The sequence below is a fragment of the Triticum urartu genome, chromosome 5, assembly GCF_003073215.2.
Source record: "Triticum urartu cultivar G1812 chromosome 5, Tu2.1, whole genome shotgun sequence".
Classification (NCBI taxonomy): Eukaryota; Viridiplantae; Streptophyta; class Magnoliopsida; order Poales; family Poaceae; genus Triticum; species Triticum urartu.
The window spans coordinates 501340501-501412589 of record NC_053026.1 but is presented as its reverse complement, the minus strand read 5'-3'; positions in this window follow the sequence as shown (position 1 = coordinate 501412589).

The window sequence follows — 72089 nt, the reverse complement described above, 5'->3', positions numbered from 1 at the left end:
AACACCCTGTAGTGTGAGAAATCCAACGGAGGAGATCGAGTCTTGTGGGGAAAAGTGCGCAAACCTCTGCAGAGTGTACAATCTAATCATGGTTAGCCGTGTCCCCGGTTATGGACAATTCTTGAGTATCTAGTACTTGGGTTATCACATGTATCTCATCACTCTTAATTAATATTGTTGGGTTGTTAATCACTTTAATTGGGATTGAGTTGGAGGAACCTTCTCAATGATGTTTCAACTACCATGATAGTTAAATAAAATCTATTCCTTTGTTGTAGGAAAAAATTGGCTTTTTGCAAAACTGTAACCATAGAGCTTTCCACCAGCCAAATATGCATGTAGTGATAGCATTATTCTGTTCTTGCTCTACTGTGTTACATTGCCGGCATATTCCATGTGCTGAACGGTTTTCGGGCTGCAACGTATCATGTTGCAGATTTTTCAGACGACGAGTAAGGTTCGTTAGGTCGTTGCCGTGTAGCTCAGCTATGTCGTTGGAGTTGATGGACTCACTTTATCTTCCAAGCCTTCCGCTGTTATCGTATTAGATGGCCTTAAGCCATATTATTGTAATAAGCTCTCTCTTGAGACATTCAATGTAATAAGTGTGTGATTGCTACTCTGTTATAAATCCTTCGAGTACTGTGTGTGTCAGCATTACCGATCCAGGGATGACACTGAAGCATAGAGACTTGACCATCTGAGGTCGGGTCGCTACAAGATGGTATCAGAGCACACGCTGAGTAGGAAACGACCACTAAGATAAACCCTAGGTCACCCTTCTCTTCTCATTTCTAACTCCTCTCCATTTTCTACTCTTTAGGATGGCGGAGATGAAGAACAAGTTTGCCCAACCGGATGAAGACACACCTTTTGGACGTCACTTGAAGGAAGTCACTAGGTACCTGAACATTGGAATACCAAGTTTCATCGGGACGTACAACGCTACTTTACCTGAAGAGGAGCGCTGGAGGATACAAGTACAAGTTCCAGGAAGGACGTTCCCACCAACTTCTAAACCCGTAGAGTTTTCTTTCGAAGCACCCACCTGGAGTCTAGGCAAGAGCATGTCAGCCCACATTACCATTGGACGCATTGGAGAAGTTTACAATAGGGAACTTAAGGACACTATTTACCAAATATGTGGGCGCCGAGACGAGCAATGGGAAGTAATCAGCACCAGGAAGGATAGATCCATTGCAGCTTTCATCCAGGAGTTAAATGAGCACATCTGACATCAGGAAAACTAGATGTGCACGGACATGATGGACTTAAAGAAGGCGAAGACTAGAATCATCGAACTGGAGGAAGAACTCAAGTTTACACGTGATGGATATGAGGAGGAAATCAAGACACTACTGGAGAAGAATGATGACCTAGTCAAGAAGATCGGAGTATTCATGGGAGGACCAGCACCGAGAGACGAAGACGAAGATCCCACTTGTCCGGACAACTACATCATCATAGACGACACCGATTCCGATCCTAGTGATGATGACTTTGAAGACGAAGCTAGAGCAGACATCATGGAGTCTTCCACCAATCAAAATTTCTAGATGACTACCATATATCACTAGTATTCCCCCATGTATTTAGTAGTAGTTGAGCACTTGTGCGATAGTTATAGATCGTTTGTATGCCCTTGCTTGATTGATTGAGTGAAATGATTGTGTTTGTCTCATGTGCATATGGGTAGTGTTTTCTCATTAGACCCCCTTCTCTATTCTAATCTCTTCCATCTAAACCCTCAGATGCCTCCGAGACGTGACACTGGTTTTGCCTTCCCACCGGAGCTCACCCAGTTGATCCAACAGCAGAATACCTTGATGCAATTGCTAGTTCAGAATCAGGGCAACAACAACAGCAACAACCCGCCGCCTATGGACAACCTAGCCCGTTTTCTAAGGTTAGAGCCGCCAGTGTTTTCCAGTAGCACCAAGCCCATAGTTGCGGACGATTGGCTGCGCCGTATTGGAAGGGAGTTGACCACCGCAGGTTGCACAGATGCTAAGAGAGTGCGCTTTGCCGCACATCAATTGGATGGACCAGCAGCCTCATGGTGGGAGAATTACACAGCCACTTTTCCTATAGCCAATGTCACTTGGGACCAGTTTCAGCAAGCTTTCCGCACAGCCCATGTCTCCACTGGAGCTATGCAAATGAAGAAGCGGGAGTTCCGCAACTTACGCCAGGAGAACCGTACTGTGGCTCAGTACGTGGATGAGTTTAGCAAGTTATCTCGCTACGCCCCTGATGATGTGGCCACAGATGCAGCGAAACAGGAGAAGTTTATGGAAGGGATGAATGATGAGATGAGTATGCAGTTGATGGTAGCAACCTTCAACAACTACCAGGAGTTGGTAGATAAGGCTCTTATGATTGAAGGGAAGCAGCAGCAGATTGAGAGCCGCAAGAGAAAGTATGGACAAGGGAAGTATAACTCTGGAGCTCAGCAGAAGCCTCGCCTAACCCCGAACCCGGAAGGACTTGTTCATAACCATGGAGGTCACAACCACACTGGAGGAGGATCGCATAACCACAATGGATCTAAGAATGGGAATGGGAACGGAACCAACAATAATCATAACCGCCCCAACCCAGCCACACCCGCCAAAAGGGACTTAAGTCATGTTACTTGTTTCAAGTGCGGGAACACTGGACACAACGCCACAGAGTGCCCTGACGGAAAGAATGGAAATGGAAATGGGAGCGCTGGTAAGAAGCCAAATTCATTCAACAAAGGACAAGTGAACCACGTTAACGTGGAGGAGGTTGAAGAGCAGCCGGACGCGGTAATAGGTAAGTTTATGGTTAAGTCATTTACCGCTCTTGTTCTTTTCGATACTAGTGCATCGCATTCATACATATCAAGGGGATTCGTGGATAAGTTTAAGCTAACAACCCAGACCCTTAGGACCCTTCTTTTAGTGAGTTCACCTGGAGCAGAGTTAATGGCTAGCCGATGGTGTGACCAGATACCCTTAACCATTGGTACACATGTTTTTCCGTCCGACCTAATTATCTTGGAGTCACAAGGATTGGATGTGATATTGGGTATGGACTGGATGTCAAAGTTTGGAGGAAGCATTGACTGTGCCAGTAAGTCAATTTATCTCACCACTCCGGAAGGAAAAAGGATTAAGTATGTATCTAGGCATGTGCCTAGGAGGAGTCAGGTGAATGCCCTTACGGGAGTTGTTCAGGAGGATGTGCCTGTAGTGAAGGATTACCCGGATGTTTTTCCAGAGGAGTTACCAGGCATGCCACCGGATAGACACATTGAGTTTGTGATAGAACTGTTGCCAGGTACCGGACCAATATCCAAGAGACCCTATCGGATGCCCGCAAATGATCTGGAAGAAATTAAGAAATAGATCAAGGAATTATTGGAGAAAGGATACATCCGAAGAAGTTCATCACCTTGGGGAGCCCCAATACTTTTGGTTGAGAAGAAGGATAAATCCCTGAGGATGGTTGTTGATTATCGAGCATTAAATGAAGTGACGATTAAGAACAAGTACCCACTGCCGATGATCAACGATCTGTTTGATCAGTTGCAGGGAGCTAAAGTGTTTTCGAAGATCGATTTGCGATCGGGGTATCATCAGTTGAAGATACGAGAGAAGGACATACCGAAGACAGCATTCACAACACGATATGGATTATACGAGTACACGGTCATGTCATTTGGACTGACTAACGCCCCTGCCTATTTCATGAGCATGATGAACAAGGTGTTCATGGAGTATTTGGACAAGTTTGTTGTGGTGTTTATTGATGATATTGTGGTATACTCGAAGAACGAGGAGGAGCACAAGGAGCATTTGCGCTTAGTTCTCGAGAAATTCAGGGAACACCATTTGTATGCTAAGTTCAGGAAATGCGAATTTTGGTTGAAGGAAGTCGGGTTCCTTGGACATGTTATGTCGAGAGAAGGTATAGCAGTAGACCCCAGCAAAATTCAGTCAGTCACTGAATGGTTGGCACCCACTTCAGTTAGCGAGATCCGCAGTTTTCTTGGACTCGCAGGATACTACCGGAGATTCATCGAGAATTTTTCCAAGATTGCAAAGCCAATGACTGAACTGTTGAAGAAGGATACTAAGTTTAAATGGACAGAAGATTGCGAGGCAAGTTTCCAGGAATTGAAGAAACGCTTGACTACAGCGCCAGTGCTAACACTGCCAGATATATATAAGGAGTTCCAAGTGTACTGCGATGCCTCACGCTTAGGACTTGGATGCGTGCTTATGCAGGACGGGAGAGTTGTTTCGTATGCCTCACGACAACTGAAACCTCATGAGTTAAACTATGCCACGCATGATTTGGAGCTAGCAGCCGTAGTACATGCATTGAAGACCTGGAGACATTACCTTATTGGAAACCGTTGTGATGTGTACACGGACCATAAGAGTTTGAAGTACATTTTCACCCAGAAGGAGCTGAACCTTCGACAGAGGAGATGGTTGGAACTTATAAAGGATTATGACATGAAGCTACACTATCATCCAGGAAAGGCCAACGTCGTAGCAGACGCTTTGAGCTGGAAGAGTTATGCTGATATCCTTGAAAGCAAGGGACTACCGAAGGAATTAGCAGAGGACATCATGCAACTTCGATTGGAGATTGTTCCTAGAGGATTTATTGCAACAATGGAGATCCAGTCGACATTGCTCGATAAAATTCGGGAAGCTCAGAAGGATGACAAAGAGATTGACGAGATAAAGGAGAAGATGGGCAAAGGAAAGGCCAAAGGTTTTCGTGAGGATGAGCACGATACCCTATGGTTTGAGGACCGAGTTTATGTGCCCAATAACCAGGAGATCAGGAAGTTAATACTTCACGAGGCCCATGACTCACCCTACTCGATACACCCCGGAAACACCAAAATGTATCTGGATTTGAAGGAACGTTTCTGGTGGACCGGTATGAAGAAGGATATTGCCAAGTATGTCGCCGTATGTGATGTATGTCAGCGTGTGAAGGCAGAACATCAGAAGCCAGCAGGACTATTACAGCCTATGCCGATACCTGAATGGAAGTGGGATAAACTGGGCATGGACTTTATCACCGGATTGCCCAAGACCAAAGCAGGATATGATTCCATATGGGTAGTAGTTGATCGCTTGACCAAAGTAGCTCACTTCATCCCAGTGAAAACCACCTATACAAGTGCAAATTTGGCCAAGATATATATGTCCAGGATAGTATGTCTGCATGGAGTTCCGAGGACCATCGTATCAGATCGAGGAACACAGTTTACCTCAAAGTTTTGGCACCAGTTGCACCAGACTTTGGGAACGAGATTGGAGTTTAGTATAGCATTTCACCCTCAGACGGATGGACAAACAGAGAGAGTCAAGCAAATTTTGGAGGGCATGTTGAGAGCCTGTGCGCTAGATTATGGATCCAGTTGGGATGACAATTTGCCATACGCAGAGTTTTCATACAACAATAGCTATCAAGCCAATTTGAAGATGGCCCCATTTGAAGCCCTGTATGGATGAAGGTGCAGAACACCGTTGATGTGGGACGAGGTAGGAGATCGACAGTTGTTTGGACCAGACTTGATCAAGGAGTCTGAGGAGAAGGTTAAATTGATTCGTGACAGACTGAAGATTGCTCAGTCCAGGCAGAAGAGTTATGCAGACTCAAAATGCAAGGAGGTAACCTATGAAATTGGAGAACGAGCATATCTGTGAGTATCACCCTTGCGAGGAGTGGAACATTTTGGAGTTAAGGGAAAGTTAGCCCCAAGATTTGTAGGACTGTATCGTATTTTGGAACGGATGGGAGAAGTTGCCTACAAGTTGGAGTTACCCGAGGGATTGTCAGGAGTTCATGACGTGTTTCACATTTCAAGCTGAAGAAGTGTCATGCTGAGATGGCAGATGTACCGCTAAGAGATACAGTACCCCTGGAGGTGATTCAGTTGGACAGTGATTTGATTTATGAGGAGAAACCAGTTAAGATTCTTGAGTTTGCCAGCAGAGTCACCCACAGCAAGGTTATCAAGTTTTGTAAAGTTCAGTGGAGCCACCATACCGAGGATGAAGCCACCTGGGAACGGGAGGATGATCTTCGCAAAGACCACCCACACCTATTTGCTAGCCAACCCGAATCTCGAGGGCGAGATTCATCTTAAGGGGGGTAGGTTTGTAACATCCCAAATTTTCAATTTGGAATGTTATACATAGTCATCCATGCATATCATATTTTATTCGCATTTCGTCTCGCGATCCTCGAAATCCTAACCAACTCAAGGACCCTCGGAGAGAATTGGGGATTTCCTGGTTTTCAAATTTGATCTTTATCAAATCTTGAAAACGAGGATTTTTGGTTTTAATTATTTTCTCTCCAAAAATATTTCACACTAAAATATATGAGAGGAGATAATATGACATCTCCAAGATAATTGAAATATTGGACGAAAAATATTAAAACCAAATAACTGCTTTATTTGGATTTTATTGCAATTTTGTTTGCATTAGAAAAATTGCACGTTTTCCAAAATTGCATTTTAGGGCCAAGAAAATGTTCATCTCGTTCTAAATATTTTATTTAGACGGTGAAAATTTATTTTGGCATTTTTAGATTTTTTTTTAGGATTTATTTTGGCATTAGAAAAAAGAGGTTCCCGCGCCGACTGAGCCTAAGGCCCAGCCGCGCCAGGCCGCCACCGCCTTCCCCGCGAGCGCCGCCGCTGCCGACTCGGACTAGGAGTCCGAGCCGGACTCCTCTCCGCCACCGCGTCTAGTCCCCTCCTCCAAGCCGCCCCGCCCCGCCCTTATATACGCCGCCACCCCCGCCCCAACACCCCACCACACCACCGCCCGCGCCGCACCAAGCCGTCGCCTGCCGCCGCCGCCGCCGCAGTCCGCGCCGCCGCCGAGCGCCGCCGCCCCACCGGACTTCTCGCCGGAGGTAGCCGCCGCGCCCCGCCGCCGGTTTTTTTATAAAGACCGACCAGTTTTTTCTTTAGAACCCTAGATCCATTTTTTCAGATTCGCCGGTTTTTCTCGGTTCTTTTAATGGCGGACGTTCGTCCGAACGATCGTTTTAATGAACGGTTCTTCGCCCGTTAGAAACAGCCAATGAATGCTCGTTCGTTAGTCTGTTCTTCGGTTTTCTTTTATCGGATTTATTCCGTGATTTTCTCTGATGGCGATTTCTTATCCGATCTTAGTTTCTGTTTTTCTTTTTGCTCGTTAGTCGGAATCAGGCGATTCAAGCGCATGGAGTTTCGTCTCGAAACCCTCTTTCCGCTTAACCAACTCAAACAAGTTTTCTCTACTGTAAAATTTGATCTAGTTTCAGATTAGTAAATGAAGCTTCTTTCTTTCGCCGTTTGAGTTTCGTTGCTCCTTTTGATTTGACTCTTTTTGCGAACCGGAGTTCTTAAGTTGAAACTTCTGGTCAACCTCTTTTGTTTGAGTTTTGCTTGTGCATCGTTGCTTGTTACTTATGTATGCTATTGTTTGCTTGCAATAGAACACCCGGAGTGCGAAGCGTGCTACTACGAGTCCATAGGTTTCGCAGATCGTCAGCAAGGCAAGTAACACTTTAATCGTATCCCTTATATCACCCAGTTTTTATGCATTAGTCTCAATCCTCAATCATTGCATGATTAGGATGTCATTAACTTGTGAGTTGGGAAGTAGTCGATGAGGTAGAACCTATTGCCCTGTTACATTCAAACCCTTGGGAGTTACTCTACGCGTTGCTTATATATACTATGATATGCTATGCTCGTAGACGTGGTTTGGGTTTGAGTGAAATCCATGACAGATGTGAGCTTGTTAATTAATGGTTCAACTTAAGGTGGCAACTTAATCAAACATCTGGGTGGATTGAAGCACCTGGAGTACCCAGTGTTGCCTGTATTTTTGGAAATCCGGGAGTACCCGTGTGATCTTCCTATGGACCGCCACCCAGGCTCAAAGGGAACTGAGATGATTCATGCTATAAACTTCCGTGTGCAGCCACAAGCTATTATGGGATCTAGCATAGTTGAGTAAGTTATGTGAAGCTCTTGAAGAGGCAGATCAGCAGGTAGTGGGATGTAGGTTTGGTATGGTCTGTCCGGAGTAGAGAGTTAATGTTTCTGAAAGACTGTGTCTCGGTCATCCGTTTCTCAAACACCCTGTAGTGCGAGAAATCCAACGGAGGAGATCGAGTCTTGTGGGGAAAAGTGCGCAAACCTCTACAGAGTGTACAATCTAATCATGGTTAGCCGTGTCCCCGGTTATGGACAATTCTTGAGTATCTAGTACTTGGGTTATCACATGTATCCCATCACTCTTAATTAATATTGTTGGGTTGTTAATCACTTTAATTGGGATTGAGTTGGAGGAACCTTCTCAATGATGTTTCAACTACCATGATAGTTCAATAAAATCTATTCCTTTGTTGTAGGGAAAAATTGGCTTTTCGCAAAACTGTAACCATAGAGCTTTCCACCAGCCAAATATGCATGTAGTGATAGCATTATTCTGTTCTTGCTCTACTGTGTTACATTGCCAACATATTCCATGTACTAACCCGTTTCCGGGCTGCAACGTATCATGTTGCAGATTTTTCAGACGAGGAGTAAGGTTCTTTAGGTCGTTGCCGTGCAGCTCAGCTATGCCGTTGGAGTTGATGGACTCACTTTATCTTCCAAGCCTTTCGCTATTATCGTATTAGATGGCCTTAAGCCATATTATTGTAATAAGCTCTCTCTTGAGACATTCGATGTAATAAGTGTGTGATTGCTACTCTATTATAAATCCTTCGAGTACTGTGTGTGTCAGCATTACCGATCCAGGGATGACACTGAAGCATAGAGACTTGACCATCTGAGGTCGGATCGCTACAAGATGGTATCAGAGCACACGCTGAGTGTAGGACACGACCACTAAGATAAACCCTAGGTTACCCTTCTCTTCTCATTTCTAACTCCTCTCCATTTTCTACTATTTAGGATGGCGGAGATGAAGAACAAGTTTGCCCAACCGGATGAAGACACACCTTTTGGACGTCACTTGAAGGAAGTCACTAGGTACCTGAACATTGGAATACCAAGTTTCACCGGGACGTACAATGCCACTTTACCTGAAGAGGAGCGCTGGAGGATACAAGTACAAGTTCCAGGAAGGACGTTCTCGCCAACTTCTAAACCCATAGAGTTTTCTTTCGAAGCACCCACCTGGAGTCTAGGCAAGAGCATGGCAGCCCACATTACCATTGGACACATTGGAGAATTTTACAACAGGGAACTTAAGGACACTATTTACCAAATATGTGGGCGCCGAGACGAGCAATGGGAAGTAATCAGCACCAGGAAGGATACATCCATTGCAGCTTTCATCTAGGAGTTAAACCAGCACATCCGACGTCAGGAAAACCAGATGTGCGCGGACATGATGGACTTAAAGAAGGCGAAGACTAGAATCATCGAACTGGAGGAAGAACTCAAGTTTACACGCGATGGATATGTGGAGGAAATCAAGACACTACTGGAGAAGAATGACAACCTAGTCAAGAAGATCGGAGTATTCATGGGAGGTCCAACACCGGGAGACGAAGAAGAAGATCCCACTTGCCCGGACAACTACATCATCATCGACGACACCGATTCCGATCCTAGTGATGTTGACTTTGAAGACGAAGCTGGAGCAGACATCATGGAGTCTTCCACCGATCAAAATTTCTAGATGACTACCATATATCACTAGTATTCCCCCATGTATTTAGTAGTAGTTGAGCACTTGTGTGATAGTTCTAGATCGTTTATATGCCCTTGCTTGATTGATTGAGTGAAATGATTGTGTTTATCTCATGTGCATATGGGTAGTGTTTTCTCATTAGACCCCCTTCTCTATTCCAATCTCTTCCATCTAAACCCTCAGATGCCTCCGAGACGTGACACTGGTTTTGCCTTCCCACCAGAGCTCACCCAGTTGATCCAACAGCAGAATACCTTGATGCAATTGCTAGTTCAGAATCAGGGCAACAACAACAACAACAACAACCCGCCGCCCGTGGACAACCTAGCCCGTTTTCTAAGGTTATAGCCGCCAGTGTTTTCCAGTAGCACCGAGCCCATAGTTGCGGACGATTGGCTGCGCCGTATTGGAAGGGAGTTGACCACCGCAGGTTGCAGAGATGCTGAGAGAGTGCGCTTTGCCGCACATCAATTGGATGGACCAGCAGCCTCATGGTGGGAGAATTACACAGCCACTTTTCCTATAGCCAATGTCACTTGGGACCAGTTTCAGCAAGCTTTCCACACAGCCCATGTCTCCACTGGAGCTATGCAAATGAAGAAGCGGGAGTTCCGCAACTTACGCCAGGGGAACCGTACTGTGGCTCAGTACGTGGATGAGTTTAGCAAGTTATCTCGCTACGCCCCTTATGATGTGGCCATAGATGCAGCGAAACAGGAGAAGTTTATGGAAGGGCTGAATGATGAGATGAGTATGCAATTGATGGTAGCAACCTTCAACAACTACCAGGAGTTGGTAGATAAGGCTCTTACGATTGAAGGGAAGCAGCAGCAGATTGAGAGCCGCAAATGAAAGTATGGACAAGGGAAGTATAACTCTGGAGCTCAGCAGAAGCCTCGCCTAACCCCGAACTCGGGAGGACTTGTTCATAACCATGGAGGTCACAACCACACTGGAGGAGGATCGCATAACCACAATGGATCTAAGAATGGGAATGGGAACGGAACCAACAATAATCGTAACCGCCCCAACCCAGCCACACCCGCCAAAAGGGACTTAAGTCATGTTACTTGTTTCAAGTGCGGGAAGACTGGACACTACGCCACGGAGTGCCCTGAAGGAAAGAATGGAAATGGAAATGGGAGCGCTGGTAAGAATCCAAATCCATTCAACAAAGGACAAGTGAACCACGTTAATGTGGAGGAGGTTGAAGAGCAGCCGGACGCGGTAATAGGTAAGTTTATGGTTAAGTCATTTACCGCTCTTGTTCTTTTCGATACTGGTGCATCGCATTCATACATATCAAGGGGATTCGTGGATAAGTTTAAGCTACCAACCAAGACCCTTAGGACCCTTCTTTTAGTGAGTTCACCCGGAGCAGAGTTAATGGCTAGCCGATGGTGTGACCAGATACCCTTAACCGTTAGTACACATGTTTTTTCATCCGACCTAATTATCTTGGAGTCACAAGATTGGATGTGATATTGGGTATGGACTGGATTTCAAAGTTTGGAGGAAGCATTGACTGTGCTAATAAGTCGATTTATCTCACCACTCCGGAAGGAAAAAGGATTAAGTATGTATCTAGGCATGTGCCTAGGAGGAGTCAGGTGAATGCCCTTACGGGAGTTGTTCAAGAGGAAGTGCCTGTAGTGAAGGATTACTCGGATGTTTTTCCAGAGGAGTTACCAGGCATGCCACCGGATAGACACATTGAGTTTGTGATAGAACTGTTGCCAGGTACCGGACCAATATCCAAGAGACCCTATCGGATACCCGCAAATGATCTAGAAGAAATTAAGAAATAGATCAAGGAATTATTGGAGAAAGGATACATCCGAAGAAGTTCATCACCTTGGGGAGCCCCAGTACTTTTGGTTGAGAAGAAGGATAAATCCCTGGGGATGGTTGTTGATTATCGAGCATTAAATGAAGTGACGATTAAGAACAAGTACCCACTGCCGATGATCAACAATCTGTTTGACCAGTTGCAGGGAGGTAATGTGTTTTCGAAGATCGATTTGCGATTGGGGTATCATCAGTTGAAGATACGAGAGAAGGACATACCGAAGACAGCATTCACAACACGATATGGATTATACGAGTACACGGTCATGTCATTTGGACTGACTAACGCCCCTGCCTATTTCATGAGCATGATGAACAACGGGTTTATCGGTGTCAAAACCAGCGGATCTCGGGTAGGGGGTCCCGAACTGTGCGTCAAGGCCGGATGGTAACAGGAGACAAGGGACACGATGTTTTTACCCATCGGGCCCTCTCGATGGAGGTAAGACCCTACTCCTGCGTGATTAATATTGATGATATGGGTAGTACAAGAGTAGATCTACCACGAGATCAAGGAGGCTAAACCCTAGAAGCTAGCCCATGGTATGATTGTTGTATATGGAGTTGATCGCCTACGGACTACAACCCTCCGGTTTATATAGACACCGGATAGGGTTAGGGTTACATAGAGTCGGTTATAATGGTAGGAGATCTTGAATATCCGCATCGCCAAGCTTGCCTTCCACGCCAAGGAAAGTCCCATCCAGACACGGGACGAAGTCTTCAATCTTGTATCTTCATAGTCCTGGAGTTCGGCTGAAGGTATAGTCCGGCTACCCGAACACCCCCTAATCCAGGACTGCCTCAGTAGCCCCCGAACCAGGCTTCAATGACGATGAGTCCGGCGCGCAGATTGTTCGGCATTGCAAGGCGGGTTCTTCTCCAAATCTTGTGTACCTGTAGGAATAATGTCCAATTTTTGTAATGTAGTGCTCCTCGACTTCCACGCCCAATAATGGCCGTCTTCCACGTGTCAAACGAATGCGAAAAGCCAGGGCGTTTTTACATCCACACCCCTAGCCGTATAAACGAGCCGCCTATTTAACGGGATGGGGATTTAGGTCCGAACCACATCTTCTCCTTTCCGCGAGTTATCATCAGAGCGCTTCCAGCAAAGGTCCATTCCAACATGACCAGCCACCGCAGCTCCTCCCCTCGCCCCTCCGGTCACAAACCCGGGGACTGGGAGAGTTGCACCATCCCGCATAGCGAGTTAGTGTCGCTTCAGGCCAAGGGATTTATCCCTCAGGCATACATGGTCCCGGTCCGAGCCGGTCTCGCCACCTACAATGGCGGAAAACAAGCGGAGAGCACCCCCAATCCTTCTAAAGGAGAGCGGGTGTGCCTCGTCCCCTATCTAATAAGGGGACTGGGATTTCCAATTCATCCATTTCTCCGCGGGCTTCTGGAGTTCTACAGCCTCCAGCTGCACAATCTCACGCCCGCCTCCGTATTGCATATTGCGGGTTTCGTCGCCCTTTGCGAGCTATTTTTAGGCGTTGAGGCTCATTTCGCGCTGTGGAAGAGGTTATTCTGCCTGGTGCCCCGTTCTCAAGAGGGGTCCATATACCAAGTGGGCGGAGCCGAAGTATGGCGCATCACCGGGACCGGATACCTATCCGGAACCACAAAGAAGGCATCCGAGGACTGGCCTTCGGAATGGTTTTACATAGATGACGTCCCGCTACCGGACCCTATCCGGGTTGGTCTCCCTGAGTTCAACAGTGCTCCATTGAAGAAACGCTTGAGCTGGCATCTGCGGAGCTCTCAGAGAGAAAGCAACAGAGACGTCCTTTACCTGATGGGCCAGATAAGACTGTTGGCTCATTCCGGACTAACCATGATTGGAGTCATGGCCGCATGCATTATGCGGGGGGTGCAGCCGCTTCAATATAGATGCCACCCCATGTGGGATTTCAACGGGGAGGATGACGCCACCCGTTACGGTCGTAAGGGGCCGGCCTCAGCTGCCGCTCTAGTAAAGATCTTATCCTCTTCGTACAAGGGAGAAAAGGAGGAATTCCTCCGCGTCAACCCACAGGCCGGATTTACTATGTACGATCCTCCAAGTTGGGTAAGTGAACAATTGCGCTTGCCCGTTTGTTTTATACTCCCATGGTTAGATATGTAGTCTAACAACTTCAGTGCAGGAACTGTGACAGGAGGTAAAGGATATAAACAGCCGCCCTCCACAGCCCGAGGACCCAGAACGGTCCCTCGATCCGGACTCCGAAGAGGATCCGGACATATCGGTGGAGCTTATCGACGGGGTGTTCTATCAGCTAAGCAAGGACAATACCTTGGTAGCCATCACGGCTGATTACCCAGGGTTAATCCTGGCCTCCCATGTGACAGAAACCGGAGTCTCATTCCCTTGAGAGAGATTCCACTCTCACGTATTCCGGTGTTTCTGACGACAACCGTGTTTTGCAGGGGAGATTTCCGAGGCAAGAGGCTGAACCTGTGGCGGCTAGCCAACGAGGGGCCGCAGGGCCCCGTGGGACAAAAAGGAATGCAGTCCGGACTGAGATGCCGGCGCAAAGGTATAGCGTACCCTCTGTTTCCCTGGTGTTATTCTGTCAGGGCATATTGACGTTCGTGCTATCTTCAGAACGAAGAGACCTCGCTGGACTACATCCGGAGAGGTTGCCAATCGCGCCTCCACCAGCCAGGCTCCAACGTCTGGCCAGGAAGCGGAGGGGAGCACAAGGCATGCACCGGACGCTCCTTCGACAGAGGATGCGGACAGGCTGTCTGCCACAAATTCGGAAGTGGAGAGTGCCATGAACCACAGGCGTCGCCGGAAAATTCTACGCAACGCTTGTTTCTCCCAAGAGGCTTTAGATGCCTTTAATTCGGGAGATGCGTACCTTCGTGCCGCTCAAAATGGTTTAGCCAGAGCCACGGAGCAGTATGTAAAAGACATACGGGTAAGAAAATTTTGGTTAAACATATATATGCCAGTAGCCCCCGAGACTTGAAGCAGTTAGAGCAACTGATTTAAGGATCATTTAATATGCAGGTTCTTACAGGGAAGAATACCGTACTGTCCCAGGAGCTAGAAAAGTGCAAGGCCCAACTGGAGGCCGCACTAGCCGCAGCAGGGGAGCCCAAAGAGACCCCCTCAAGTAAGATACACTTCGAAAGATTAGTATTGTGCGGTGTGGGTGCAAATCTGAAAAATCATATTGCAGATGGCGCCGGACTCGATCCGGACAAGCAACAACTCTTACGCCGGCTAAAGGCCGATGAGAGTACGTTGACAAAGGTGAGGCGAGAGAAGAATGATCTTTAGGATGCGAACACCAAGCTGGACGTCGAACTTAAAGATGTTCGTGGCCAGCTGTCGGACTCCACGAAGGAGAATCAGTGGCTTCGATGCGGCATTTTTAGTAAGTGCTTGAACGAACTTCGAAAAAAAGTTCGGCGAGGAAGTCGACTAACAGAGTAATGTCTGTAGGTATGCTCATAGGTCGTCCTGCAGAGGAGATGCCCGGTTCTAGGGGTGACCTTCTTCCCGAATTCTTGCAACTGCATGAGCGAATTCGGTAGGCGATGCGGGGTATTGCCCAAACCTTATGGCCTGCCCACTCTGTGCCCGAGAGCCTTGGAGAGCTTGCGGAGAAGCTGAAGGGAGCTCGGCGGCGCTTCCGATTGTGGAAGATATCAGCCTGCCGACAAGGCGCTAGGGAGGCCTGGGCCATGGTGAAGACCCGTTTTACGAAGTCTGACCCAAACCACATGGCCGAGGTCGGACCAGTGGGGCCTGACGGGAAGGAGATCCCTGTGAGCTTAGTATACGGCCAAGTAGGGTTGGCCGCGAAGTATTCCCAGTAGGACTGTAATTTAGACAGCCTGTTAGATGGTATAGAAGAGGAATACAATCAGTTAGAATGACTATGTAATTTTGAATTGACATGTGTAATGCCTTCTAGCCGGATTGTAGATCGTTTGTCGTTGCCGACCTTTTTGCTTCAACCTCGGGACCTGACGGTCCGGAGTGTGTCCGAATACCATAGCGGTTATATAAGAACCGTGGTATGCGTGGAGACCAGGCGTAGGGGTCATTAGTGCTTTATCAGACAAGTGCCCAACTACTTATGTTATATTACATGGTTAGTAAGAAACATCTTCCAGAGAGAATAGTTCCGTTAGGGGTTCCTTTCGCTGGGAGGCATGCCCTAAAGTGCATGTCCGGACTGCGTGAAAAGACGCAAAAAAAGCATCTGGGGGCGCATAAAATGAGTAAAAAGATCATCTTTTATTTCACCGACCGAATATTCCCTTAAGAACGCTAGCTTTCGGCTTCACCCAGTCTGAGGTACACATCCGGCTGACCCAGCAGTAACAATCGCAGAGGTGCTCCCTTTACCGCCTTGCCGAAAAATCGGGAACGTAGGGGTAAGCACAGGAGCCAGGCAACCCAGCTTGGCCAAAACTTAAGTCATATCGATGCATATAATGGTGAAGAAAAAGGTACATGTGGAAGTTTGACGCATGTGTTGGGCGTGAAGCCCGTATAAATAAGCTTCTTTTAAAGAAGCCCCCATGTTTAATGAGCGCGAGTGGCGCGTCACTAGATGAGCCTTTAAGGGCTATAAAAGAGAAGAGGGGAAGGAGAGAAATGTAAGACAGAAAAATGCAAAAAATGGACAAAGGAAGGAGACGAACACAGAGTCCGGCGCTAGGCATAGAATCTTCGGAGACGGGTGGCGTTCCACGGGTTCGGCTCGAGTTGGTTATCCGACGCATCTCGCAGGTGGTACGCCCCACCAGTCAGGACTTGGTCGATTATGAATGGACCTTCCCACTTGGGCTTGAGTTTGTCCTTTTTCTTATCCGGCAGGCATAGAACTAGTTCGCCAACATTGTAATTTTTGGCCCATACTTCTCTGCTTTGATATCTTTGGGCCTGCTGTTGATAAAATGCGGAACGGGCTTTTGCCACGTCATGCTCCTCCTCCAAGGCGTCCAAGTTGTCCTGCCGATCGAGCTCGGCTTCTCTTTCTTCGTACATGCGCACTCTAGGTGAGTCATGAATTATGTCGCAGGGCAGAACTGCCTCTGCGCCGTACACCATAAAAAATGGTGTGTATCCGGTGGTGCGATTTGGCATGGTCCGCAGCCCCCATAGCATGGAGTCGAGCTCCTCTACCCAGTGCATGTTAGATTCCTTGAGGGACCGCACCAGTCTGGGTTTAATGCCGCTCATGATAAGACCATTTGCGCGTTCGACCTGGCCGTTGGTTTGTGGGTGATAGACAGAAGCATAATCGAGCTTGATGCCCATGTTTTTGCACCAGAGTTTTACCTCGTCGGCGGTAAAGTTTGTACCATTATCGGTTAAGATGCTGTGGGGGACGCCATAACGGTGTACAACCCCGGATATGAAGTCTATCACAGGTCCGGATTCGGCCGTTTTAACAGGCTTGGCTTCTATCCATTTGGTGAATTTATCCACCATGACCATTAAGTATTTTTTCCTATCGGTCCCACCTTTAAGGGGTCCGACCATGTCAAGCCCCCAGACCGCAAAAGGCCAGGTGATGGGTATAGTTTGGAGTGCGGTGGGTGGCATATGGCTTTGGTTGGCAAAAAGTTGGCAACCAGCGCATCGTTGGACTAGGTCCTGAGCGTCTGCCCGGGCCGTCGGCCAATAAAAGCCTGTACAGAAAGCCTTGCTAACAAGGGACCGAGCAGCGGCGTGGTGACCACCGAGTCCGGCATGAATTTCAGCCAGAAGGTTCCGCCCTTCCTCTTCGGAGATGCACCTTTTAAGGACTCCGGTAGTGCTTTTCTTATAAAGCTCTCCCTCATGGACTCTATAGGCTTTAGATCGCCGCACTATGCAGCGGGCCTCGTTTTGGTCCTCCGGGAGTTCCTGCCTAGTAAGGTCGGCTAGGTATGGTTCTGTCCACGGGGCGATAACCGCCATTATTACGTGGGCTGAAGGTGTAATTTCATTGGTAGAGCCTCCAATTGTGTCAGATTGTTCGGCGTCGAGTGGTGCGGCTGGGTCCGGGCTGTTATTTGCGGGTTCCCCCTCCCATGCTACGGATGGCTTGAACAATCTTTCCAAAAAGATGTTGGGGGGGACTGCATCGCGTTTTGCTCCGATGCGTGCCAGGACGTCCGCTGCTTGATTGTTTTCTCGGGCTATATGGTGAAACTCTAGCCCTTCGAACCGAGCTGACATTTTTAGGACGGCGTTGCAGTAAGCTGCCATTTTGGGTCCTTGGCGTCGAAGTCTCCATTTATTTGGGATATCGCGAGGTTCGAATCCCCGCGTACCTCTAGGCGTTGGATACCCATGGATACTGCTATCTGGAGACCATGTAGGAGGGCCTCATATTCGGCTGCATTGTTGGAATCCGTGTACATGATCTGGAGCACATATTGGACTGTGTCTCCTGTGGGGGACGTCAGGACGACGCCAGCCCCCAGTCCGGCCAACATTTTGGAGCCGTCAAAATGCATAATCCAGTTTGAATATGTGCCATACTCTTTAGGAAGCTCGGCCTCCGTCCATTCTGCGACGAAGTCGGCCAAAACTTGCGATTTAATAGCTCGTCGTGGCTTATAGGTTATGTCGAACGGGAGAAGCTCGATGGCCCATTTTGAAATCCGTCCCGTTGCATCGCGGTTGTTGATAATATCATTGAGTGGTACTTCCGAGGCTACTGTTATGGAACACTCTTGAAAGTAGTGTCGTAGCTTCCGGGATGCCATGAATACCGCGTATGCAATCTTTTGATAATGCGGGTACCATGATTTGCATGGAGTGAGGACAGCGGATACGTAGTAGACCGGCCTTTGAAGGGGGAATTTGTGTCCATCCGTTTCCCGCTCAACAACGAGCACTGCGCTGACAACTTGATGTGTTGCTGCAATGTACAATAACATTGGTTCGCCGGTGTTTGGCGCGGCCAGGACTGGGTTTGTTGCCAATATGGCTTTTATTTCATCAAGTCCGGCCGTGGCGGCATCCGTCCACTCGAAGTGTTTGGTGCGCCGAAGGAGGCGATAGAGGGGTAGTGCCTTTTCTCCCAAGCGGGAGATGAAGCGGCTTAAAGCCGCCACGCATCCGGTTAATTTTTATATTTGTTTGAGGTCCTTTGGGATATCCAATTGTGACAAAGCTCGGATCTTGGCTGGATTTGCTTCAATTCCTCTACCGGATACAATGAAGCCCAAGAGCTTTCCGGCTGGAACGCCGAAGACGCATTTTTCCGGGTTGAGCTTGATGTCATATTTTCGGAGGTTATCGCATGCAAGCCTCAAGTCATCTACTAGAGATTCGACACATCTTGATTTGACGACCACATCATCCACATATGCCCCCACTGTTTTGCCGATCTGGTTTGCCAGACATGTCTGGATCATGCGTTGATATGTTGCGCCGGCGTTTTTCAGCCCGAAGGGTATTGTGTTGAAGCAGAATGGGCCGTATGGTGTGATGAATGCTGTTGCGGCTTGGTCTGATTCTGCCATCTTGATTTGATGGTAACCGGAGTATGCGTCGAGGAAACACAACGAGTCGTGTCCTGCGATGGCATCGATAATTTGATCGATACGGGGGAGGGGGAAGGGATCCTTTGGGCAAGCCTTGTTAAGGTCTTTAAAATCGACACACAGGCGCCAGGATTTGTCCTTCTTTGGTGCCATCACCAGGTTTGCTAGCCAGTCCAGATGTTTTATGTCTCTAATGAATCCGGCCTCCAATAGCTTGGCTAGCTCCTCTCCCATAGCATGTCTCTTGGGTTCAAAAAAACGCCGAAGGGCTTGTTTGACAGGTTTGAATCCTTTTAGAATATTTAAGCTGTGTTCGGCCAGCCTGCGTGGGATCCCTGGCATGTCTGAAGGGTGCCAGGCAAAAATGTCCCAGTTCTCTCGTAGGAACTCTCGTAGTGCGGCATCTACATCAGGGTTTAGTCGTGCCCCGATGGAAGCTGTTTTATTGGGGTCCGTTGGATGGACCTGGAATTTGACTATTTCGTCAGCTGGCTTGAAGGATGTGGATTTGGATCTCTTGTCGAGTATCACATCATCCCTGTTAACCGTGGAGCGCAGCGCAGTCAGTTCCTCGGCCGCTAAGGCTTCGGATAGTGCCTCAAGGGCGAATGCGGCCGTCTTGTTTTCAGCGCGGAGTGCTATGTCCGGATCACTATCTAGAGTGATAATTCCGTTCGGCCCGGGCATCTTAAGCTTCATGTACCCATAATGGGGTATTGCTTGGAAGATTGTGAATGCTTCCTGCCCTAGTAAAGCGTGATATCCGCTTTCGAACGGGGCCACCTGAAACGTGACTTCTTCGGACCTGTAATTATCCGGCGTGCCGAACACCACATCTAGTGTGATTTTTCCTATGCAGCGCGCTTCCCGACTAGGGATTATTCCTCTAAAGGTTGTGCTGCTTCGCTCGACGCGGTTCCAGTCTATTTCCATTTTTTGAAGGGTTTCCTCATAAATGAGGTTCAGTCCGCTACCTCCATCCATGAGCACCTTGGTGAGGCGAAAGCCGTCCACTATGGGACTGAGGACCAATGCGGCTGGTGCTCGGGCTATTCGGAATCTAGGTTCATCACTTGCGTTGAAGGTAATGGCAGTGTCGCTCCATGGATTTATTGTTGCAACTTGATAGACTTCGGCGAGGCTGCGGAGTGTTCTTTTTCGCACATTGTTTGATGCGAAAGTCTCGAATACTGTGAGAACAGTACTGGTGTCCTTGGGCTGGCTTTCTGCGGCCTCCGGAATTAAGAGGTCCTCGCCGATTTTGGCCACCTGCTGGAGTATCCAACATGCTCTAAGGCTGTGAGTTGGTGTGGCGTCCTCTGTACTATGAATTCTACAGGGTCCATCAAGCCATCTTTCCAGTACGGTTCCATGCCCTGTATAGGGTTTTGGCTTTTTGGTGTTTATCCCGGGTGTCCTGTGATAATGCACCCTCTTAGTTAGGATGGGATTACTATGCAAGGCCGGATTATCCCAAAAATTTATTTCGGTTTTCTAGGCGCTTTCCATCGCACAGTATTTTTGTACTATGGACGCCAAGTCAGCAAAGCGTGTGATATCACGACGACTTACGGCGTTAAGGATTCCCTTGTCTGTGCAATTACTGCAGAAAATTGAGATTGTGTCTTCCTCGCGGCAATCCTTTATCCTGTTCATAACCAGGAGGAATCTGGCCCAGTAATGATGTACTGTTTCCTCGGGCCTCTGCCTGATTTGGGAGAGATCGCTTATGATCGGGTGGGCGGGTGTCGTTGAATCTGAAGCCTCACCCAATCCAAGATTCGGAGGCCGAAGAGTTTATGAACTCTGAAGTTCAGATTCTTGGATGTTGTCCAGTGAATCTGGTGTTGGAAATATGCCCTAGAGGCAATAATAAATTGATTATTATTATATTTCCTTGTTCATGATAATCGTTTATTATCCATGCTATAATTGTATTGATAGGAAACTCAGATACATGTGTGGATACATAGACAACACCATGTCCATAGTAAGCCTCTAGTTGACTAGCTCGTTGATCAATAGATGGTTATGGTTTCCTGACCATGGACATTGGATGTCGTTGATAACGGGATCACATCATTAGGAGAATGATGTGATAGACAGACAATCCTAAGCACAGCACTAGATCGTGTAGTTCGTATGCTATAGCTTTTCTAATGTCAAGTATCATTTCCTTAGACCATGAGATTGTGCAACTCCCGGATACCCTAGGAGTGCTTTGGGTGTACCAAACGTCACAACGTAACTGGGTGACTATAAAGGTGCACTACAGGTATCTCCGAAGGTGTCTGTTGGGTTGGCACGAGTCGAGACTGGGATTTGTCACTCCGTGTAAACGGAGAGGTATATCTAGGCCCACTCGGTAGGACATCATAATAATGTGCACAATGTGATCAAGGAGTTGATCACGGGATGATGTGTTACGGAACGAGTAAAGAGACTTGCCGGTAACGAGATTGAACAAGGTATCGGGATACCGACGATCGAATCTCGGGCAAGTATCGTACCGCTAGACAAAGGGAATTGAATACGGGATTGATTAAGTCCTTGACATCGTGGTTCATCCGATGAGATCATCGTGGAACATGTGGGAGCCAACATGGGTATCCAGATCCCGCTGTTGGTTATTGACCGGAGAACGTCTTGGTCATGTCTGCATGTCTCCCGAACCCGTAGGGTCTACACACTTAAGGTTCGATGACGCTAGGGTTGTAAAGGAAGTTTGTATGTGGTTACCGAATGTTGTTCGGATTCCCGGATGAGATCCCGGACGTCACGAGGAGTTCCGGAATGGTCCGGAGGTAAAGATTTATATATGGGAAAGTCCTGTTTTGGTCACCGGAAGAGTTTCGGGGTTTATCGGTAATGTACCGGGACCACCGGGAGGGTCCCGGGGGTCCACCAAGTGGGGCCACCTGCCCCAGGGGGCCACATGGGCTGTAGGGAGTGTTCCTTGGCCTACATGGGCCAAGGGCACCAGCCCACTAAGGCCCATGCGCCTAAGAGGTGGAAAGGGGGCAAACCCTAGGGGATATGGGCCTTAGGGCCCATATTGGTGCGCCTCCCTCTCCTCTCCCCCTCTTGGCCGCCACCCTTGATCCCCATCTAGGGCTGCCGCCCCCCCTAGGGGTGGGAACCCTAGAGGGGGCGCAGCCCCTCCCCTTCCCTATATATATGAGGCCTAGGGCTGCCCATAACACACGCGATTCGATCTCTCGTTGGTGCAGCCCTGCATCTCTCTCTCCCTCCTCTTCTGTGGTGCTTGGCGAAGCCCTGCAGGATTGCCACGCTCCTCCATCACCACCACGCCATTCTGCTGCTGCTGGATGGAGTCTTCCTCAACCTCTCCCTCTCTCCTTGCTGGATCAAGGCGTGGGAGACGTCACCGGGCTGTACGTGTGTTGAACGCGGAGGTGCCGTGCGTTCGGCACTTGGTCATCGGTGATTTGAATCACGACGAGTACGACTCCATCAACCCCGTTCACTTGAACGCTTCCGCTTAGCGATCTACAAGGGTATGTAGATGCACTCTCCTTCCCCTCGTTGCTAGTCTCTTCATAGATAGATCTTGGTGACACGTAGGAAAATTTTGAATTTCTGCTACGTTCCCCAACAGTGGCATCATGAGCTAGGTCTATGCGTAGTTTCTATGCACGAGTAGAACACAAAGTAGTTGTGGGCGTTGATTTTGTTCAATATGCTTGCCGTTACTAGTCTTATCTTGATTCGGCGGCATCGTGGGATGAAGCGGCCCGGACCAACCTTACACGTACTCTTACGTGAGACCGGTTCCACCGACAAACATGCACTAGTTGCATAAGGTGGCTGGCGGGTGTCTGTCTCTCCCACTTTAGTCGGATCAGATTCGATGAACAGGGTCCTTATGAAGGGTAAATAGCAATTGGCATATCACGTTGTGGTCTTTGCATAGGTAAGAAACGTTCTTGCTAGAAACCCATAGCAGCCACGTAAAACATGCAAACAACAATTAGAGGACGTCTAACTTGTTTTTGCAGGGTATGCTATGTGATGTGATATGGCCAAAGGATGTGATGAATGATATATGAGATGTATGAGATTGATCATGTTCTTGTAATAGGAATCACGACTTGCATGTCGATGAGTATGACAACTGGCAGGAGCCATAGGAGTTGTCTTAATTTATTTATGACCTGCGTGTCAACATAAAACATCATGTAATTACTTTACTTTATTGCTAACCGTTAGCTGTAGTAGTAGAAGTAATAGATGACGTGACAACTTCATGGAGACACGATGATGGAGATCATGATGATGGAGATCATGGTGTCATGCCGGTGACGATGATGATCATGGAGCCCCGAAGATGGAGATCAAAAGGAGCAATATGATATTGGCCATATCATGTCACTATTTGATTGCATGTGATGTTTATCATGTTTATACATCTTATTTTCTTAGAACGACGGTAGTAAATAAGATGATCTCTCATAATAATTTCAAGAAGTGTTTCCCCTAACTGTCCACCGTTGCGACAGTTCGCTGTTTCAAAACACCACGTGATGATCGGGTGTTTTATTCAGACGTTCACATACAACGGGTGTTGACGAGCCTATCATGTACAGACATGGCCTCGGAACACATGCAAACACTTAGGTTGACTTGACGAGCCTAGCATGTACAGACATGGCCTCGGAACACAGAAGACCGAAAGGTCGAGCATGAGTCGTATGGCAGATACGATCAACATGAAGATGTTCACCGATGTTGACTAGTCCATCTCACGTGATGATCAGACACGGCCTAGTTGACTCGGATCATGTAATCACTTAGATGACTAGAGGGATGTCTATCTGAGTGGGAGTTCATAAGATGAACTTAATTATCCTGAACATAGTCAAAAGGTCTTCGCAAATTATGTCGTAGCTCGCGCTTCAGTTCTACTGTTTAGATATGTTCCTAGAGAAAATTTAGTTGAAAGTTGATAGTAGCAATTATGCGGACGAGGTCCGTAAACCGAGGATTGTCCTCATTGCTTCTTAGAAGGCTTATGTCCTTAATGCACCGCTCAGTGTGCTGAACCTCGAACGTCGTCTGTGGATGTTGCGAACATCTGACATACACGTCTTGATAACTACGTGATAGTTCAGTTAAACGGTTTAGAGTTGGGGCACCTAAGACATTTTGAAACGTCGCGAAACATATGAGATGTTTTGAGAGCTGAAATTGGGATTTCAGGCTCGTGCCCACATCAAGAGGTATAAGTCCTCCGACGATTTTCTTAGCCTGCAAACTAAGGGAGAAAAGCTCAATTGTTGAGCTTGTGCTCAGATTGTCTGAGTACAACAGTCATTTGAATCGAGTGGGAGTTAATCTTCCAGATAAGATAGTGATGTTTCTCCGAAGTCATTACCACCAAGCTGCTAGAGCTTCGTGATGAACTATAATATATCAGGGACATATATGATGATCCTTGAGATATTCGCGATGTTTGACACCACGAAAGTAGAAATCAAGAAGGAGCATCAATTGTTGATGGTTGGTGAAACCACTAGTTTCAAGAAGGGCAATGGCAAGAAGGGATACTTCATGAAACGGCAATTCAGCTGCTGCTCTAGTGAAGAAACCCAAGGTTGAACTCAAACCCGAGACTGAGTGCTTCTGTAATAAGGGGAACAGCCACTGGAGCAGGATTACCCTAGATACTTGGTAGATGAGAAGGCTGTCGATAGAAGTATATTGGATATACATTATGTTAATGTGTACTTTACTAGTACTCCTAGTAGCACCAGGGTATTAGATACCGGTTCGGTTGCTAAGTGTTAGTAACTCGAAATAAAAGCTACGGATTAAACGGAGACTAGCTAAAGGTGAGCTGACGATATGTGTTGGAAGTGTTTCCAATGTTGATATGATCAAGCATCGCACGCTCCCTCTACCATCGAGATTGGTGTTAAACCTAAATAATTGTTATTTGGTGTTTGCGTTAAGCATAGACATGATTGGATTATGTCTATCGCGATACGGTTATTCATTTAAGGAGAATAATGGTTACTCTGTTTATTTGAATAATACCTTCAATGGTCTTACACCTAAAATGAATGGTTCATTGAATCTCGATCGTAGTGATACACATGTACATGCCAAAAGATAGTAATGATAGTACCACCTACTTGTGGCACTGCCACATAAGTCATATCGGTATAAAACGCATGAAGAAGCTCCATGTTGATGGATCTTTGGGCTCACTCGTTTTTGAAAAGTTTGAGACATGCGAACCATGTCTATTGGTGTGTATGCATGAAACTCCATGCAAATGGACCGTTTGGACTCACTTGATTTTGAATCACTTGAGACATGCAAATCATACCACATGGGCAAGATGACTGAAAGCCTCGGTTTCAGTAAAATGGAACTAGAAAGCAACTTGTTGGAAGTAATACATTTTGATGTGTGCAGTCCAATGAGTGCTGAGGCATGTAGTGGATATCGTTATGTTCTTACTTCACAGATGATTTGAGTAGATGTTGAGTATATTTACTTGATGAATCACGAGTCTGAATTATTGAAAGGTTCAAGTAATTTCAGGGTGAAGTTGAAAGATCGTCGTGACAAGAGGATAAAAGATCTATGATATGATCATAGAGATGAATATCTGAATTACGAGTTTGGCACAGAATTGAGACATTGTGAAAATTATTTCACAACTAATACAGCCTGGAACACCATAGTGTGATGGTGTGTCCGAACATCATAACTGCACCCTATTGGATATGATGCATACCATGATGTCTCTTATCAAATTACCACGATAGTTCATGGGTCAGGCATTAAAGACAACCGCATTCACTTTAAAAAGGGGCACCACGTAATTCCGATGAGATGACACCGTATGAACTATGGTTTAGAGAAACCCAAGCTGTCATTTCTTAAAAGTTTGGGGCTGCGACGCTTATGCGAAAAAGTTTCAGGCTGATAAGCTCAAACCCAAAGCGGATAAATGCATCTTCATAGGACACCCAAAACAGTTGGGTATACCTCCTGTCTCAGATTCGAAAGCAATAAGGGATTGTTTCTGGAATCAGTTCCTTTCTCGAGGAAAAGTTTCTCTCGAAAGAATTGAGTGGGAGGATGGTGGAGACTTGATGAGGTTGTTGAACCATCTCTTCAACTAGTGTGTGGCAGGGCACAGGAAGTTGTTCCTGTGGCACCTACACCAATTGAAGTGGAAGCTTATGATAGTGATCATGAAACTTCAGATCAAGTCACTACCAAACCTCGTGGGAGGACAAGGATGCATACTACTTCAAAGTGGTACGTAACCCTGTCTTGGAAGTCATGTTGCTAGACAACAATGAACCTACGAGCTATGGAGAAGCGATGGTGGGCCCGGATTCCGATAAATGGCTCGAGGCCATAAAATCCGAGAGAGGATCCATGTATGAAAACAAAGTGTAGACTTTGGCAGAACAGCTCGATGGTCGTAAGGCTGTTGAGTACAGATGGATTTTAAAAGGAAGACGGACAATGATGGTAAATGTCACCATTAAGAAAGCTCGACTTGTCGTTAAGAAGTTTCCGACAAGTTCAAGGAGTTGACTACGGTGAGACTTTCTCACTCGTAGAGATGCTAAGAGTCTGTTGGAATTATATTAGCGATTACTGCATTATTTATGAAATCTTGCAGATAGGATATCAAAACATTGTTTCCTCGACGATTTTTGAGGAAAGGTTGTATGTGATACAACCGTAAGGTTTTGTCAATCCTGAAAGATGCTAATAAGTATGCAAAGCTCCAGCTATCCTTCTGAGGACTGGAGTAAGCATCTCGGAGTTGGAATGTATGCTTTGATGAGATGATCAAAGATTTTGGGTGTATACAAAGTTTATGAGAAACTTGTATTTCCAAAAGGTGAGTGGGAGCACTATAGAATTTCTGATAAGTATATGTTGTTGACATATTATGGATCAGAAATGACGTAGAATTTCTGGAAAGCATATAGGGTTATTTGGAAAGTGTTTTCAATGGAAAACCTAGATTAAGCTACTTGAACATTGAGCATCAAGATCTATAAGGATAGATAAAAATGCTTAATGGTACTTTCAAATAAGCACATACCTTGACATGATCTTGAAGGTGTTCAAGATGGATCAGTCAAAGAAGGAGTTCTTGCCTGAGTTGTAAGGTATGAAGTTAAGACTTAAAGCTCGACCACGGCAGAATAGAGAGAAAGGACGAAGGTCATCCCCTATGCTTAAGACATAGGCTCTACAGTATGCTATGCTGTGTACCGCACCTGAAGTGTGCCTTGCCATGAGTCAGTCAAGGGGTACGAGAGTGATCCATGAATGGATCACAGGACAGCGGTCAAAGTTATCCTTAGTAACTAGTGGACTAAGGAATTTTCTCGATTATGGAGGTGGTAAAAGAGTTCGTCGTAAAGGGTTACGCCGATGCAAACTTTGACCCTAAACCAGATTATTCTGAGTAGTAAACTGGATTCGTATAATAGAACAGTTATTTGGAATAGCTCCAAATAGAACGTGGTAGCTGCATCTAGGAGATGACATAGAGATTTGTGAAGCACACATTGATCTGAAAGGTTCAGACCCGTTGACTAAAACCTCTCTCACAAGCAACATGATCAAACTCAGAACTCCTTGAGTGTTAATCACATATCGATGTGAACTAGATTATTGACTCTAGTGCAAGTGGGAGACTGTTGGAAATTGCCCTAGAGGCAATAATAAATTGGTTATTATTATATTTCCTTGTTCATGATAATCGTTTATTATCCATGCTATAATTGTATTGATAGGAAACTCAGATACATGTGTGGATACATAGACAACACCATGTCCCTAGTGAGCCTCTAGTTGACTAGCTCGTTGATCAACAGATGGTCACGGTTTCCTGACCATGGACATTAGATGTCATTGATAACGGGATCACATCATTAGGAGAATGATGTGATGGACAAGACCCAATCCTAAGCATAGCACTGGATCGTGTAGTTCGTATGCTAAAGCTTTTCTAATGTCAAGTATCATTTCCTTAGACCATGAGATTGTGCAACTCCCGGATACCGTAGGAGTGCTTTGGGTGTGCCAAACGTCACAACGTAACTGGGTGGCTATAAAGGTACATTACAGGTATCTCCGAAAGTGTCTGTTGGGTTGGCACGAATCGAGACTGGGATTTGTCACTCCGTGTAAACGGAGAGGTATCTCTGGGCCCACTCGGTAGGACATCATCATAATGTGCACAATGTGATCAAGGAGTTGATCACGGGATGATGTGTTACGGAACGAGTAAAGAGACTTGCCGGTAACGGAGATTGAACAAGGTATCGGGATACCGACGATCGAATCTCGGGCAAGTATCGTACCGCTAGACAAAGGGAATTGAATACGGGATTGATTAAGTCCTTGACATCGTGGTTCATCCGATGAGATCATCGTGGAACATGTGGGAGCCAACATGGGTATCCAGATCCCGCTGTTGGTTATTGACCGGAGAACGTCTTGGTCATGTCTGCATGTCTCCCGAACCCGTAGGGTCTACACACTTAAGGTTCGATGACGCTAGGGTTGTAAAGGAAGTTTGTATGTGGTTACCGAATGTTGTTCGGAGTCCAGGATGAGATCCCGGACGTCACGAGGAGTTCCGGAATGGTCCGGAGGTAAAGATTTATATATGGGAAGTCCTGTTTTGGTCACCGGAAGAGTTTCGGGGTTTATCGGTAATGTACCGGGACCACCGGGAGGGTCCCGGGGGTCCACCAAGTGGGGCCACCTGCCCCGGGGGGCCACATGGGCTGTAGGGAGTGTTCCTTGGCCTACATGGGCCAAGGGCACCAGCCCCACTAAGGCCCATGCGCCTAAGAGGTGGAAAGGGGGCAAACCCTAGGGGATATGGGCCTTAGGGCCCATATTGGTGCGCCTCCCTCTCCTCTCCCCCTCTTGGCCGCCACCCTTGATCCCCATCTAGGGCTGCCGCCCCCCCTAGGGGTGGGAACCCTAGAGGGGGCGCAGCCCCTCCCCTTCCCTATATATATGAGGCCTAGGGCTACCCATAACACACGCGATTCGATCTCTCGTTGGTGCAGCCCTGCATCTCTCTCTCCCTCCTCTTCTGTGGTGCTTGGCGAAGCCCTGCAGGATTGCCACGCTCCTCCATCACCACCACGCCGTTGTGCTGCTGCTTGATGGAGTCTTCCACAACCTCTCCCTCTCTCCTTGCTGGATCAAGGCGTGGGAGACGTCACCGGGCTGTACGTGTGTTGAACACGGAGGTGCCGTGCGTTCGGCACTTGGTCATTGGTGATTTGAATCACGACGAGTACGACTCCATCAACCCTGTTCACTTGAATGCTTCCGCTTAGCGATCTACAAGGGTATGTAGATGCACTCTCCTTCCCCTCGTTTCTAGTCTCTCCATAGATAGATCTTGGTGACACGTAGGAAAATTTTGAATTTCTGCTACGTTCCCCAACATCTGGCCCGTTGCTTGATCCTAAGCTTAGGTCTTGAGTTACATCTCCCCCTCCGCGGGTATCCGGCTTGGAGGGGTCGGGAATTCGGACGTAGCTAGTCCTTAAAATAGATGAAGGGTCGCCGCACTGCGTCTCTACCATGGCAACGTGGTGGGTGACTTGGGGAGAGTTAATTTCTCTTAGATCGGGTTTAAGCCCAACCTGGTCGTAATCCGTAGCGACCCCCAGGGCGGCGATGCGATCCATTGGATCTAGCTGCTCGACGAGCTCCGAGCTGACGTGTAGGTTGCTTTTGATGACCTGAGAGGTCACCGTCGGGGCAACAGCCGAACAGGCGGTCATGAGGAAACCACCTAGCCGGAGGGTTTGGCCGACAGCCAAGGCTCCCTTAGCAACGGCGCCGTCTTTAAAGACGGGAGGAGGAATCCTTCCTGATTGTGACGGCACAGAGGAACTCTTAATGAAAGCACCAATGTCGGTGTCAAAATCGGCGGATCTCGGGTCAGGGGTCCCGAACTGTGCGTCAAGGCCGGATGGTAACAGGAGACAAGGGACACGATGTTTTTACCCAGGTTCGGGCCCTCTCGATGGAGGTAATACCCTACTCCTGCTTGATTAATATTGATGATATGGGTAGTACAAGAGTAGATCTACCACAAGATCAAGGAGGCTAAACCCTAGAAGCTAGCCTATGGTATGATTGTTGTATATGGAGTTGATCGCCTACGGACTACAACCCTTCGGTTTATATAGACACCGGATAGGGTTAGGGTTACATAGAGTCAGTTACAATGGTAGGAGATCTTGAATATCCGCATCGCCAAGCTTGCCTTCCACGCCAAGGAAAGTCCCATCCGGACATGGGACGAAGTCTTCAATCTTGTATCTTCATAGTCCTGGAGTTCGGCCGAAGGTATAGTCCGGCTACTCGAACACCCCCTAATCCAGGACTCCCTCAGTGTTCATGGAGTATTTAGACAAGTTTGTTGTGGTGTTTATTGATGATATTATGGTATACTCGAAGAACGAGGAGGAGCACAAGAAGCATTTGCGCTTAGTTCTCGAGAAACTCAGGGAACACCAGTTGTATGCTAAGTTCAGCAAATGCGAATTCTGCCGCCGCCGCCGCAGTCCGCGCCGCCGCCGAGCGCCGCCGCCCCGCTGCCGGTTTTTTTATAAAGACCGACCGGTTTTTTCCTTTAGAACCCTAGATCCGGTTTTTTTCAGATTCACCGGTTTTTCTCGGTTCTTCTAATTGGCGGACGTTCGTCCGAACGATCGTTTTAACGAACGGTTCTTCGCCCGTTTGTAACAGCCAACGAATGCTCGTTCGTTAGTCTGTTCGTCAGTTTTCTTTTATCCGATCTTAGTTTCTGTTTCTCTTTTCGCTCGTTAGTCGGAATCAGGCGATTCAAGTGCCTGGAGTTTCGTCTCGAAACCCTCTTTCCGCTTAACCAACTCAAACAAGTTTTCTCTACTGTAAAATTTGACCTAGTTTTAGATTAGTAAACGAAGCTTCTTTCTTTCACCGTTTGAGTTTCGTTGCTCCTTTCAATTTGACTCTTTTTGCGAACCGGAGTTCTTAAGTTGAAACTTCTGGTCAACCTCTTTTGTTTGAGTTTTTCTTGTGCATCGTTGCTTGTTACTTATGTATGCTATTGTTTGCTTGCGATAGAACACCCGGAGTGCGAAGCGTGCTACTATGAGTCCATAGGTTTCGCAGATCGTCAGCAAGGCAAGTAACACTTTGATCATATCCCTTTTATCACCCAGTTTTTATGCATTAGTCTCAATCCTCAATCATTGCATGATTAGCATGTCATTAACTTGTGGGTTGGGAAGTAGTCGATGAGGTAGAACCTATTGCCCTGTTACATTCAAACCCTTGGGAGTTACTCTACGTGTTGCTTATATATACTATGCTATGCTATGCTCGTAGACGTGGTTTGGGTTTGAGTGAAATCCATGACAGATGTGAGCTTGTTAATTAATGGTTCAACTTAAGGTGGCAACTTAATCAAACATCTGGGTGGATTGAGGCACCTGGAGTACCCAGTGTTGCCTGTATTTTTGGAAATCCCGGAGTACCCGTGTGATCTTCCTATGGACCGCCACCCAGGCTCAAAGGGAACTGAGATGATTCATGCTATAAACTTCCGTGTGCAGCCACAAGCTATTATGGGATCTAGCATAGTTGAGTAAGTTACGTGAAGCTCTTGAAGAGGCAGATCAGCAGGTAGTGGGATGTAGGTTTGGTATGGTCTGTCCGGAGTAGAGAGTTAATGTTTCTGAAAGACTGTGTCTCGGTCATCCGTTTCTCAAACACCCTGTAGTGCGAGAAATCCAACGGAGGAGATCGAGTCTTGTGGGGAAAAGTGCGCAAACCTCTACAGAGTGTACAATCTAATCATGGTTAGCCGTGTCCCCGGTTATGGACAATTCTTGAGTATCTAGTACTTGGGTTATCACATGTATCCCATCACTCTTAATTAATATTGTTGGGTTGTTAATCACTTTAATTGGGATTGAGTTGGAGGAACCTTCTCAATGATGTTTCAACTACCATGATAGTTCAATAAAATCTATTCCTTTGTTGTAGGGAAAAATTGGCTTTTCGCAACTGTAATCTACCATGATAGAATTATTCTGTTCTTGCTCTACTGTGTTACATTGCCAGCATATTCCATGTGCCGACCCATTTTCGGGCTGCAACGTATCATGTTGCAGATTTTTCAGACGAGGAGTAAGGTTCGTTAGGTCGTTGTCGTGCAGCTCAGCTATGTCGTTGGAGTTGATGGACTCACTTTATCTTCCAAGCCTTCCGCTGTTATTGTATTAGATGGCCTTAAGCCATATTATTGTAATAAGCTCTCTCTTGAGACATTCGATGTAATAAGTGTGTGATTGCTACTCTGTTATAAATCCTTCGAGTACTGTGTGTGTCAGCATTACCGATCTAGGGATGACACTGAAGCACAGAGACTTGACAATCTGAGATCGGGTCGCTACATCGGGATGAGACTCCGGAAGAAAAGGAAAAAAGGAAAAGAGGCCAAAAAAAAGAGAAAAGCCCCAAATAAAAAAAAGAGAAAAGAAAAAAAATGAAAAATGAGAGAAAAAGAGAGAAGGGAAATTTTACTATCCTTTTTCCACACTTGTGCTTCAAAGTAGCACCATGATCTTCATGATAGAGAGTCTCCTATGTTGTCACTTTCATATACTAGTGGGAATTTTACATTATAGAACTTGGCTTGTACATTCCAATGATGGTCTTCCGCAAAATGCCATACGTCTTCGTGAGAAAGAAAGTTGGATGCACACCCACTTAGTTTCTTTTGTTGAGCTTCCATACACTTATAGCTCTAGCGCTTCCATTGCATGGCAATCCCTACTCAGTCACATTGATATCTATTGATGGGCATCTCCATAGCCCGTTGATACGCCTAGTTGATGTGAGACTATCTTCTCCTTTTTGTCTTCTCCACAACCACCATTCTATTCCACCTATAGTGTTATGTCCATGGCTCACGCTCATGTATTGTGTGAAGATTGAAAAAGTTTGAGAACGTCAAAAGTATGAAACAATTGCTTGGCTTGTCATCAGGGTTGTGCATGATTTAAATATTTTGTGTGGTGAAAATAGAGCATAGCCAGACTATATGATTTTGTAGGGATAACTTTCTTTGGCCATTTTATTTGGAGAAGACATGATTGCTTTGTTAGTATGCTTGAAGTATTACTATTTTATGTCAATATTAAGCTTTTGTCTTGAATCTTTCGGATCTGAACATTCATGCCAAAATAAAGAAAATTACATTGATAAATATGCAAGGTAGCATATTCCACATCAAAAATTCTATTTTTATCATTTACCTACTCAAGGACGAGCAGGAATTAAGCTTGGGGATACTTGATACGTCTCCAACGTATCTATAATTTCTAACTGTTCCATGCTATTATATTATCTGTTTTGGATGTTAATGGGATTTATTTTACACTTTTATATTATTTTTGGGACTAACCTACTAACCCAAGGCCCAGTGCAAATTGCGGTTTTTTTGCCTATTTCAGTGTTTCGCAGAAAAGGAATATGAAACGGAATCCAAACGGAATGAAACCTTTGGGAGAGTTATTTTTGGAACAAACCTGATCCAGAGGACTTGGAGTGGGTGTCAAGAAATCAACGACGAGGCCACAAGGCAGGGGGGCGCGCCTACCCCCCTGGGCCGCCCTCCACCCTCGTGGGCCCCTCATGGCTCCACCAACGTACTTCTTCCTCCTATATATATCCATATACCCCGAAAACATCCATGAGCACCACGAAACCCTATTTCCACCGCTGCAACCTTCTGTACCCAAGAGATCCCATCTTGGGGCCTTTTCCGGAGCTCCACCGGAGGGGGAATCGATAACGGAGGGCTTCTACATCAGCACCATAGCCTCTCCGATGATGTGTGAGTAGTTTACTTCAGACCTTCGGGTCCATAGTTATTAGCTAGACGGCTTCTTCTCTCTCTTTGGATCTCAATACAAAGTTCTCCTCGATCTTCTTGGAGATCTATTCGATGTACACTACTAGGGAAAAGCCTAGCAGCAGCGCGGTTTTAGGCCTATCAGTAGCGCGGGGCGATGCGCTACTGATAAGGCGCTACAGCTAACGTATAGCAGTAGCGTGCCTCCGCCGACGCTACTACTAAATCGACTTAGTAGTAGCGACTTCGCGGAGGAGCGCTTCTCCCAGCCCGCGCTACTACTATTATTTCGTAATTTATTTCTTTTTTATTTCATGTTGTATTCATACACCTCTATAGAAGTTTTCATACAACAGCAATTTAGAGATTGTTTTTACATCATAATGAGTTATTACATCATTGGGTGAAAGAACCGTGGACTAGTTTCAAGTGGATGATCTCAATACAAAGTTCTCCTCGATCTTCTTGGAGATCTATTCGATGTACACTACTAGGGAAAAGCCTAGCAGCAGCGCGGTTTTAGGCCTATCAGTAGCGCGGGGCGATGCGCTACTGATAAGGCGCTACAGCTAACGTATAGCAGTAGCGTGCCTCCGCCGACGCTACTACTAAATCGACTTAGTAGTAGCGACTTCGCGGAGGAGCGCTTCTCCCAGCCCGCGCTACTACTATTATTTCGTAATTTATTTCTTTTTTATTTCATGTTGTATTCATACACCTCTATAGAAGTTTTCATACAACAGCAATTTAGAGATTGTTTTTACATCATAATGAGTTATTACATCATTGGGTGAAAGAACCGTGGACTAGTTTCAAGTGGATGGACATCCACTTGAAACTAATCCGCGGTTTTTTCATGCAATGATATAATAAATATCATCATCATATCATTAACAACTTATCATCATAATACATCATTTTCATATAACACCTCCTCATGATCATCGTTTTGATTGATGAGACATCACATAGCAAGTTGGTCACTAGTCATAATCACAACTACTCCTCATCATCAACTCTAACACATTGTACCACATAATAAACCTATTGTGCCTCATAGGACCTACTACAATCTCTTAGGACCTACTATATTCTCTAAGGTAAAATAGCAAAAAACAAGAAAGCCCCTGGCTCTCCATTATGGAGAATCCAGATTATCCTGTCTCCAATTCTTTCCTTTCGCTTAATGTTGCTTCCAAGAACCTCCTTACGAATGTCCAAACAATTTTTCCACTCTTTGATTAGCATGTGTTCACCGGTTTCAGAAATCCGATATGCACAGGTGAGATCCGTAGGATGACCTGGCTGTAGGTTCAGAACTTCAAGGCGACCATTGTAATACATCAGATGAGGCACACAATCCATCGGGATTTTCTGTTGAAAAACATAGTAATAACTTTGTAGTTAGCAATGATGTACTAGTTTTAGAAGTATGCAAAAGATGAACGGATGTCGTAATAGTAAAAAATCTTACCAGGGTATCTCCATAGAAGTTATTGTGGTTCAACGTGTGCACTAGTGGCACGTATTCACCATAATTTGGAGGGGTTCGATAATAGGTATTGTAATTCTCAAAGAAAGTACAAAATGCGATCAGATGATTTTTCTCCTTATAAGTTAATTCGGAGCCATCAGTGTAGTGGGTTTTGTCTACCATCTTCTGCACATTCTTTGAAGATTCAAAATAAGCTGTCAATGGAAATAAGTTGTCAACTATTTTGAAATAAACAATATAAATTAGTTAATAAATATGTTTGAGAAACTCACATTGCGGTAGAATCAGAAGTGTATCAACAAGGACCCAAATGTCCATATTGTTTTGCTTGATGTCAGGATCACCAAGATCCATGGTGACAATCATACCCTCATAAAAACCATACATTTTGCAAAGTGCTTCCCAATTTTGGCAACCAAAATGGGTTACGCTCTGAGAATTGTACAGATTTACTTCAAAATCGATATCATGATGGGTCCTTAGGTGTATTTTCTTTGTTTGAAAATTTTCATGGTCTTCAAAACCCATCCTCTCCAAGACATAGCGTCTTGCATGGCATGGGATAAGCTAGTCGAATTGTAAAAGATGAAAATTAGACGTTGAAATAGTTGAAGTCATGCTTAAGTATGTAAAAAACACTTGTCGTTGTTGCATACCGTTTCAACATCGAAGGTCTCCTCGAGCTTAATGCTGAAGCATCGATTTTCGTCCAGCTCAACGAACATGTCGCACATACCTCGATTGTCGTGGCACCAGTTGCACTCCCCCAGGAGACTGTCGTCGTTCGAGTACGACATTTCCTACGTTCATAATTCAAAGATTAAACTTGTACAATTAAATATATGTACTAAAAACCTAAATTAGATCATTATTTTTCAAGAAAATCCAGACTACTCGATATTTCCTACATATTGTAGCACAAGTCATGCCAGAATTCATGGAAAAATCCGGCATGACCTTTGCTAAAAAAGGACATATCGAGCGCCTGAAATTTGCCGGAACGGAAATTAATCAACACTCCGGCAAAACATAGGCCACTCGGAGGTGTAAACTGAACATGAACGGCCACTTGGGCAACAACATATCCTATTTGAGCAAATATGACATGTTCAACTAGTTTTATTAATTCAACTAGTTCTTACTAAATATAAACTTACTATAAATAAAAAAACTAGTTCTTTCTAAAAGTAAAGTAGTTCAACTAGTTATATTAATTAGCTTACTAAAAATACATTAGTTCTATTAATTGAACTAGTTCAACTAGTTTATTAATTTACTTACTAAACTAGTTCAACTACAACTAAAGTAGTTCAACTAGTTTATTAATTTACTTACTAAAAATAAAATAGTTGCTTTAACTAAAAAGATAAACTAGTTCTATTAATTTTCGTACCAAAAATAAAATAGTTGTATTAACTCAACTAGTTCAATTAAGCACTTACTATGAATAAAAATAAACTAGTTTTTACTAAAAATAAACTAGTTCAACTAGTTATATTAATTTTCTTACTACTTATATTAAACACTTACTAAAATATAACCCTAACTAATTTGATGAACTCTAAAATTTAATCCTAACTAATTCGATGAACTCTAAAACTAATTCTACTTAACAACTACTGTCATAATTAGCATCTAATTTCATGAACCCTAACTAATTAGATGAACTCTGAAATTTAACCCTAAGAACCCTAGCTAGGCAGAGGTAGGGGAGAAGGAGGAGGAGGGCGTGCTCACCTCTGGCGCCGACGGAGTTAGGGAGAGGGGCACGCGGCGTCGAGGTTGGGGACGGGTCGGGGCGGCGGGCGCAGGGCGGAGGGCGGCGATGTAGGGGGGGTGTCGAGGTCGGGGTCGGGGGCGGCGTCGAGGTCGCGGTCGGGGGCGGCGGTGGCATCGAAGGTGTGCAAAGAGCGACGGGTCGCGTGCGGCGGCCGACGACGATGCAGGGCGGCGACAGCGGAGGAGTAGGGATTTGGGGGAAGTGGCCGTGGGGAAGAACGAACTGCGCGGTTAATTAAGTTAAAAGTAGCAGTAGCGCGTTCCAGGAAGTGCGTTGTTGCTACGGAGCTATAGCGCGTTTCCTAACAAGTGCTACTGCTATTCCTTCTCCTTTTTATTTGCTTTCCATTTAATTTTATTTTCATTAGCAGTAGCGCCTTTGTCCGTAAACGCGCTGCTACAAAACAAATAGCGGTAGCATGGTTCCACGTAGATCGCTACTACTATGTGTAGCCTATCGGCTAAGCCGTGGGAATTTTAGTAGTAGCGCTTTTGTACTCGGGCGCGCTACTGCTATGACTGTATCTGCAGCGCGCTTTTAAATACTGTGTTGCTGCTAATTAGCACCAGCATGCATTTTTATCCCACGCTACTGCTAATGTTCTATGAATAGGGTTTTCCCTAGTAGTGGTAACTATTTTTGCAGTGCGTTTGTCAAAATCCGATGAATTGTGGGTTTATGATCAAGTTTATCTATGAACAATATTTGATTCTTCTCTGAAATCTTTTATGTACGATTAATTTATCTTTACAAGTCTCTTCGAATTATCAGTTTGGTTTGGCCTACTAGATTGATCTTTCTTGCAATGGGAGAAGTGCTTAGCTTTGGGTTCAATCTTGTCGTGTCCTTTCCCAGTGACAGCAGGGGCAGCAAGGCACGTATTGTATTGTAGCCATAGAGGATAAAAAGATGGGGTTTATATCATATTGCTTGAGTTTATCCCTCTACATCATGTCATCTTGCCTAATGCGTTACTCTGTTCTTATGAACTTAATACTCTAGATGCATGCTGGATAGCGGTCGATGTGTGGAGTAATAGTAGTAGATGCATAATCGTTTCGGTTTACTTGTCGCAGACGTGATGCCTATATACATGATCATGCCTAGATATTCTCATAATTATGCACTTTTCTATCAATTGCTCGACATTAATTTGTTCACCCACCGTAATACTTATGCTATCTTGAGCGAAGCCACTAGTGAAACCTATGGCCCCCGGGTCTATTCTCCATTATATTAATCTCCCGTCAACAAGTTATTTCTGGCACCGTTTATTTTGCAATCTTTACTATCAATCTATATCATAAAAATACCAAAAATATTTATCTTATTATTATTATCTCTAGCAGATCTCACTCTCGTAAGTGACCGTGAAGGGATTAACAACCCCTTTATCTCGTTGGTTGCAAGGTTCTTATTTGTTTGTGTAGGTACGAGGGACTTGCGTGTAGTCTCCTACTAGATTGATACCTTGGTTCTAAAAACTAAGGAAAATACTTACGCTAGTTTGCTGCATCACCCTTTCCTCTTCAAGGGAAAACCAACGCAGAGGTAGCAAGAAGGATTTCTGGTGCCGTTGCCGGGGAGATCTACGCACAAGTCAAGACATACCAAGTACCCATCACAAACTCTTATCCCTCGCATTACATTATTTTCCATTTGCATCTCGTTTTCCTCTCCCCCACTACACCCTTGCTGTTTTATTCGCCCTCTTTTCCGTTCGCCTCTTTTTCGCTTGCTTCTTGTGTGCTTGTGTGTTGGATTATTCGTCACGATGGCTCAAGATAATACTAAATTGTGTGACTTTTCTAATACCAACAATAATGATTTTATTAGCACTCCGATTGCTCCTCTTATCGATGCTGAGTCTTGTGAAATTAATGCTGCTTTGCTGAACCTTGTCATCAAAGATCTGTTTTCCGGCCTTCCTAGTGAAGATGCCGCTACCCATCTAAATAGATTTGTTGATTTGTGTGATATACAAAAGAAGAAAGATGTGGATAATGATATTGTTAAATTGAAGCTATTCCCGTTTTCATTACAGATCGAGCTAAAACTTGGTTTTCGTCTTTGCCTAAAAATAGTATCGATTCACGGAATAAGTGCAAAGATGCTTTTATCTCTAAGTATTTTCCTCCCTCTAAGATCATCTCTCTTAGAAACGATATTATGAATTTTAAGCAACTTGATCATGAACATGTTTCACAAGCTTGGGAGAGGATGACATTAATGATTCGCAATTGCCCTACACATGGTTTGAATCTTTGGATGATTATAGAAATTTTTTATGTCGGATTGAATTTTGCTTCTAGAAATCTTTTAGATTCAGCCGCGGGAGGCACTTTTATAGAAATCACTTTAGGAGAAGCTACCAAACTCCTAGATAATATTATGGTTAATTATTCTCAATGGCACACTGAAAGATCTACTAGTAAAAAGGTGCATGCAATAGAAGAAATTAATGTTTTGAGTGGAAAGATGGATGAACTTATGAAATTGTTTGCTAATAAGAGTGTTTCTTCTGATCCTAATTATATGCCTTTTTCTACTTTGATTGAGAATAATAATGAATCTATGGATGTGAATTTTGTTGATAGGAACAATTTCGGTAACAATACATATAGAGGTAATTTTAATCCTAGGCCGTTTCCTAGTAATTCCTCTAATAATTATGGTAATTCCTACAACAATTCTTATGGAAATTATAATAAGATGACTTCTGATTTTGAATCTAATATTATATAATTTATTAGTTCGCAAAAGAGTTTCAATGCTTTGATTGAAGAAAAACTGTCTAAGATTGATGAGTTGGCTAGGAACGTGGATAGAATTTCTCTTGATGTTTATTCTTTGAAACTTAGATCTATTCCACCTAAGCATGATATCAATGAGTCTCTCAAAGCCATGAGAATTTCCATTGATGAGTGCAAAGAAAGAACCGCTATGATGCGTGCTAAAAAAGATTGCTTTGTGAAAGCGTGTTCTTCTAGTTTTCAAGATAATAAGGATGAAGGTCTAAAAGTGATTGATGTGTCACCTATTAAATCTTTGTTTTGCAATATGAATCTTGACAAATATGGGACTGGAGATGAGTCAACTTTAGTTAAAAGGCGTCCCAATGATTCGGAGTTTTTAGATCTTGATGAAAAAATTGGTAAAAGTGGGATTGGAGAGGTCAAAACTTTACATAGCAATGAACCCACTATCTTGGATTTCAAGGAATTTAATTATGATAATTGTTCTTTAATAGATTGTATTTACTTGTTGCAATCCATGTTAAATTCTCTGCATGCTTATAATCAAAATAAAGCTTTTACTAAACATATCGTTGATGCTTTAATGCAATCTTATGAAGAAAAGCTTGAATTGGAAGTTTCTATCCCTAGAAAACTCTATGATGAGTGGGAACCTACTATTAAAATTAAAATTAAAGATCATGAATGCTATGCTTTATGTGATTTGGGTGCTAGTGTTTCCATAATTCCAAGAACTTTGTGTGATGTGTTAGGTTTCCGTGAAATTGATGATTGTTCTTTAAATTTGCACCTCGCGGATTCCACTATTAAGGAACCTATGGGAAGAATTAATGATGTTCTTATTGTTGCCAATAGGAATTATGTGCCTGTAGATTTCATTGTTCTTGATATAGATTGCAATCCTACATGTCCCATTATTCTTGGTAGACCTTTCCTTAGACTGATTGATGCAATTATTGATATGAAAGAAGGGAATATTAGATTCCAATTTCCATTAAGGAAAGGCATGGAACACTTTCTGAGAAAAAAAATTAAATTACCTTATGAATCTATTATGAGAGCCACTTATGGATTGCAAACCAAAGATGATAATACCTAGATCTATCCTTGCTTTTATGCCTAGCTAGGGGCGTTAAACGATAGCGCTTGTTGGGAGATAACCCAATTTTATTTTTGTTCCTTGCTTTTTGGTTCTATTTATTAATAAATAATTCATATAGCCTCTGTTTAGATGTGGTTTATGCTTTTAATTAGTGTTTTTTGCCAAGTAGAACCTTTGGGAAGACTTGGGGAAAGTCTTTGCAATCTTGCTGTAAAAAACATAAACTTTAGCGCTCACGAGATTTGCTGCCATTTTTTACTAGAGAGTGCGATTAGGTTTATTATTTTTTCATATAAATTAATTATGTACAGAAATTTATTTTAGAATTTTTGGGGTTACATAAGTATTCTAAACCTACATATTACTACAGACTGTTCTGTTTTTGACTGATTCTGTTTTTCGCGTCTTGTTTGCTAATTTTGGTGAATCTATGGCTAGTACCGGAGGTTATGAACCATAGAGAAGTTGGAATACAGTAGGTTTAACACCAATATAAATAAATAATTAGTTCACTATAGTAACTTAAGTGGTGGTTTGTTTTCTTATACTAACGGAGTTCATGAGATTTGCTGTTTAAGTTTTGTGTTGTGAAGTTTTCAAGTTTTGGGTAAAGATTTGATGGACTATGGAATAAGGAGTGGCAAGAGCCTAAGCTTGGGGATGCCCAATGCACCCCAAGGTAAAATTCAAGGACAACCAAAAGCCTAAGCTTGGGGATGCCCCGGAAGGCATCCCCTCTTTCGTCTTCTTCTAACGGTAACTTTACTTGAGGCTATATTTTTATTCACCACATGATATGTGTTTTGCTTGGAGCGTGTTGTGTGATTTGAGTCTTTGCTTTTTAGTTTACCACAATCATCCTTTCTGTACACATTTTTCGGGAGAGACACACATGAATTGGAATTTATTAGAATACTCTATGTGCTTCACTTATATCTTTTGAGCTAAGATAATTTTACTCTAGTGCTTCACTTATATCTTTTAGAGCACGGTGGTGGTTTTATTTTATAGAAATTACTGATATCTCATGCTTCACTTATATTATTTTGAGAGTCTTTTAGAACAACATGGTAATTTGCTTTGGTTGTAAAATTAGTCCTAATATGATAGGCATCCAAGATGGGTATAATAAAAACTATCATAAAAAGTGCATCGAATACTATGAGAAGTTTGATACTTGATGATTGTTTTGAGATATGAAGATGGTGATATTAGAGTCATGCTAGTTGAGTAGTTGTGAATTTGAGAAATACTTGTTTCTGAAGTTTGTGATTACCGTAGTATGCACGTATGGTGAACCGTTATGTGATGAAGTCGGAGGATGATTTATTTATTAATTGTCTTCCTTATGAGTGGTGGTCGGGGACAAGTGATGGTCTTTTCCTACCAATCTATCCCCCTAGGAGCATGCGTGTAGTACTTTGTTTCGATAACTAATAAATTTTTGCAATAAGTATGTGAGTTCTTTATGACTAATGTTGAGTCCATGGATTATACGCACTCTCACCCATCCACCATTGCTAGCCTCTCTAGTACCGCGCAACTTTCGCCGGTACCTTAAACCCACCATATACCTTCCTCAAAACAGCCACCATACCTACCTATTATGGCATTTCCATAGCCATTCTGAGATATATTTCCATGCAACTTTCCACCGTTCCGTTATTATGACACGCTTCATCATTGTCATATTGCTTCGCATGATCATGTAGTTGACATCGTTCATAATTCCTTCATACATGTCACTCATGAGTCATTGCATATCCCGGTACACTGCCGGAGGCATTCACATAGAGTCATATTCTGTTCTAAGTATTGAGTTGTAATTCTTGAGTTGTAAGTAAATAAAAGTGTGATGATCATCATTATTAGAACATTGTCCCAAGTGAGGAAAGGATGAAGGAGACTAAGATTCCCCCATGGGGATGAGACTCCGGATGAAAAAAAAAAAAGGAAAGGAGGCCATAAAAAGAGAAAGGGCCCAAATAAAAAAAGAGAAAAGAAAAAAATTTAAAAATGAGAGAAAAAGAGAGAAGGGACAATGTTACTATCCTTTTTCCACACTTGTGCTTCAAAGTAGCACCATGATCTTCATGATAGAGAGTCGCCTATGTTGTCACTTTCATATACTAGTGGGAATTTTACATTATAGAACTTGGCTTGTATATTCCAATGATGGGCTTCCTCAAGATGCCATAGGTCTTCGTGAGCAAGCAAGTTGGATGCACACCCACCTAGTTTTTCTTTTGTTGAGCTTCCATACACTTAAAGCTCTGGTGCATCCGTTGCATGGCAATCCCTACTCACTCTCATTGATATCTATAGATGGGCTTCTCCATAACCCGTTGATACGCCTAGTTGATGTGAGACTATCTTCTCCTTTTTGTCTTCTCCACAACCACCATCCTATTCCACCTATAGTGTTATGTCCATGGCTCAGGCTCACGTATTGCGTGAAGATTGAAAAAGTTTGAGAACATCAAAAGTATGAAACAATTTCTTGGCTTGTCATCGGGGTTGTGCATGATTTAAATATTTTGTGTGGTGAAGATAGAGCATAGTCAGACTATATGATTTTGTAGGGATAACTTTCTTTGGCCATGTTATTTTGAGAAGACATGATTGCTTTGTTAGTATGCTTGAAGTATTACTATTTTATGTCAATATTAAGCTTTTGTCTTGAATCTTTCGGATCTGAACATTCATGCCAAAATAAACAAAATAACATTGAGAAATATGCTAGGTAGCATTCCACATCAAAAATATTGTTTTTATCATTTACCTACTCACGAACGAGCAGGAATTAAGCTTGGGGATGCTAGATACATCTCCAACGTATCTATAACTTTTTATTGTTCCATCCTATTATATTATCTGTTTTGGATGTTAATGGGCTTTATTTTACACTTTTATATTATTTTTGCGACTAACCTACTAACCCAAGGCCCAGTGCAAATTGCTGTTTTTTGCCTATTTCAGTTTTTCGCAGAAAAGGAATATCAAATGGAATCCAAACGGACTGAAACCTTCAGGAGAGTTATTTTTGGAACAAACGTGATCAAGAGGACTTGGAATGGACGTTAATAAATCAACGAGGAGGCCACGAGGCAGGGGGCGCGCCAACCCCCTGGGCGCGCCCTCCACCCTCGTGCGCCCCTCGTGGCTCCACCGACCAACTTCTTCCTCCTATATATATCCATATACTCCGAAAACATCCAGGACCACCACGAAACTCTATTTCCACCGCCGCAACCTTCTTTACCCAAGAGATCCCATCTTGGGGCGTTTTTCGGATCTCCGCCGGAGGGGGAATCGATCACGGAGGGCTTCTACATCAACACCATAGCCTCTCCGATGATGTGTGAGTAGTTTACTCCAGACCTTCGGGTCCACAGTTATTAGCTAGATGGCTTCTTCTCTCTCTTTGGATCTCAATACAAATTTCTCCTCGATCTTCTTGGAGATCTATTCGATGTAACTCTTTTTGCGGTGTGTTTGTCGAGATCCGATGAATTGTGGGTTTATGATCAAGTTTATCTATGAACAATATTTGATTCTTGTCTCAAATATTTTATGTATGATTAAGTTATCTTTGCAAGTTTCTTCGAATTATCAGTTTGGTTTGTCCTACTAGATTGATCTTTCTTGCAATGGGAGAAGTGCTTAGCTTTTGGTTCAATCTTGCGGTGTCCTTTCCTAGTGACAGCAGGGACAGCAAGGCGCGTATTGTATTGTTGCCATCGAGGATAAAAGATGGGGTTTATATCATATTTCTTGAGTTTATCCCTCTACATCATGTCATCTTGCCTAATGTGTTACTCTGTTCTTATGAACTTAATACTCTAGATGCATGCTAGATAGCAGTCGATGTGTGGAGTAATAGTAGTAGATGTAGAATCGTTTCGGTCTACTTGTCGCAGACGTGATGCCTATATACATGATCATGCCTAGATATTCTCATAATTATGCACTTTTCTATCAATTTGTAGCGACCAGACCTCAAACAGTCTGATCACTGTGCTCCGGTGTCATCCCTGGATCAGTAATGCTGACACCACACAGTACTCAGAGGATTTATAGCAGAGTAGCAATCACACACTTATTACATCGAGTGTCTCAAAAGAGAACTTATTACAATAAATATGGCTTAAGGCCATCTAATAACGATAACAGCGGAAGGCTTGGAAGATGAGTCCATCAACTCCAACGGCATCACTGAGTATAGAACCACGACCTAAAACTCCTTAATCGTCGTCTGAAAAGTCTGCAACATTAACGTTGCAGCCCGAAAACGGGTCAGCACATGGAATATGCTGGCAAGGTAACACATAGAGGGTAATGGAATGAAACAGCTATACTATATGGATATTTGGCTGGTGGAAAGCTCTATGGTTACAGTTTTTGCGTACAGCCAATTTTTCCCTACTACAAAGGAATGAAATTTATTTAACTATCATGGTAGTTGTTAAACATTGAGAATGGTTGACAGCATTCTCAATCCCAATTAAGCATCAACATTAATCATAACCCAACAAAATTAATTTTAGAGTAACATGTTGAGATTCACTTGATAATCCAGGTACTAGATACTCAAGATGTCCATAACCGTGGACACGGCTAACCATGATTAGTTTGTTACACTCTGCAGAGGTTTGCGCACTTTTCCCCACAAGACTCGATCACCTCCGTTTGGTTTCTCGCACTAGATGGTGTTTGAGAAGACGGATGACCGAGACATAGTCTTTCAGAAGCGCTAGCACCTTACGATCGGGTAGACCGTACCACCTACATCCCCTACATCTGCTAGTCTACTACTGTAAGAGTTTGCACAACTTAGTCAACTATGCTAGAGCCCATAATAGCTTGTGGCTGCACACGGAAGTTTCTAGTATGAATAGTCTTATGATCCCTTTGAGCCTGGGTGGCGGTCCAAAAGAAAACAGGCAAGTCCTGGAATACCCAGGTGCCTCAATCCACCCAAATGTGTGTTTAAGTTGCCACCTTAGATAAACCATTAATTAACAATCTCACATCTGTCATGGATTTCACTCACCCAATCCACGTCTACTAGCATAGCATGGCATAATAAGCAAACGTAGAAGTAACTCCCAAAGGTTTGATAATAATAGGTAATAGGTACTACCTCAACTACTTCCCATCCCATAATTTAATTAGGTCCTAATCATGCAATGGGTGAGGATTGATCTAATGCAATAAAACTGGGTAGGAGAAAAGGTATGATCAAAGTGTTACTTGCCTTGCTGATGATCCGCGAAACCTAACGATTCGAAGTAACAGGCGGCGCACTCCGGGTACTCTATCGCAAACAAGCAAACGAGCATACAATAAGCACTCGTCTAATGCACAGGTAAAACTCAAATAAGAGACCTAACCAGAAGGTTCAACTTAAGAACTCCGGTTGGCAAAAGAATCAAATCGAACGAAGCAAGGAAAGTCAAACGGCGAAAGAAAACAACTTCGTTCTAGTAATCTAGATCTAGGGCAAATTTTACAGTAGCAAAATCTTGTTTAAGTTGGTTAAACGGATAGAGGGTTTCGAGACGAATCCCTAGGCGCTTGAATCGCCTGATTCCGATAAACGAGTGAAAAGTTAAACTAAAACAAAAATCGGATCAGGAATCGTGATCAGATAAATCGCGGATTTAATCCGAGAAAAAGAAAACTGACGAACAGTTAATCGAACGGACGTTCGTTAACAGAAACTAACCGGTGAACACGTTCGCTAAAACGAATGGATCGGTGAACGTTCACTAATTAAATAAACCAGGGGAAAAAATAAACCAATCTAGGGTTTCGAATAAACCGAGGCGGTTTTTTTTTAAAAAACGAACGGCGAACGGCGGCGGCTATACCTCCAGTGAGGCACTCCGGCGGGCGGGGCGGGGCTCCGGCGGGGCGGCGGGGGTGTGGCGGGGTGCGGCGCGGCGAAGGGCGGTGGCACAGGCGGCTCGGGTGGCGGCGGCACGGGCGGCGGGCGGCTGCGGCATCGGGCGGCGGCGCTGCTCGGCGGGCGACTCGGGGCGAGGTGGGGTGAGGTGAGGGCGGCAGGGCGGCTCGGTATTTAAGGAGGGGGGGTGTGCTGCCTTGGCGGAGGGGGCACGGCGGGGCAGCTCCGAGCCGGACTCGGGCGGCGGCGCGGCTCCGGTCTCCTGAAGGGAGACGGCAGGCGGCAGGGTGGGCCGTCGGCTGGGCCTTGGCCCAGTCGTCGCGCGGCGCGTTTATATATATATATATACATACATATTCCGCTCGGAAGAAAAAGAAAAAGAAATACTAAATGGACTCCAAAAATTCCGAAATAAATTTTCACGGGCTTCTAAAATCAAGCCTCACAAGGTGAACATTTATTTGGAACCTAAATGCAAATTTTGAAAAACGCACTTTTTTCCTAAGTTCAACTAAAACACCGAAATACTCCGAAATAAAATCTTATTTGATTTTATTATTAAATCCTCAATATTTCTTTATTTTGGGAAAGTCATTTTATTCCCTCTCTCATATTTTTGTAATAGAAATAATTGATGATAAAATAAATAAAATCAAATGATCCTATTCTCAAAATTTGAGAGAAATCAAATATGAAAATAACGAAATCCCCAACTCTCTCCGTGGGTCATTGAGTTGCGTAGAATTTCTAGGATCAACCAGAATGCAAAAGAAATATGATATGCATTGATGATCTAATGTATAACATTCCAAATTGAAAATTTGGGGTGTTACAAACCTACCCCCTATAAGATGAATCTCGCCCTCGAGATTCGGGTTGGCTAGAAAATAGGTGAGGGTGGTCCTTGAACAAATCTTCCTCTCGCTCCCAGGTGGATTCATCCTCTGAGTGGTAGCTCCACTGAACTTTGCAAAACTTGATAACCTTGCTGTGAGTAACTCGACTGGCAAACTCGAGAATCTTGACTGGTTTCTCCTCGTAGGTCAAATCGTTATCCAACTGAATAGTTTCCAAAGGCATTGTATCTCTCAACGGTATGTCAGCCATCTCCGCGTGACACTTCTTCAGCTGAGAAACGTGGAACACATCATGAACTCCTGACAATCCTTCGGGCAATTCCAACTTGAAGGCCACTTCTCCCATACGCTCCAAAACTCGATATGGTCCTACAAATCGTGGTGCTAACTTCCCTTTAACTCCAAAACGCTTTGTTCCTCGAAGTGGAGATACTCGAAGATAAGCTCTATCTCCAACTTCGTAAACTGTCTCCTTGCATTTAGAATCTGCATAACTTTTCTGTCTAGACTGGGCTACCTTGAGCCTATCGCGAATCAACTTCACCTTCCGTTCAGACTCTTTAATCAAGTCAGGTCCAAACAACTGACGGTCTCCAACTTCGTCCCATGACAACGGTGTCCTGCACCTCCTTCTGTACAAGGCTTCGAAAGGGTCCATCTTTAAACTGGTTTTGTAACTATTGTTGTAAGAGAACTCTGCATATGGCAAATTATCGTCCCAACTAGATCCATAATCTAGCGCACAAGCTCTCAGCATATCCTCCAAAATCTGATTTACCCTCTTGGTCTGTCCATCTGTCTGTGGATGAAAAGCTGTACTGAACTCTAGCCTGGTACCCAAAGTTTCATGCAACTGCTTCCAGAACTTTGAGGTAAACTGGGTTCCTCTATCTGATACGATACTCCTTGGAACTCCATGCAGACATACGATCCTGGTCATGTATATCTTTGCCAACTTAGCACTGGTGTAAGTGGTCTTTACTGGGATGAAATGAGCTACTTTCGTCAATCGATCAACTACAACCCAAATTGAGTCATAGCCTGAACGAGTCCTGGGCAATCTCGTGATAAAATCCATGCCTAGTTTATCCCACTTCCATTCGGGTATCGGCAATGGTTGTAACAATCCTGCTGGCTTCTGATGCTCTGCTTTTACTCTTTGACATACATCACAAACGGCTACATACTCCGCTATATCCTTCTTCATTCCGGTCCACCAGAAAATATCATTCAAATCCAGATACATCTTGGTATTTCCTGGATGAGTTGAATATGGTGAATCGTGTGCCTCTTGCAAAATCAACTTCCTGATCTCCGGGTCATTGGGCACGTAAACGCGGTCTTCAAACCATAGGGTGTCGTGTTCATCCTCACGAAATCCTTTAGCTTTTCCTTTGCTCAGTTTCTCCTTTATAGCAGCAATCTCTTTGTCAGCTTTCTGAGCTTCTCTGATTCTATCCATCAAAGTTGACTGAATCTCCAACGCTGCTACATAGCCTCTCGGAACTATTTCCAGACATAGTTCACGAAGATTTTCTACTAACTCCTTGGGTATTTCTCCCGTCATTAACGTATTGACATGGCTCTTACGGCTTAATGCGTCAGCTACTACATTAGCCTTTCCGGGGTGATAATGTAATTTCATATCATAATCTTTGATAAGCTCCAACCATCTCCTTTGTCTGAGATTTAACTCCTTCTGTGTGAAAATGTACTTCAAACTCTTATGATCCGTGTACACCTCACAATGATTTCCAATGAGAAAATGTCTCCATGTTTTCAATGCATGCACTACGGCTGCTAACTCCAAATCATGTGTAGCATAATTCAACTCATGGGGCTTCAGTTGTCTTGAGGCATATGAAACAACTCTTCCTTCCTGCATAAGCACTGCTCCAAGTCCTCGACGTGAAGCGTCGCAATACACCTCATAATCCTTGGTCTGGTCTGGCAAAATCAACACTAGTGAGGTAACTAAGCGTTTCTTCAACTCCTGGAAACTAGCCTCACACTCCTCTGTCCATATGAACTTGGTATCCTTGTTTAATAACTCTGTCATAGGCTTCGCAATCTTTGAGAAATTCTCAAAAAATCTCCGGTAGTATCCTATGAGTCCAAGAAAACTCCGGATCTCTCCAACTGTTGTTGGGGCTTCCCACTTGGTTACGGTTTCAACTTTAGCGGGATCTACTGCTATACCTTCTCCAGATATAACATGTCCAAGAAATCCTACTTCCTTCAACCAAAACTCACATTTGCTGAACTTGGCATATAATTGATGTTCTCTGAGTTTTCCAAGTACCAAACGCAAATGCTCCTTATGCTCCTCTTCATTCTTCGAGTAAACCAGGATATCATCAATGAACACTACGACGAACTTATCCAAAAACTCCATAAACACTTTGTTCATCATGTTCATAAAATAGGCAGGTGCGTTAGTCAGACCAAATGACATAACGGTATACTCATACAGCCCATACCTGGTGGTAAAAGCTGTCTTCAGAATATCCTGTTGTCGAATCTTCAACTGGTGGTATCCTGATCGCAGATCGATCTTGGAAAATACCTTAGCTCCTTGCAATCGATCAAACAGATCGTTGATCATTGGTAGTGGGTACTTGTTCTTGATCGTTACTTCATTCAATCCTCGATAATCAACAACCATCCTTAACGATCCATCCCTCTTCTCCACTAGAAGTACTGGCGATCCCCAAGGTGAAGAACTTGGGTGAATATATCCCTTATCCAGTAACTCCTTAATCTGCTTCTTAATTTCCACCAAATCCTTGGCTGGCATCCTATATGGTCTCTTTGATATTGGCCATGTGCCTGGCAATAGCTCAATCAAGAACTCAATATCTCTATCCGGTGGCATGCCTGGCAACTCTTTTGGAAATACATCAGGGAAATCACTTACCACTGGTACTTCCTCCTGCACAACTCCTGTTAGGCAATTTACTTGAGTCCTCTTTGGCACATGCCGAGATACATACTTGATCCTTCTCCCTTCTAGGGTGGTAAGCAAAATTGACTTACTAGCACATTCAATATTCCCTTCATACTTTGATAACCAATCCATGCCTAATATCACCTCCAATCCTTGATATTCCAATACTATTAGGTCTGAGGGAAACACATAGTTACCAATCCTTAATGGTAACCGGTCACACCATAGACTAGCCACATACTTTGCTCCGGGCGAGGTTACTAACATGGGTGACCTAAGGGCTTGGGTTGGTAGGTTATACTTATCCACAAATCCCCTTGAGATGTATGAATGTGATGCACCAGTATCAAAAAGAACAAGTGCAGTAAATGACTTAACCAAAAACTTACCTATTACTGCATCGGGCTGAGCTTCAACCTCCTCCACGCTAATGTGGTTCACCTGTTCCCTGTTGAAAGGGTTCGGCGTCTTCCCAGAACTTCCATTGCTAATTCCATTTTGTAATTCAGGACATTCATTGGCATAATGTCCTGTCTTCGAACACTTAAAACAAGTGACTTGACTTAGGTCCTTCTTGGCTGGGGTTGAGGGGTTGGTGCGGTTCTGGCCGTTACTTCCTCCATTGCCATTACCATTCTTGGTGCCATTGTGATTGTGCGAGCTACCTCCTCCATGGGTATGCTGAAAGTGTCCTCCCGGTCTAGGGGTAAAACGTGGCTTCTGCTGAGCTCCTGAATTGTACTTTCCTTGTCCATATTTCCTCTTGCGATCTCAATTTTCTGCTGCTTCCCTTCAATCATAAGAGCATGATCTACCAACTCCTGGTAGTTGTTGAAGGTGGCTACCATCAACTGCATGCTCAACTCATCATTCAGTCCTTCCAGAAACTTCTCCTGCTTAGCTGCATCCATAGCGACGTCATCTGGGGCATAACATGCTAACTTACTAAATTCCTCCACATACTGGCCAACTGTCCTTCCTCCTTGGCGCAAGTTGTGAAACTCACGCTTCTTAATGGCCATAGCTCATGCTGAAACGTGTGCAGTACGAAAAGCCTGCTGAAACTGGTCCCATGTGACAGTGTCTATAGGAAAAGTGGCTGTGAAATTCCCCCACCATGATGCTGCGGGTCCTTCTAGCTGATGTGCGGCAAACTTCACCTTCTCCGCATCTGTGCATCCTGCTATGGTCAACTCCCTATCTGTTTTGCAGAGCCAATCATCTGCTACTATCGGCTCGGTGCTACTGGAAAACACCGGCGGATTTAGCCTAAGAAAATGGGCTAAGTGGTCAACAGGTGGTGGTGGTGGTGGGTTGTTGTTATTGTTCCCCTGATTCTGATTTTGGACTAGCAACTGCATCAATGTGTTTTGCTGCTGGATCAACTGGGTGAGCTCCAGTGGGAAAGCAAATCCGGGGTCACGTCTCGGAGGCATCTATGGGTTTTAGAAAAGATGAGATATAAGAATAGAGGGGGTCTAAAGAGAAAACACTACCCATATGCACATGAGGCAAAAGCAAACAATTCACTTCAATCAATCAAACAAGGGCATACAATCGATCTAACTATCGCAAAAGTGCTCAGACTACTATATTTAGATGGTGGACTACTACTACCGATGAGGTGGTCTACTAGAAATATTCTTCAGTTGCAGACTCCATGATATCTGCTCCAGCTTCATCAACATAGTCATCATCGCTACTATCTGCTTCTGAGTCGGTGCTGTCGATGATGATATAGTCTTCCGGGCTAATTTCCTGGGGTTCTTCGTCTTCATCTACTGGCGTAGGGCCTCCCATAAATATTCCAATCTTCTTGATCAGGTCGTCATTCTTCTCCACCAATACTTCAATTTCTTCTTCATAATCTTCACGTGTAGCCTTGAGTTCTTCCTCCAGTTCCTTGATTCTTGTCTTAGCCTTCTTCAGATCTATCATGTCGGCGCACATCTGGTTCTCCTGTCGTCGAATGTGCTGGTTTAGCTCCTGGATAAAAGCTGCGATTGATCTATCCTTCCTGGTGCTGATCATCTCCCAATGTTCATCTCGGCGCCCACAAATCTGGTAGATAGTATCCTTGAGATCCTTGCGGTAGACTTCTCCAATGATTCCCATGGCGATGTGAGCTGCCATGCTCTTTCCTAGACTCCAAGTTGGTGCATCAAAAGAAAACTCTATGGGCTCAGTGACTGGCATGAACATCCTTCCTGGAACTTGAACTTGAATCATCCAGCGCTCTTCTTCAGGTAAAGTGGCGTTGTAGGTTCCCGTGAAGCTTGGTACTCCTATGTTCAGGTATCTAGTGACTTCCTTCAAGTGTCGTCCAAAGGGTGTATCTTCATCCGGTTGTGTGAACATTGTTCCTTGCATCCGCCATCCTAAAGAGTAGAAAACATGAGAGGTCAGAAGAGAAGAGAGTGAATAGTGATCTAGGTCTTTAGCTTAGTGGTCGTGTCCTACAACCAGCGTGTGCTTTGATACCATCTCTGTAGCGACCAGACCTCAAACAGTATGATCTCTGTGCTCCGGTGTCATCCCTGGATCAGTAATGCTGACACCACACAGTACTCAGAGGATTTATAGCAGAGTAGCAATCACACACTTATTACATCGAGTGTCTCAAAAGCGAACTTATTACAATAAATATGGCTTAAGGCCATCTAATAACGATAATGGCGGAAGGCTTGGAAGATAAGTGAGTCCATCAACTCCAACGGCATCACTGGGTATAGACCCACAACCTAAAACTCCATAATCGTCGTCTGAAAAGTCTGCAACATTAACGTTGCAGCCCGAAAACGGGTCAGCAGATGGAATATGCTGGCAAGGTAACACATAGAGGGTGATGGAATGAAACAGCTATACTATATGCATATTTGGCTAGTGGAAAGCTCTATGGTTACAGTTTTTGCGTAAAGCCAATTTTTCCCTACTACAAAGGAATAAAATTTATTTAACTATCATGGTAGTTGTTAAACATTGAGAATGGTTGACAGCATTCTCAATCCCAATTAAGCATCATCATTAATCATAACCCAACAAAATTAATTTTAGAGTAACATGTTGAGATTCACTTGATAATCCAGGTACTAGATACTCAAGATGTCCATAACCGGGGACACGGCTAACCATGATTAGTTTGTTACACTCTGCAGAGGTTTGCGCACTTTTCCCCACAAGACTCGATCGCCTCCGTTTGGTTTCTCGCACTAGATGGTGTTTGAGAAGACGGATGACCGAGACATAGTCTTTCAGAAGCGCTAGCACCTTACGATCGGGTAGACCGTACCACCTACATCCCCTACATCTGCTAGTCTACCACTGTAAGAGTTCGCACAACTTAGTCAACTATGCTAGAGCCCATAATAGCTTGTGGCTGCACACGGAAGTTTCTAGTATGAATAGTCTTATGATCCCTTTGAGCCTGGGTGGCGGTCCAAAAGAAAACAGGCAAGTCCTGGAATACCCAGGTGCCTCAATCCACCCAGATGTGTGTTTAAGTTTCCACCTTAGATAAACCATTAATTAACAATCTCACATCTGTCATGGATTTCACTCACCCAATCCATGTCTACTAGCATAGCATGGCATAATAAGCAAACGTAGAAGTAACTCCCAAAGGTTTGATAATAACAGGTAATAGGTACTACCTCAACTACTTCCCATCCCACAATTTAATTAGGTCCTAATCATGCAATGTGTGAGGATTGATCTAATGCAATAAAACTGGGTAGGAGAAAAGGTATGATCAAAGTGTTACTTGCCTTGCTGATGATCCGCGAAACCTAACGATTCGAAGTAACAGGCGGCGCACTCCGGGTACTCTATCGCAAACAAGCAAACGAGCATACAATAAGCACTCATCTAATGCACAGGTAAAACTCAAATAAGAGACCTAACCAGAAGGTTCAACTTAAGAACTCCGGTTGGCAAAAGAATCAAATCGAACGAAGCAACGAAAGTCAAACGGCGAAACAAAACAACTTCGTTCTAGTAATTTGGATCTAGGGCAAATTTTACAGTAGCAAAATCTTGTTTAAGTTGGTTAAACGGATAGAGGGTTTCGAGACGAATCCCTAGGCGCTTGAATCGCCTGATTCCGATAAACGAGCGAAAAGTTAAACTAAAACGAAAATCGAATCAGGAATCGCGATCAGATAAATCACGGATTTAATCCGAGAAAAAGAAAACTGACAAACAGTTAATCGAACGAACGTTCGTTAACAGAAACTAACCGGTGAACACGTTCGCTAAAACGAAAGGATCGGTGAACGTTCACTAATTAAATAAACCAGGGAAAAAAATAAACCGGTCTTGGGTTTCGAATAAACCGAGGCGGTTTTTAAAAAAAACGAATGGCGAACGGCGGTGGCTATACCTCCAGCGAGGCACTCCGGCGGGCGGGGCGGGGCTCCGTTGGGGCGGCGGGGGTGTGGCGGGGTGCGGCGCGGCGAAGGGCGGTGGCACAGGCGGCTCGGGTGGCGGCGGCACGGGCGGCGGGCGGCTGCGGCATCGGGCGGCGGCGCTGCTCGGCGGGCGACTCGGGGCGAGGTGGGGTGAGGTGAGGGCGGCAGGGCGGCTCGGTATTTAAGGAGGGGGGGTGTGCTGCCTTGAGGGAGGGGGCACGGCGGGGCGGCTCCGAGACGGACTCGGGCGGCGGCGCGGCTCCGGTCTCCTGAAGGGAGACGGCAGGCGGCGGGGTGGGCCGTCGGCTGGGCCTTGGCCTAGTCGGCGCGCGGCGCGTTTTTTTTTATATTCCGCTCGGAAGAAAAAGAAAAAGAAATACTAAACGGACTCCAAAAATTCCGAAATAAATTTTCACGGGCTTCTAAAATCAAGCCTCACAAGGTGAACATTTATTTGGGACCTAAGTGCAAATTTTGAAAAACGCACTTTTTCCTAAATTCAAATAAAACACCGAAAAACTCCGAAATAAAATCTTATTTGATTTTATTGTTAAATCCTCAATATTTCTTTATTTTGGGAAAGTCATTTTATTCCCTCTCTCATATTTTTGTAATAGAAATAATTGATGATAAAATAAATAAAATCAAATGATCCTATTCTCAAAATTTGAGAGAACTCAAATATGAAAATAACGAAATCCCCAACTCTCTCCGTGGGTCATTGAGTTGCGTAGAATTTCTAGGATCAACCAGAATGCAAAAGAAATATGATATGCATTGATGATCTAATGTATAACATTCCAAATTGAAAATTTGGGATGTTACACAATTGCTCGACAGTAATTTGTTCACCCACCATAATACTTATGCTATCTTGAGAGAAGCCACTAGTGAAACCTATGGCCCCGGGGTCTATTCTCCATTATATTAATCTCCCGTCAACAAGTTATTTCTGCCACCATTTATTTTGCAATCTTTACTTTCAATCTATATCAGAAAAATACCAAAAATATTTATCTTATTATTATTATCTCTATCAGATTCACTCTCGTAAGTGACCGTGAAGGGATTGACAACCCTTTTATCGCGTTGGTTGCGAGGTTCTTATTTGTTTGTGCAGGTATGAGGGACTTGCGTGTAGTCTCCTACTGGATTGATACCTTGGTTCTCAAAAACTGAGGGAAATACTTACGCTACTTTGCTACATCACCCTTTCCTCTTCAAGGGAAAACCAACGCAGTGCTCAACAGGTAGCAAGAAGGATTTCTGGCGCCATTGTCGGGGAGATCTACACACAAGTCAAGACATACCAAGTACCCATCACAAACTCTTATCCCTCGCATTACATTATTTGCCATTTGCCTCTCATTTTCCTCTCCCCCACTTCACCCTTGCCGTTTTATTCGCCCTCTTTTTCGTTCGCCTCTTTTTCGCTTGCTTCTTGTGTGCTTGTGTGTTGGATTATTTGTCATGATGGCTCAAGATAATACTAAATTGTGCGACTTTTCTAATACCAACAATAATGATTTTATTAGCACTCTGATTGCTCCTCTTACCGATGCTGAGTCTTGTGAAATTAATGCTGCTTTGCTGAACCTTGTCATCAAAGATCCATTTTCCGGCCTTCCTAGTGAAGATGTCGCTACCCATCTAAATAGCTTTGTTGATTTGTGTGATATGCAAAAGAAGGAAGATGTGGATAATGATATTGTTAAATTGAATCTATTCCCGTTTTCGCTTAGAGATCATGCTAAAACTTGGTTTTCGTCTTTGCCTAAAAATAGTATCGATTCATGGAATAAGTGCAAAGATGCTTTTATCTCTAAGTATTTTCCTCCCACTAAGATCATCTCTCTTAGAAACGATATAATGAATTTTAAGCAACTTGATCATGAACATGTTGCACAAGCTTGGGAGAGTATGAAATTAATGATTCGCAATTGCCCTACACGTGGTTTGAATCTTTGGATGATTATACAAAAATTTTATGCCGGCTTGAATTTTGCTTCTAGAAATCTTTTAAATTCGGCCGCGGGAGGCACTTTTATGGAAATCACTTTAGGAGAAGCTACGAATATCCTAGATAATATTATGGTTAATTTTCAGCACAAACATCTAGCCTCTCTTGCAACCATTTAGTTTCTAAATACTTATGCCTCTTGCAAAATCTATTTTCGCTATTTGGTGTGTACTTGCAAACTCTATGCACTCCACAAAAGTTGACATGCTTATAAGAGACATTTTCATCATGACTGGTGCAATCATCATTAGTACTATGGATATTCAAGGAGTTCATACTAACAACATTGCAATCATGCTCATCATTCAAAGATTTAGTGCCAAACATTTTATAGACTTCTTCTTATAGCATTTGAGCACAATTTTCCTTTCCATCATTCTCACGAAAGATATTAAAAAGATGAAGCATATGAGGCAAACTCAATTCCATTTTTTTGTAGTTTTCTTTTATAAACTAAACTAGTGCTAAAACAAGAAACAAAAAGATTCGATTGCAAGATCTAAAGATATACCTTCAAGCACTAACCTCCCCGGCAACGACGCCAGAAAAAAGCTTGATGCCTACTACACAACCTTCTTCTTGTAGACATTGTTGGGCCTCCAAGTGCAGAGGTTTGTAGGACAGTAGCAAATTTCCCTCAAGTGGATGACCTAAGGTTTATCAATCTGTGGGAGGCGTAGGATGAAGATGGTCTCTCTCAAACAACCATGCAACCAAATAACAAAGAGTCTCTTGTGTCCCAACACACCCAATACAATGGTAAATTGTATAGGTGCACTAGTTCGGTGAAGAGATGGTGATACAAGTGCAATATGGATGGTAGATATAGGTTTTTGTAATCTGAAAATATAAAAACAGCAAGGTAACTAATGATAAAAGTGAGCATAAACGGTATTGCAAAGCTAGGAAACAAGGCCTAGGGTTCATTCTTTCACTAGTGCAAGTTCTCTCAACAATAATAACATAATTGGATAATATAACTATCCCTCAACATGCAACAAAGAGTCACTCCAAAGTCACTAATAGAGGAGAACAAACGAAGAGATTATGGTAGGGTACGAAACCACATCAAAGTTATCCATTCTGATCGATCAATTCATAAGAGCATAGTAAAATAACACGAAGCTATTCTTTCTGTTCAATCTATCCTAGAGTTCGTACTAGAATATGTAACACCCACAATGCGGCTATATCTCCCACGTGTCGGGGCATGACTTACAGGCATAGCCGCATGGTAGTTTAGTCGCAAGTGGGGTAATCTTGACACAATCCCATGTACTGAATAAGGAAGGGATAAAGAGTTGGCTTACAATCGCCACTTCACACAAATACAAGTTATACATACATCATCCAGAATACAATCAAGGTCCGACTACGGAACCAAAATAAAGGAAGACAACCCCAAATGCTAGATCCCCGATCCTCCCAACTGGGCACCACTACTGATCAACCGAAAAAGACAGAAAACAACGATCAAGATCTTCATCGAGCTCCCACTTGAGCTCGATTGCGCCACCTGCACTGGTATCATCGGCACCTGCAACTGTTTGGAAGTATCCATGAGTCACAAGGGCACAGCAATCTCACACCTGTGAGATCAAGACTATTTAAGCTTATGGGTAGGATAGGGTAATGAGGTGGAGCTGCAGCAAGCACTAAGCATATATGGTGGCTAACATACGCAAAATAAGAGCGAGAAGAGAAGCAACGCAACGGTCGAGAAGCTTGAAGTGATCAAGAAGTGATCCTGAAACTACTTACACACACATAACTCCAAAACTGTGTTCACTTCTCAGACTCCAACGAAAAGAGACCATCACGGCTACACATGCGATTGATGCATTTTAATTAAGTCAAGTGTCAAGTTCTCTACAACCGGACATTAACAAATTCCCATATGCCACATAACCGCGAGCACGGCTTTTGAAAGTTTAAACCCTGCATGGGTGTCCCAACTTAGCCCACCACAAGCTCTCATGGTCAAAAGAAGGATATTCCTTCTCTCGGGAAGACCCGATCAGTCTCGAAATCCCGGTTACAAGACATTTCGACAATGGTAAAACTAGACCAGCAAAGCCACCCGATGTGCCGACAATCCCGATAGGAGTCGCACGTATCTCGTTCTCAGGGCAACACCGGATGAGACTAGCTACGAGTAAAACCAACCCTCAAGTCTCCCCGAGGTGGCCCCGCAGGAAGCTCGGTTCGGACCAACACTTAGAGAAGCACTGGCCCGGGGGATTAAAATAAAGATGACCCTCGAGAGCGTGACTCCCAAGGGAAAAGTAGGTGGTGATGAGGCAAATGGTAAAACCAAGGTTGGGCCTTGCTGGAGGAGCATTATTCAAAGCGAACTGTCAAGGGGTTCCCATAACACCCAACCGTGTAAGTTACACAAAATCAAGGAACATAACATTGGTATGACGGAAACTAGGGCGGCAAGAGTGGAACGAAACACCAGGCATAAGGCCGAGCCTTCCACCCTTTACCAAGTATATAGATGCGTTAATTAAATAAGAGATATTGTGATATCCCAACATATCCATATTCCAACATGGAACAAATCTTCAACTTCACCTGCAACTGACAACGCTATAATAGGGGGCTGAGCAAAAGCAGTAACTTAGCCAAACAACGGTTTGCTAGGAAGGAGTGTTATAGGCTTGACATGTCAATATGGGAGGCATGATATAACAAGTGATAGGTAGCACGACATAGTAGTAGAACGAACAACTAGCAAGCAAAAATAGAAGTGATTTCGAGGGTATGGTCATCTTGCCTGAGATCCCGCAAGGAAGAAGAACGAGTCCATGAAGAAGGCAAACGGACATAGTCGAACGGGTCCTCACAACTCCGGAACAAAACCGAAGCTAACGAGAGAAGCAACCCGGAAAGAAGCAAGCAACATAGTAAACAACCATCACATAAACATGGCATGATGCACAACCAAGTATGATGCATGCTCAGTTTAAAAAGGTGAAGCATAATAAAACTACCTATCTAGGCAAGTTTAAATGAGGCCGGAACAACAAGCAACAAGTCTGAAAAATCCTCATGTGCAATTAATGGATTTGGTACTATTCTGCCCTAAACCATATTTTAGAATTCTTAAACATGCAAGATGAGTTGACCATGTTAAACTAGGCATTTTTCCACCCCATTTACATATAAAGTTTACTAAATTCCGAGCTACGGTTAAATAGTTATAAAATAAAGCATTTTAACATGTTATTTATGCAAAATTAACACAAACAACATTTTAAACAATTTTAACATGGATGAAAATTGCATATTCTGAAAGTAGACAAAATTCAAAGCATTTTACATATATAATTTGTTTTAATATGATGCACCGTTTGTGAGTTATTAAATGCATGATGCTTGGGGGGTTTTCTGCAAAACTGTTAACTCAGGATTAAAAGGCAAATTCGCAGAATAGGAAAAACACATGGCGGCCTGAAACTAAGCAGAGGCCCAACAGGGTAACAGGCGCAACATGGTTAAACAGCGCTCCGAGAGCAATATAGTGGAGGGCTGCGGGGAGCTCACCATGGGCTTGGCCCGTTCGGTGGAGAGGCCTCGCAGATGGGGACCGCTGGGCCTTGGAGAGGCTCGCAGCCCACGCAAGTAGGAACATGGGAGGCGGTTTTCCTGATGAGCGGGACGGCGGAGCAGTGCTCGCCGGCGTGAAGGAGGCGGCAGGGCGACGCGGAGGAGGCTGGGGACGGCGGGGATGGGTAGATCCGGCGATGGGGATCCCGGATCCGGCCGGAGGACGGGTTGGTGACGCGGCAACGACAACGACTACGAGCACGGCGGCGACGTTCATGGCGGCGGCGGCGTGCTGCGAGAGAGAGAGAGAGCTAGTGAGGCAGGGGAGAAGAAGGGCGGCGAGGTCGGGGCTCACCGGAGTTGGTCGCTGGTGACGGTGCGCGCGCGGCCTCCGCCGAGGCGGCGGGGCCGGGCAGGCAGCACGGGGAGATGGGGTCGAGCGGGAGCTTGGGTCCCTGGCAGAGCGCTCACGTGCGGGAGCGGCGGCAGCGAGCGGGCTGGCTCGGCCCGGTTCGGGCCCGAGGCGGGCTCGCGATGGGCCTCCAGGGCCGCCACGGCGGGGAGCGGGCAGGAGGACGCGTGGAGGCGCGGGAGTGGTGGAGGCCAGCGGCTGCGGCGGCGCCAGCCAGTGGGGATGCACCAAGTGGCGGCGGCGGGGTGGATCGGCACTGAAAACGAGGAGGAAGCGGTGGCTGGAGGTTAGGGGAGAGGGTAGGGGCTAGGTTTAGACAAAAATGGAAGGAGAAGGCCGTCCATTTATAGGCAGGGGTCTAGGAGAGGGGGGTTTGCTCCGTTTTAGAGCCGTTCGATCGCCATCGGATGGTCCGGAGTGAAGGGGGTTAGGTAGATGGGCTAGAAGGGCTGTGTAGATGGTTGGGCTGAGAGGAGAGGGAAGAAACGCAGCCCGGCACAATTTCCGGACACCGAAAACGTCTGACGTTTAACCGACTATAATGCCGCTATAGTTATCCGTTGGGGCATCAACGGACTCCGAATGCGATGAAACTAGGCAGGCGGCCTAACAACAACACAACAAGACCGCACGCAAATTCTCATCCCATTCCGAGAACATTTTCCGGCCACTTATAAAATAATATATCAGACGTGTCGCGGGCGCGTGCAAGTGCGTCTGGGCTCAAAACTGACAACGGAAGGAACGGGAAGACCCGGGCGGATGCAAGTTTTGAAAACATGATGATGCAATGCACATGATGACATGGCAAGATGCAACACGCAAGCGAAAGACAAGTCAACAACAGTGAATAACTGGAAGACACCTAGCGCAATGGTCTCGGGGGGTCACAACACTCCACCACTACAAGAGGATCTCGTCCCGAGATCTAGGATGGAACCGAAGAGAAAATGAAAGATGAAGAGGTAAAACAAAGTTGCTTCTTTGACAAACGAGTGAAACCAAAAAACCTTGCGAGGTTGAACAAATTGAAAGAAAGAATATAACGAAGATGAACAAAGTTGAAAACACTCCGTTAGAAAAGAGTAACAGGGAACATTACGAGAACCTTATAGGTTGAAAGACATAAGAAAAGTGTTACAATGAACAAGAAGTACATGCAAGCACTCTGGTTGAAACGAGATGTACAAGGAACGATAACGATCAATTACAACAACACTCCGGTTGGAAATGGAAGGTAAAGAATATGAACTTGATAAAATGAAAGCATTTGGATGAGACTCCGGTTAGAAGAGGAATGATAGACACAACACTCCGGTTAAAACAAGATAGAGAAGGAATAAGATTGATATAATTTGGACAACACTCCGACTGTAAATGGAAGGAATTGAACATGAACTTGACAAGATGAGAGTATACTTGATGAAATCAACAACACACTGCCTCCAGAACTATTGAAAGAATGGCACCATGATTAAGAAAGATTTCAGACAGCACTCTGGTTGAGAAGGGAGGCAAAACATGATAAGATGAGAGAACTAGAATGAAGGACACGACACTCTGGTTGAATGAATATGAAAAGGAAAAGACATGATCTTTGACAAAAATGGGATGATGGGTCGAAGAGTGCAACATCACAATGTCTCCGGAAGGGAAAATAGAAGATATATCATTGGAATAAAAGAATGGAGAAGAAAATGCCAACTTCTGCCACAAATGAGCTTGGAAAGCACCCTCCCAACAAGCGCTAACGTTTAACGCCCCTAGCTAGGCATGATGATTTCAATGATGCTCACATAAAAGATAAGAATTGAAATATAAAGAGAGCATCATGAAGAATATGACTAGCACATCTAAGTCTAACCCACTTCCTATGCATAGGGATTTTGTGAGCAAACAACTTGTGGGAGCAAGAATCAACTTGCATAGGAAGGTAAACAAGGATAACTTCAGAACTTTAAGCTGATAGACAGGAAACCTGATATTATTGCAATTCCTACAAGCATATGTTCCTCCCTCATAGTAATTTTCAGTAGCATCATGAATGAATTCAACAATATAAACAGCACCTAAAGCATTCTTTTCATGATCTACAAGCATAGAAATTTTATTACTCTCCACATAAACAAAATTCTTCTCATTTGGAATAATGGGAGTATCATAAGAAACTCGAATACTTCAAAAAAAATCCACATTAAAAGAGTAATATTCAGGAAAAGGGTAATCATAATCCTGACAAGTTTTAATATAATCATCACTACTTTTTACAGCATACGTGTCATCACAATAATCATCATAAGTAGCAACTTTGTTCTCATCATAATCAATTGAAACCTCTTCCAAGATAGTGGAATCATTACTAAATAAAGTCATGACCTCTCCAAATCCACTTTCATCAATATAACCATCATACACAGGAGGCATGCTATCATCATAATAAATTTGCTCATCAAAACTTGGGAGGTTAAATATATCATCTTCATCAAACGTAGCATCCCCAAGCTTGGGACAAACATTAATTGCAGCAAATATATTCTCAAACATGTCATTCTCATCAAACATAGCATCCCCAAGCTTGGCCCTTTTCATATCATAAGCATAATCATTCTCATCATTAATAGTATGGATAGCACCAATAGTATAACAATTATCATCATCACAATGAGTAGTAGGAACAACATCATTTGGGAGGGATACATTTTTACCTTTACTTCTCAGTCTTTTCTTTTTCTTCTTCATATTATGTGTGGGTTCAATCCTCTTTTTGGAGCTCCTTATTAATGAGATTGGTTGAATAGAAGGCTCCTCCTCGTTACCTAATTCATCATAAGAAATAATAGGAGGACATTGGGAAGCCTCTTCCCTTTCATTAGTATTCTCTTCATCCTCTATTTGTTTTCTTTTCTTTATGTAATTGGCAATATAAGGATTTTCAATGCAATTCACCGCACAATACATAAAAATTTCTTCTAGATCAATATCGAGGAATTTCTCAAGGTTATATTCTGGAATATGCTTAGTTATAGGTTTCATTTCCTCATAACCCAAAAGCAAACTAAGTTCATTATGGTGTGCAAGGGAAATCAAATCTTCGCAATTTTTGGACACGATACGATCATGAAACAATTTGCATTGGAGATTTAAATGACCATGTTCATTGCAAAGTTCACAATTATGGCGAAGAAATTTTAATTTTTCAGCACAAACATCTACCTCTCTTGCAACCATTTAGTTTCTAAATACTTATGCCTCTTGAAAAATCTATCTTCCCTATTTGGTGTGTACTTGTAAACTCTATGCACTCCACAAAAGTTGACATGCTTATAAGAGACATTTTCATCATGACTGGTGCAATCATCGTTAGTACTATGGATATTCAAGGAGTTCATACTAACAACATTGCAATCATGTTCATCATTCAAAGATTTAGTGTCAAACATTTTATAGACTTCTTCTTCTAGCATTTGAGAACAATTTTCCTTTCCATCATTCTCACGAAAGATATTAAAAAGATGAATCGTATGAGGCAAACTCAATTCCATTTTTTGTAGTTTTATTTTATAAACTAAACTAGTGCTAAAACAAGGAACAAAAAGATTCGATTGCAAGATCTAAAGATATACCTTCAAGCACTAACCTCCCCGGCAACGGCGCCAGAAAAGAGCTTGATGTCTACTACACAACCTTCTTCTTGTAGACGTTGTTGGGCCTCCAAGTGCAGAGGTTTGTAGGACAGTAGCAAATTTCTCTCAAGTGGATGACCTAAGGTTTATCAATCCGTGGGAGGCGTAGGATGAAGATGGTCTCTCTCAAACACCCCTGCAACCAAATAACAAAGAGTCTCTTGTGTCCCCAACACACCCAATACAATGGTAAATTATATAGGTGCACTAGTTCGGCGAAGAGATGGTGATATAAGTGCAATATGGATGGTAGATATAGGTTTTTGTAATCTAAAAATATAAAAACAGCAAGGTAACTAATGATAAAAGTGAGAGTAAACAGTATTGCAATGCTAGGAAACAAGGCCTAGGGTTCATACTTTCACTAGTGCAAGTTCTCTCAACAATAATAACATAATTGGATCATATAACTATACCTCAACATGCAACAAAGAGTCACTCCAAGGTCACTAATAGAGGAGAACAAACGAAGAGATTATGGTAGGGTACGAAACCACCTCAAAGTTATCCTTTCCGATCGATCTATTCAACAGTCCGTAGTAAAATAACACGAAGCTATTCTTTCCGTTCAATCTATCTCAGAGTTCGTACAAGAATAACACCTTAAGACACAAATCAACCAAAACCCTAATGTCACCTAGATACTCCAATGTCACCTCAAGTATCCGTGGGCATGATTATACAATATGCATCACACAATCTCAGATTCATCTATTCAACCAACACAAAGAACTTCAAAGAGTGCCCCAAAGTTTCTACCGGAGAGTCAAGACGAAAACGTGTGCCAACCCCTATGCATAAGTTCACGAGGTCACGGAACTCGCAAGTTGATCACCAAAACATACATCAAGTGGATCACGTGATATCCCATTGTCACCACAGAAAAGCACATGCAAGCCATACATCAAGTGTTCTCAAATCCTTAAAGACTCAATCCGATAAGATAACTGCAAAGGGAAAACTCAATTCATCACAAGAGAGTAGAGGGGGAGAAACATCATAAGATCCAACTATAATAGCAAAGCTCGCGATACATCAAGATCGTGCCAACTCAAGAACACGAGAGAGAGAGAGATCAAACACATAGCTACTTGTACATACCCTCAGCCCCGAGGGAGAACTACTCCCTCTTCATCATGGAGAGCGTCGGGATGATGAAGATGGCCACCGGAGAGGGATTCCCCCTCCGACAGGGTGCCGAAATGGGTCTAGATTGGTTTTTGATGGCTACGGAGGCTTCTGGCGGCGGAAATCCCGATCTATTCTGTTCCCCGATGTTTTTAGGGTATGTGGACATATATAGGAGAAAGAAGTCGGTTAGGGGAGCCACGAGGGGCCCACAAGGGTGGGGGCGCGCCTACGGGGCAGGCGTGCCTCCATGCCTCATGGCCACCTCGAAGCTTCCCTGACGTCTACTCCAAGTCTCCTAGATTGCTTCCGTTCCAAAAATAACTCTCCCGAAGGTTTCATTCCGTTTGGACTCCGTTTGATATTCCTTCTCTTCGAAACACTGAAATAGGCAAGAAAACAGCAATTTGGGTTGGGCCTCCGGTTCATAGGTTTGTCCCAAAAATAATATCAAAGCGTATAATAAAGCCCATAAACATCCAAAACAGATAATATAATAGCATGGAACAATAAAAAATTATAGATACGTTGGAGACATATCAGTCGCTGAATGGACAGAGGCCGAACTCCCTAAAGAGTACGGCACATATTCCAACTGGGTTATGCACTTCGATGGTTCCAAAATGCTGGCGGGATTAGGGGCGGGCATTGTGTTAACGTCCCCCATGGGAGACACAGTTCAGTAATTACTCCAAATACTATACACAGACTCCAACAATACAGCCGAATACGGGGCCTTATTGCACGGTCTTCGGATGGCTACCTCCATGGGCATACAATGCCTAGAAGTACGTGGCGACTCAAATCTCGCAATATCCCAGATAAATGCAGACTTCGACGCCAAAGATCCAAAGATGGCAGCCTATCATAATGCCGTACTCAAAATATCAGCTCGGTTCAAGGAACTCGAGTTTCATCATGTGGCTTGAGAAAGCAATCAAGCGGCGGATGTTCTTGCTCGCATGGGCGCCAAGCGTGACCCCGTCCTGCCTAACATCTTTTTGGAAAGGCTCTTCAAGCCATCCGTGGTGTGGCAGGACGAAAGCGGCAACACTAGACCGGATACGATTATATCCCCAGATTCCGAACACAATACCGATATCATCGGAGGTCCAGCCACCAAAACAACATCATCGACCCATCTAATAATGGAAGTAATTGCCCCATGGACCGAACCCTTCTTGGCCTACCTTAATAGGCGAGAACTCCCTGAGGAACAGAATGAGGCTCGCTGCATTGTTCGGCGTTCCAAATCCTACAAGGTCCACGAAGGAGAGCTCTACAAGAAAAGCGCTACCGGAATACTTCAAAGATGTATCTTCGAAGAAGAGGGACGGCAGCTCTTGGCTGAAATCCATTGAGGGAGTCCTGGATTAGGGGGTGTTCGGGTAGCCGGACTATACCTTCAGCCGGACTCCAGGACTACGAAGATACAAGATTGAAGACTTCGTCCCGTGTCCGGATGGGACTTTCCTTGGCGTGGAAGGAAATCTTGGCGATGCGGATATTCAAGATCTCCTACCATTGTAACCGACTTTGTGTAACCCTAACCCTCTCCGGTGTCTATATAAACCGGAGGGTTTTAGTCCGTAGGACAACTTCATATACAACAATCATACCATAGGCTAGCTTTTAGGGTTTAGCCTCCTTGATCTCGTGGTAGATCTACTCTTGTACTACCCATATCATCAATATTAATCAAGCAGGACGTAGGGTTTTACCTCCATCAAGAGGGCCCGAACCTGGGTAAAACATCGTGTTCCTTGCCTCCTGTTACCATCTAGCCTAGACACACAGTTCGGGACCCCCTACCCGAGATCCGCCGGTTTTGACACTGACATTGGTGCTTTCATTGAGAGTTCCTCTGTGTCGTCGCTTTTAGGCCCGATGGTCCTTCGATCATCAACAACAATGCAGTCCAGGGTGAGACTTTTCTCCTCGGACAGATCTTCGTCTTCGGCGGCTTCGCACTGCGGGCCAATTCGCTTGGCCACCTTGAGCAGATCGAAAGCTACGCCCCTGGCCATCAGGTCAGGTTTGGAAGCCTAAACTACACGGCTGACATCCGTGGGGACTTGATCTTCGACGGATTCGAGCCACAGCCAAGCGCGCCGCACTGTCTCGATGGGCATGATATAGCTCTGCTGCCGAACAGCGCCTTGGAGGCCGCACACGCATCGGTTCCGACCATTGATTCGGAGCCTACTGCGCCGATCGTGGATCAGCAGTTGGACGCTGCCTTAGGGGCTGCGATCTCAGAGGTGATCTCGCCGAACTCCAGCCCTGCACTCCACATGGCCCGTGACTCCAAGGAGACGGATTCCTCTCCGAACTCCGAGCCCCCCGCGCCCCTGCCGATTGAATCCGATTGGGCGCCCATAATGGAGTTCACCGTGGCGGACATCTTTCAGCACTCGCCCTTCGGCGACATCCCGAATTCTCTAAAGTCTCTCTCTCTTTATCAGGAGAGCCCTGGACGGACTACGGTCAGCAAGGTTGGGATACGAACGATGAAGAAATTCAAAACCCACCCACCACCCACTTGATAGCCACTATCGACGACTTAACCGACATGCTTGACTTCGACTCCGAAGACATCGACGGCATGGACGACGATGCAGGAGACGAACAAGAACCAGCACCTATAGGGCGCTAGAAGGCCACCTCGTCATATGACATATATATGGTGGACACTCCAAAGGATGGAGATGGCGATGGAACAGCGGGGGACGATACCTCTAAGAAACAGCCCAAGCGCCGGCGTCAGCGGCGCCGCTCTAAATCTCGCCAAAGCAAAAACGGTGATTCCGGCACGGGAGATAATACTACTCCGGATAGCGCCGAAGAACACCCCCTCCAGCAAGATTCAGCATAGGAGGACAGAGAAGCCAGCCCTCACGAGAGGGCGGCGGACCAAGAGGTTGAGGACGATAATTATACACCTCCCTCCGAAGACGAGGCAAGCCTCGACGACGACGAGTTCGTCGTGCCAGAGGATCTCGCCGAACAAGAGCGTTTTAAACGCAGGCTTATGGCCACGGCAAGCAGCCTCAAGAAAAAGCAGCAACAACTTAGAGCTGATCAGGATTCGCTAGCTGACAGATGGACTGAAGTCCTTGCGGCTGAAGAGTATGAACTCGAACGCCCCTCCAAGAGTTACCCAAAGCGCAGGCTGCTACCCCGACTAGAGGAGGAAGCACCTACATCACCAACGCATGACATGGCCGACCAGCCACCTCATGGCCGTGACAGAGAGGCCTCTTGGCCCTCCACTCAAGCCATGCCCCGATGCCGCGTCAAGCATACTAAGGCACAGGAAAATGCGCCCGACCTGCGCGATATACTGGAGGACAAGGCAAGGCAAACAAGATCGATCTACGGATCACGCAGGCGCCCCACGGCACGTGACGGTGATCGTCACTCTGGATGCAATAAATTCGGCCGGGCCGAACTCAACAGACAAAGCTCCTTCGAGCTGCGTCGTGATATAACCCAATACAGAGGCGCCGCACACCCACTATGCTTCACAGATGAAGTAATGGATCATAAAATCCCTGAGGGCTTCAAACCCGTAAACATCGAATCGTACGATGGCACAACAGATCCTGCGGTATGGATCGAGGATTATCTCCTTCATATCCACATGGCCCGCGGTGATGATCTACACGCCATCAAATACCTCCCACTCAAACTTAAGGGACCAGCCCGACATTGGCTTAACTGCTTGCCAGCAGACTCAATCGGTTCTTGGGAGGACCTGGAAGCCGCATTCCTTGACAACTTCCAGGGCACTTATGTGCGACCACCGGACGCCGATGACCTAAGCCACATAATTTAGCAGCCAGAGGAATCGGCCAGGCAATTCTGGACACGGTTCCTAACAAAGAAAAACCAGATAGTCGACTGTCCGGATGCAGAGGCCTTAGCGGCCTTCAAGCATAATATCCGTGACGAGTGGCTTGCCCAGCACCTGGGACAGGAAAAGCCGAAATCTATGGCAGCCCTCACGACACTCATGACCCGCTTTTGCGCGGGAGAAGATAGCTGGCTAGCTCGCAGCAGCAATTTAACCAAGAACCCTAGTAATCCGAATACCAAGGACAAAGGCAACAGGTCGCGTCGGAACAAAAAAAGCGCCGCGTTAACAGCGACAACAATGAGGATACGGCAGTTAATGCCGGATTCCGAGGCTACAAATCCGGTCAACGGAAAAATCCATTCAAAAGAAATACTCAGGGCCCGTCCAGTTTGGACCGAATACTCGACCGCTTGTGCCAGATACATGGCACCCCCAAAAAGCCAGCCAGTCACACCAACAGGGACTATTGGGTGTTCAAGCAGGCAGGCAAGTTAAGAGCCGAAAACAAAGACAAGGGGCTGCATAGCGACGACGAGGAGGAGCCCAGGCCGCCGAACAACAGTGGACAGAAGGGATTTCCCCCGCAAGTGCGGACGGTGAACATAATATACGCAACCCACATCCCCAAGAGGGAGCGGAAGCGTGCATTACGGGACGTATATGCGATAGAGCCAGTCGCCCCAAAGTTCAACCCATGGTCCTCCTGCCCGATCACCTTTGATCGAAGGGACCACCCCACTAGCATCCGCCACGACGGCTTCGCTGCATTGGTTCTAGACCCAATCATTGATGGATTTCATCTCACAAGTGTCCTCATGGACGGCGGCAGCAGCCTGAACCTGCTTTACTAGGATACAGTGCGAAAAATGGGCATAGATCCCTCGAGGATCAAGCCCACCAAAACGACCTTTAAAGGCGTCATACCAGGTGTAGAAGCCAACTGTATAGGCTCAGTCACACTGGAAGTGGTCTTCGGATCTCCGGATAACTTTCGAAGCGAGGAGTTAATCTTCGACATAGTCCCGTTCCGCAGTGGCTATCACGCACTGCTCGGGCGAACCGCATTCGCAAAATTCAACGCGGTACCGCACTATGCATACCTCAAGCTCAAGATGCCAGGCCCTAGAGGAGTAATCACGGTCAATGGGAACACTGAACGCTCCCTCTGAACGGAGGAGCACACGGCAGCGCTCGCAGCAGAAGTACAAGGCAGCCTCTCTAGGCAGTTCTCCAGTTCGGCCTTCAAAAATCCGAACACTGTCAAGCGCGCCCGGAGTACCCTATAACAAGACCACCTGGCATGTTCTGAGCTAGCGTAGCAATGCGGCCCCAACCCTAGCCCTCGCGATATAGCGACACCAGTGCTTCACGCACATAACTACGCTCTTGAAATACCATGGGCACAGGGGAAGGGGCACTATCACGGCACGCCCGAAATACGGCTTAAACCGCACCAGGGGCTGCCGGATTCCTTTTTTTATTTTTTTCTCTTACTCTCAGGACTCCATACTTCGGATGACCCGTTCGGCAATTCAACTGCCGCACAAACGATGCAAGATCCAGGAAAGCAGACAAGCCACGTCGCATTATGGAACTCCCAGGTGGTCTCTATTGCGAGCAGTATACCTGTTTTTTAATACAATTCCGCGGCCTGCCCCTGGCCAAGACATGTTAAATAGTCCAATTTCTTTTGCTTATCGCACTATTTGTATCGTTCCGCTTTCATAACAGCCTTTCTATAAACAATGCATAGCTTTCTGTCTATTTTTTGCATTATCCCCTTTTTATATATATGTTTATTAAATAACATGCTGCATCCGTACACTTCGGTATGGCAAAATATGCCAGGGGCTTCAGTACCCATCAATATGGCGTGAGAAGTCCGTACACTTTCACAAGTGCGGCACCCCGAACTTATAGCACTATATGCATCGGCTCCGAATCATGATTTGGGTCAATAGTTGGGTTTGCCCGGCTCCTATGTTTTGGTGCCTTACGTTCCGCTATATCGGCTAAGGTAGCACTAGGAGAACTACTGCGATTGTGCCCCAGTTGAGCTGGGCTGAGCACCTCAGTAGAGAAAGCTAAAACTGACTGTCATGACGAGGCGAGAGACCGGTCGCTGTTCGAGAGGTTTTTCGAGTCCTTAAAGACTTATGCCGCTTCG